The sequence below is a fragment of the Antechinus flavipes genome, chromosome 3 (assembly GCF_016432865.1).
Source record: "Antechinus flavipes isolate AdamAnt ecotype Samford, QLD, Australia chromosome 3, AdamAnt_v2, whole genome shotgun sequence".
Classification (NCBI taxonomy): domain Eukaryota; kingdom Metazoa; phylum Chordata; class Mammalia; order Dasyuromorphia; family Dasyuridae; genus Antechinus; species Antechinus flavipes.
The window spans coordinates 273,464,422-273,536,510 of NC_067400.1; the positions used below are offsets into that span (position 1 = coordinate 273,464,422).

Sequence of the window (72,089 nt, forward strand, 5' to 3'; positions counted from 1 at the left end):
AAAGATGTAAAAAGAGTTTCTTTCTATCCCCATTATTTGGATAGACAACCTGAACAGAAGGCATTTGATGAAAGAAAATCTATCCCGAGTGCTGTTAGTTAAGCTACCCTCTTGCCTGGAATTGTCAATTCTAGCACATTCTTGAAAATCCGTTTTCTCTGAAAGATTAATCATCTGGGCAACTGAGCCTGAGCTTAGAAACCTAGTGCCTCAAAGAGCAAATATGGATGGATAAGCAACAGTCTAAATACAAATGGTGCACCTCCTTGGCCAGCTTTTTGAAGCTATTTGAAATTCTGCTTCATTTTAATGACACTAGCAAATCGGATTAGACTGCTTAATATTTTGTTGACTTGATTACTATATTGATTATCCAAATCCTGCTTTTTTGGTGTTAAATTGCTCTCCTGGCCAGGGCAAAAATTTCCTGAAAGGCTGATCATAGACAGGTAGTATTAGTGAGATTGTTGTAAGCCATATTATTTAGCTCCCCTTTCAACCTTATTTGTGCAATGAAGAAAAGTCTCAGAGAATACTCAGCTAGTTAGTCATCCATCTGGGACTTGAGTTCTCCTGTCTCGAACTGGGGGGATATGGCTTCTCCTCTTCAGAGTTTTTCCTCCAAGTAGCTGTTGTTTCTTGCAAATACTATTAGAACGATTTTCATGTTTCACTCATGGAATTATTCTTATTCCTAGCTTCAATAAAAAAGCCAAAATAAAGAAAAAAGAACAAAAGATAAAAACAAGTACAAAAAGAGAAAAGACAAGAATAAAAAAATAAAAGGAGCACAATATTTTCATTCTAGCACTAAGTTCTTTGTATAATAACAAAATTCTTACTGAACAAAACCATTTTTTCCCTTCTTGGTTTTAATGGTTTGTGCACTTGTACTAACATAACCACTTTTTCCTCTTTGTCTTACAGTTCCTCTTAATTAGTCCCATCCCATCTTATAAAGCACAAACATTTTTAACCTATCAGCTTAACTATCTTAGCTTGTTTTTGTTTTTTTGCTGAGTCTAGGCAGGCTCTTAGATCCAAAGTCTATACATAGTTTGATTATATTTTACATAGACCTCAGAATGTGGACTAAAATAAACCTTATTAACACACTCTGAATTTCAGATTTTCCCAGAGGAATTCTAAAAAACAAAGAAACACATGATCACAGACATAAAAAGGTATTAGTTTCTTCATTTATGACACAGTATAATTTTTAGAATTTGTTGGAATTAATTAATTTTTAAGCTACTAAGCTTCCCATGGATTTGTTGGATAGGACAAGTCTTTCCTCCTTATGGAATCTAGAATTGCATCTTTCTCAGATCTCTGAGGAGATAATGTTCCCACAGGTGTTTTGTTTCTTCAGAGAAAAGTAGGAATAACATGATGCTATCAGTTCTACATAATGAATATATACAAGACACAGATACACCCATAATCCCTCACATACAGCCCAAAGCCCCCAGAACTCCTCCACATACTCACAAATTGCCCACATACATACAGAAGACATTAGAAAAGTTCTCCTGTTTCTATTAGTAGTCCTTCAAAAACATGACTTGAGAAAGATTATGTTTGCATAAAACTTCATCTATTCTATGTTTTTGTCCCTCACTGCAAATTTAATATTTTTGAACTTTTTTGTATGATGGTTTATATAAGTCTCATACAGCATCATAGCACAAAATCTTTTCTTCTCTGAATGAAGCCAGTGAAAATGGTGCAGCAAACAAAACACCAAGAGACTATTTTAGCATATAATGATGGAGAAAGTAAAATAAATGAAATAGAAGGAATGGTCAGAGTCATCATCATAAATGTGACATGAAAAAATGTGACATGTGACATGTGACATAAATGTAACATGAAAATTAAAGCATTCTAACCAGTCAGTAACCATTTCTTAAACCCCACCTATATGCTATGCACTATGCTCAGTGCCGAGAGTACCAAGAAGCCAGACCAGCCAGGAGAGGCAGAGATGGTAGGGAGAGCACTGGAGAAACAGCTACATAAAAAACGTCCCAAGCAGATGGCCGCATTGTCTTGTTCAGCCAGACTGCAATAGTTCAGGCAAGACTTGATAGCTTGCACCAGAGTGGTGGGCAGGGCCAGAGGAGAGAAGGGCACTCATTCCAGAAATGTTGCCAAGATGGAATCTCCAGGTGTAAACAGCAAATTGGTTGAGGAGGTGAGAGAGAAAGAGAATTTGAGGATGACTAGAGTATGAGCCAGGGAGACCAAGAAGGATGGTGGCCCCCTGGACTGGAGCAGGTGAGTTTAGAAAGGAGCCATCGTGATTTTTCTGTTATCTTAATAAACAATGATTAAATTAGGATTGTAGTCCTTTTCGTTTGTGTGCTTTCCTATTTCCTCAGTCAAGTACCAGTCCCTGTGGGACATTCAGCCCAACACAAGGGAGATAGATGTGATTGGCCAAATATCCAGGTACCTGTTCCTCCACTTTGGGCAGGACCCACCCAACTCGGGGATCTTACTTTATTGCATAGTATAAACAGAATCTCAGCTAAGTGAATTCCAGCCCTACAGCAGTAAGCCCAAATCCTTGTAGCTCTCTCTTGGATTCGAGGGAAAAACCAGCTCATGAAGGAGAAAAGCAACCAGAGTAGTATGATCAAAGATGGATTTTTACATTCACTTTACTGGAGGAAACTAACTCTCATAATCAAGCCACGTTTCTCAGTAATAACAGAATTGAAGCCTGTTAGCCTACTTCCTCATTAATATGTACACTCCCCTCATAGTTAACAATTGTTCACTCACCAGAACTTGATTTCTCCTGTCAGGGGCATTCCTTTTTCTATATATATTAGGCATTCAGTATCTTCATTAGATGTCTTTGGTTACTGAGAAAAACCACTACCCACCAATTTATGCTAGGACAAAAGAAAATCTGGGCTAGTGAGTGGTGAGAGTATCTCTCTAGCTACCACCCCTGCTTTCAAATCTTTGGGGCTACAATCAGATAGCAGAGATATTAAGTCAGAGCACACCAAGTGATGGGTAAGTTCTCTTCCCAGTTCCTCAGTATTCCTAAAATCTACGTGTTAACTACTTAGGGAAAAGATTGCCTAGCCAAATGTTAGAAATCCCTACTCTCTGATGGTATTCTCTTCCCTACATTTGTCCACCACAATTAAACCAATGTGTTCAAAACTGTAAAAATAAGTTTGTTTTGGTGTACACCGATTTTGTCCTGTGTTAACTTGAAAAGCAACTCATCTTTGTTGCCCATTAGTTTCAGATACCCTGTATTTGCAGGCCAACAAGCTGTTATCACACAGCCAGCAATATCTGTGATGTTAGCTTCCTAGTGAGTAGATAGAACTGGGCAGGATAACCTAGGGTAAGAAATACACTATGTCCTTCTACATCTCTCCCAAATGTAAAATGTAGGCGGTCTTAGGGTTATTGCTCCATCCTCCCTAGGAGCTGTTACCAGCTCTATTGATGATCAGCAGAACAATGTAATGTAAACACTTCTAAGTCTTGGTCTGTGCTGAACATTTCTGAGAAATGATGGTCCTTTGAACCTGAAGCTGTGCTGGAGTGATCATTTGGGTACAAGGACTTTGGCTTGGGTAGGCATTTAGCTAGAGGGAACTTACCCTGAGAAACTGGAAGTGTTGCAGAAAACACAAGTGGAGAAATAAATTAGCAAAGAACTTTACATGTAGGCTTGTGCTTTTCATCTATATGTACTCTGGTTGAACCTTTACTCAACAGACCAATCTTTCATGAGACTCCTCCTGTCCCAATCATTCAGCATCCTCACAAGCCCACCTTTGCAGGCAGATGTTCAGCTTGCAACAGGGGATGCTGGAACAGGACACAAGGACTGAATCTGGTGGCTTTTGTGAAGCGTCCCCCGTAGGAGCTCCTCACTCACTGTGAAGAGCTAAAGGGAGGCTCAATGAGCTGCTCTTCGGAATTAACAAATAGTGAAGGTGCTTTTCAAGCTTAGCTGCATCCACAAGCATTACTTAGAGAACAGTTCTCATCAGGTAGCTACCAGGAAAAGTGCATAATCCTCACAGATATGCTAAAGTTTTAAGTCTCATTGAGGGAGAGAGGAGTATATGTAACAACAAAGCAAATTAAAATTTTTAGATGGTTATATATTTATTTATTTATATGTATGTATGTATCTGTGTGTGTGTGTGTGTGTGTGTGTGTGTGTGTGTGTGTTCCCCTTGGTCTCCAAAAGAAGGGACCTTAAATTAAAATGGAAGGTTTTGGAGAACAACTGAATGAATATTATAACACCATTAGATTGGATAACTTTCCAGTCTCAGCGTTTCCCATGTATCAGGTCTTTAGTCTGAGGATCATTATAGAGAAAGTAGGCAGTCTGATCCGAGTGTACAAACAGAAAAATAAAGTGAAGGTGAAGGAGGGCAACTAACATGTCCTATGTATTCAGATATTTAGCTTTCATCTCCATTTCACATGAAACTTGACAATGTAATACAGGAGTGATCTGTTACCCTACAGTAACATGAACTCACCCTGTAGTGTCCCTTAAGGCTACTCTATCTGCCCAGCCATTGGTGGCCACGACTAAGCCAGCTTAGCTGCCTTCGGGCTCCAACCAGGATCACACACAGACCCACGAGGAGTTGCAAACACTGTCTTTATTCAGTCATCCTCTCATTGGGGGCAGCAGAAAGCGAGCTCTGCTCAGGGCTGTCTATTTATGCTGCCTCTCTTCCAGGGTTGCCCGTGCCCAGCCCACTCAGAACTGCATAGGCAAATCCCCAGTCAGGAGGCTCCTGGAGTCAGTGCTGCATCCCATTAGGAGATCTAGCAAGAGGACATGCCCCTCGCAGTCCCTTTAACTACTGCCAGACACAACCTCCTGCCTCAGAGGCCAAGCTCCTCTTTTTCACCTCCTAGGCCCACCCTAGCAGCTAAAGTGGTGTACATGCTCCAGGGCACATTCTCAAAGACAGAGCAGTGCTCATTGCCCCTTACATCTCCCCCTTTTCTTTATTAATATAAGACCAAATATTCTCATGTTTAGGAATGAGAAGCTCTTCCATAAGCCCCTCTAAAGAATCCTTTCCCATCCCCTTCTAGGATGTGTGCTGGATCCAAGCACTAAATTGATCTGGCAAGGGTAGTCATTTCCCTGTTATGGTGCTGTTTGGGGCATTTCCTGGGTGGTCTCCTTTTCTTAAGGGCAATTTTCCTTGTTCTTTCTTTCCTTGTTCTTTCTGGAATCCAGCAACCTTCTCCATCAGGATCTGCAAGACATAAATATCCCAGCCCTCTCCAAGTATTAAGGATGGACTTTGCCAGTGTCCTTCCATGTCCTTCCAAAGGACCTTTTGAATTTTCTCCAGTGCTTGAAGCGCTGTTCTCATAGGGCCTACTTTTCTCTTCTGTTTTTGAGTTTGTGCCAAATGTATCATTCCTGGAGAGAGGCCAGTATCCCTGTCCAGATACAAATATTTGTAAGTATATAAGACCTTATCCACGTTTGCCTGTGTGGGCCACTGGGGATTCTGTCTACTTCCTCCCCCTTTCTGTTTAACAAGGGTGGTCTTCAGAGTATGATGGGCCCATTCCACTAAGGCATGACCCTGTGAATTATAAGGAATCCCTGTAACATGTATAATGGTGAACATGATGAGGAAGGTGACCATTTGCTTAGCTGGATCATAGTTAATCTTTATGGTATTAGGAACTCTGTGAGAGGAGAAGTAACTATACAAATGTTTAATGACCAAAGGAGTGTTCTCATGGGAGGCCACTGTGGCCCAAAGAAATTTTGAAAAGGTATCAATACAGACATGGATGGTCACACGACACGGCCCACATGTGTCACATCCATTTGCCACAAATCATTAGGGAATAAATCCTGGGGATTAACTCCTTTACTAGGTGGAGGAGGAAGAAATGAAACATACTGAAAGCACTGCTTCACTATCTATCGGGCTTGTTCCCTAGTGAGCCATAAAGGCAATGTAGAGCATTAGCGAGTAAGTAGAGAAATTCATGGGCACGTTCAGGTATGGTGAAAAAGGAGCTTTGTAAAGCATGGTCCACCAGCTCATTATCCGCAAATATGCCTCCTGCACAGCACTGGTGAGAGAATAAATGCAGGACGTAAATGGGATGTTTCCTAGTCTGTAAAGTCAGCTGCAATTCAGCAAGAAGGTTAGCAATTGAAGAATTTTGAGGTTGTAGAAAATTGCCTCCTCAATGCCTCTGAGTATTTGGATAGCATATAAGCTGTCTGATATGATGTTAATGGGATTAGGGTATCTCTTACAGGCCTGGAGAATGGCAAAAAACTCATTTTTCTGGGTGGAATCATAAGGAATCTCCAACATCAGAATCTCTTTTGAGCGCTCATGATACATTTGATGTCTTGTGGTTCTTAGTGTGCCTTGCACAGGCTCATCAACAACTCTCTTACAAGGGGGATGTGCCAGAATATGGGACAGGAAAGGAAGGAGTAAGCATGTAGAATGGGGACTTAGTGTAGCTCACTGAGCACAATACGCCCATGGCCAATATGTTTGCATCATGACTTCTCTAGCTCCCAGTTCAAAGGGTAAATATGGTAAATACATTAAACAAGCTCTTTTTACTGCCTCAGGGGCAAGTTTTCCCAGCATTTTACTATGGTTTGGTAATACTTTCTGTGGCCATTTTATGTACACATATTTCAAAATTTTTCTACCTTGATATAATACTGTAAAAGTTCTTTTGTGGCCTACTAAAGAGACCTCTATGAGACACATGGGGTCCCACCTCACTGTTTCAGATTTAGAAGAGCAAAAATCTTATAAATTGTGTCCTTCGTGAAGGAATTCCATTTACAAGGGGAGTTTAGATCAGACTCTCTTTTCAAGATGTCATATAAAGGCTGCATTAGAGAAACAGAAATAGGGACTCGAGCCCTTAACCATTGAATCTGTCCATCTAGTTTCTGAAATAGGTTCAGAGTACTCACCTTGTGTAATTCTAAGTTAGGTGTTTGATTAGTAACTGAAGAAGTCCCCATGAGGAGCCCCAGGTAAATGATGGGATAGTTATGTTGGGTCTCTTCTGGAGCTACCTCTAGTCCATGTTGAGTGGGAATGCTTATGGTCTCCCTTACATAGGGCAGATCGATCGTTCCCACTCCTCCTTGATAACAGTCTCTCATCCATGTAACGCAGTATCCTGGCACGAAGCCACACCTTCCTAATTGCTTCTAGCACTTGCTCTACATATGTCTGACACAAGGTAGGGCTACAACACATCGCTTGAGAGAGAACTTTCCATTGGTAACGCAGATCAGGCCCTGCATTGTTTATGGGGGGAATGGTAAAAAGCAAATCTTTTCCATCCCTCTGAGGTCAGAGGGATGGAGAAGAAACAATCTTGTATGTATTCCTGTAAATAGCCAGCCAGTAGGTACTAAATTAGGAGATGGCAAACCAGGATGTAGGGCTCCCATAGATTTAATAGTAGCATTAATGGCCCTAAGGTCACTAGCATTCTGAATTTCCCAGGTTTTTCCTTTATAACAAAGACAAGGTTATTCCATGAGCTGGACAATGGTTTTATATGTCCCGCCTTCAACTGTTTTTGCACAATTTCACATAAGGCTTGGGCTTTTTCCACTGGGAGGGCCCAATGAGGTACCCAAACCGGGGTGTCAGATTTCCAAGTTAAGGGTGTGGGTATGATATGAAAGATGGTGCTGAACATCCAATGGCCCCAATTAAAAATCCTGTGGATGTATTATAGAAACTGAGGCCCCACAAGCCTTTAATAACAAAACCACAAGGTTTATTGAAATTATGGCATAGCAAGTTCCCCACAATGCCTCATAGATTGTACCTGAGAACAACTAGGGGTCAGAATATCCCGGTTTGTCTGCAAACTGCCAAGAGAGGTTTTCTGCTGCAACCCATTCCTGCTGTGCTTCTCTCACTCCATTAACCACCGTGGCATCTGCACAAACCTGCCATGAAGGGGGGCAGAAGGGTGTGAGATAACAAACATCAGCTCAGGTGTCAAGTAGCCCTTTAAATACTTTTCCTTCAATATGGGGGTCCTCAAACTATGGCCCACGGGCCAGTGCGGCAGCTGAGGACGATTATCCCCCTCACCCAGGGCTATGAAGTTTATTTAAAGGCCCACAAAAAAAAGTTTGTGTTTTTACTATAGTCCGGCCCTCCAACAGTTTGATGGACAGTGAACTGGCCCCTATTTTAAAAGTTTGAGGACCCTTGCATATATATAGTTGCCCAAGGCTTGCCTTGCTCTATATGCTACATCCAATTAATGTCAGAATCTGGCCCCTCTAAGAGAGGGAGTGCTTGTGCTATTAACTCACCCTTTTCTCAAAATGCTGGCATGTCATGTGGATTAGTCACCAATGCCTCAAGCTATTCTGCTGTAATCACTGTGCTGTGAATCTAACGGGGTATAGGATATGTCAAGCCCACCACAAGAGCAGCTCTTAGAGTGGGATCTAGCCCGCTTACTGGTACTAAGGTTGTAAGGTTGACCCTGTCCAGGGTCAGTTTGGAAGTTCCCCCCACTGCGAAGGTTAAACCCGAAATGATGCGGGAAAGCTTCCTTTCTAGATTCCCACCCTCTCCTACTTAATAATGTAAATTGCCCTTTAACTCAAAAATCCTGGTCCTTTTGAATTCCAATAGAAGATCTGACCTGTTCCCAGCCCCACCCGGATATGAGCCAACTTTGGGGCTACACCCGAAAGCCCCTCGAGCTAAGTCTCCTATTATAAAAAGGCCACACTGGGAACCCCTCTTTGCAGAGATTCCAAACATGGCTACCATGTGAGGACCCTCTGTCCACTGGACCCTCTGTCCAGTGCCCTCCTTATCTCTACCTTCGCCTATACTTTAACTTTGCTTATCTAATAATAAACCTCTTTTATCAATCTAGCTCTCTGGGCCAATAAATGCTTTTATTGGGAACTCGCGCCACTACTAGACCCCCTTGCGTCGAATCTGTACCCCAAACCTGCCACTAGACCTTAACCCTAATTTCATTTAGGTACCCCAAAGCTAGACCTCAACATTTGGTTCCCTGACGAAACGAACACCGGAAGCTAGATAATTTGGCGATCAAACTGGATCAACCTTTTCGGGGCACTCGGAACCAATCTGGGTTTTGAGCTGTTCAGGCAGTATTCTTCCGGGAAGAATCTGCATTCTTTCTTTGGTCTCACTCTATCTCTAAAGGTAGTGGGGAGAATATCTGTGTTCCGTCTCACTCTACTTCCATTTCAGGTGAAAAGGCTTCTTTGATCTAGACACTCCCCTGCCTCTAAAGTCTTTTCCTGGAGCAGATGCTTTTCTTGAAGAAACTCCCTTTGACTAAATCCTTTGGAGAGAGAAAGGCCCTTCCTTTGCATCTCAATGCATTTCTAATCTTTTTTTTCCTGTCACCAGGTAGTCCTGCTCTCCAGCAGGAACTGCTGAGACACGAGAGGAAGTGTCTCTTTAACACCACCCCAGACCAAAGAGTGGTCATGTGGCCGTTCTGGGGACCCCACCCCTCTCGGGGGTCCCAGGCCAGCGCTCTTTGCTCTGTTCTGGGGAGATAGCCGGAGAAACTTAAGAGGAGCTGTGTTTGAGCCCTTCTCCCACTCCACTGTTAAATGCAATGGAGTCTCTAATGGTCAGGCTGTAGCCATGAGGAGAAAGGGGGTAAATTGGGGTGAGTTTAGAGAATGTCTCTGCCCACGGCAGCTACTCCCTGGACAGGGTTAAGCGGTCTTCCCTTCAGGTTTTGCTCTCCCAGCAAGATTTGGGGGCTTAGATGAGCTGCCCCGCCTTCAAGTTCCAGCGTGGAATCGCCAGAGGAGCCCTCGCCATTCAAGACGCACTGCGCTGGGTAAGATGGCATCTCTTCCTCCCCCACCCTCGCTCTGGCCTTTCCTCCCCCTTCTTCCATGGAGTGGGGAGTGTAGAACTCGAGGCCTGATTCGGACCTCTCCCATGTGGCTTGGCAACCTGCCGTTTAAATGCTCCTATCCTGTCCCCTTCTTGGGGTTACTGTACAGTGGGGAGATTAGGGACTCAATCTAAATCTTCTCAAATCTCCGGAAAGGTTGTCACCAACTTTTAAAACAGAAGTTTGCTAGCAATTTGGACAAGTGAGCCGCGCCCCTTCCAGACCTTTACCTGGCTCTTAAAGCCGCAGCTTCTAGCCCTCAGGACGTGTGCTCTTCCCATACATTTTAAACGGGACTCAGTTTCCCTGATTTGGTCATCCTGCGTTAATTGTAGAAGCCTCAGAATTACGCTTTCGCATGCTCACTAGGCTGTCTACAAAGACGGGATTTTAAACTGCTCTCGGTTTTTTTTTCTTAGCCTCAGGGCAATACTTAAAACTTTCTTAGCTGCTTGTGGAGAGATAACCTAGGTAATGCAGGCTAGGTCTGTCTGTCTCACACTTTCCTACCTTACCCTACAGGTGGGAACTCTTGCTACTAATTTTCTTAGTCCTAAAACCTTTTGCTCTTAGTACACTCGGTTCTGGTTCTATTCTTTTCTGGATTGGCATTCTATGTCCCTGCCAACAAAGGGTTTTTTCCTGGGCTCCAACCCTGGCCAGGTTGCAGCTTCAAGAAAGACCTTAGGAATGATGGCTGGGGAATAAAATTTTAGGTCAAGGCAAATTAAATTCTTTAGAAGATGGCTTTTTATTTCTTTTCTCCCCTCATTCCTTGACTGCAGCAAGAAATGAGTTAATGGGAGAAACTGAAGCCATTTAAGAATTCGGTGAATACCTTTAGGAAAGAAGTCTGTCTTTCCCGTGTGCTTTTCTCATGTTCTTAGACTTGTTCCCTGTTTTCCCTCCCCATTCTTTGAGATGCTGAGGGACTAAGATGGGATAGTTAACCTTCCTACTTAGATGGTATGTTTTCTAGAGGTATTGGGTAATTTGTAACTGAGTTATGCCTTAAAATTTGTCATCTCTGTTGGGCAATTATAAGTTATATGAAATTTGGTTCAGTTACTTGTGAACTTCAAGATCTGTGTAATGTTAAATTTAAAACTGTCTACTTAGATAAGAAAGATAGCTGTATAAGCTGTAAACCCTTTACTGTGATTCTTGAGAACTAGATTCATCTGAAGTTCTTGATTAAATGATAACTGATGTAGAAAATGAAATCCTTTGGGACTGCAGCTAATATTTGCTGGGAATTTGAGTTCAGGTGTGATTGCATAGACCAGAAGTAAAACTGCCTTAAGTAGCTATTGTAATTTGTGGCCACACTATGGTTGCTGCTAAGCTTTTTTACTTCCTGGGGCTAGAGTTTCTTTATCTAAAGGTTTACTTCACCCAAGTACTTGGGGCCACTCCCACCTTACCTTTTGAGAAGATGGCCGGCCTTTTACACTGTATGTTGATGGAAGGCAGGGCTAGGCCCCTGACTTGCTGCTCAAGGAGCCCAAGGCTATAGAATATGCATACTGTCTAGTGTTAAGAGAGGAGCTATTGAAAGGAGAACACACCCACTCCTACCACATCTCTCCTTTGCTACCTTGCCCTCAATGTTGGTGGCCCTCTTAGGAGGTTTCCACTGAGGCAAACCCACCATGTCAAGCTTCTATAACGGGGCGGCTCAAATGCCCGGGCTAATTTGAGCTCGCGGGGAGACTCTTGGCAGTCTTGGGGGGATTTGTCGCTCATAGGACGCTGTGAGGTCGAAATCCTGTTTTTTTTTGGCAAACGGTCCTCTGGGAGGGCCCTTTGTGACACCTTCTAGAGACGTCTAGGAAGGTTACGTTATAGAATGCGAAAGTTTTCGGGTTTTGCCATGAATTAGCTTTCTTAATTCTGGACAAGGTAAAAGACCTTTTCTCCTTCCTTATCTTGCAGTGGACACCCAAAGCCCTCCGGTCGGGCTTGGGTCGTCGTTGGGAGCTCTAAGCTCTGGCACAATTCTTTTAAGAATTGCTGCGGATTGACAAAAGGCCTTCTTTTGTCGGCTCTATCTCTAAGAGATACGAGGGAGGCTGCAAGGATTTGGAAGAATAAAAGTTTTTTACCTGTCCACACCCCATCCCTATGGAGATTTTAAGCTTTCTCTTAATGCAGAGACAAACACTGGGCTTGAGAAAAATGCCTCATTCTCAACACCTGAACTCTGAATAGATTAGCTGAATTCCCAATCTCTCTGGACAAGTCCATCCTTTAGGGACTGATTAACACTTATGCCCTCAGGCAAAAGCGGAGGAGCCAAAACACACCCAGCACTCTTGTCTGACTTTTAAGGCTGATTCAGCCTAGTGAAACCTAGGACCCACCCACCATCTCAACTTTTTCGGGGTCCAAACCCCAATGTTTCTTCCACTCTGCTGCTAACAGCTGTTGGTTTCCCTTTAACTCTAACCTGAGACACTGAGCTCTTTTCTCAGGGCAACTTCTGCCTCCTGTAAAAACATTTGGAGCGGAAGCGCCGTTTAATACAAATCTCTCCCAGACTTAGGCCCGAAGGTGCCCTGGAAACTGTCCGAGGAGACCCTAGTCTCTGTCCTGAGTTCGAGCAGGAGGAACAATGGAGAAACTGCGTCACACCCCAGGGGCTGAATTGTCCCCCGGCGTCCTGTTCCCCGGTAGGGAATTGAGGTCTGGCCCTGTTTCCCTTTTTATCCCAGGACAATCCCAACACCTCAGGGGCCCGTAAACTGGGTTGGCAGTGCTGAGATACTTTGCATTCCCTCTGACCCCTTCCACCCCTCCCCCATAAGAGTGGGGAAAGTGGGGGAAAGGCTCAAGATCTTTGCTTATTGAGGAACCAACTCTTTTTAAAAAGAAAGGCAGCACAGTTAAAAGATTTCTAAGAGCTTAAATTGCATTCTTATCTTGATTAGATATATAGGCCTCCAGTTTTCCCCTGACTTCTCAGTCTACACCCTGGACCAACACCAGGAGAAATTAGATTTCCTGGAAATTAAGAGTGAAAGGGCTAAATTCGAGGCTACTTAACACTTTTTACTATAGACAAATAATCTTTTGCTTCCAGCATTTTCTCCTACTTCTCCTTGTTAGATGGGCCATTAGCATTTTACAGGCAGCCCACAGAAGGGACCTGATGCATCTCCTGCTGTCTCCATCTCCACCATGGATGACACCCCGGTTTTAACCTGCTCCCGAGATCTGGGCTTAAACCTTTGGACTCTCAACCGCCCTTCACCCTGGAGAACATGGGACAACTGACTGGGAATGACTGACCGGGACACACACCCCTTAGATGCCCTACTGCCATCCCCAAACCCCACACCTCATGCCTCATCTCCTGGCATGAACCCCCAAATCTCTACGACCCTTGCCAGCTCGAAGCAGTTAAGAGGAGATCGGCGCCCCTTTTCCCACATGCCTTTGGAGGTGACTGCTTGAGGGGGGATGAAGAGGGGACCCCAAACTTGGAAAATCCTGGAAGGAGAAAATCTTCAATTCTGTCTCAAGAGACTTTGCCCTATTTCTTTTTCCTTAAATGAATTTAAGTTCCAACTGCTTGAGGGGGGAATGATGCGGGAAAGCTTCCTTTCTAGATTCCCACCCTCTCCTACTTAATAATGTAAATTGCCCTTTAACTCAAAAATCCTGGTCCTTTTGAATTCCAATAGAAGATCTGACCTGTTCCCAGCCCCACCCGGATATGAGCCAACTTTGGGGCTACACCCGAAAGCCCCTCGAGCTAAGTCTCCTATTATAAAAAGGCCACACTGGGAACCCCTCTTTGCAGAGATTCCAAACATGGCTACCATGTGAGGACCCTCTGTCCACTGGACCCTCTGTCCAGTGCCCTCCTTATCTCTACCTTCGCCTATACTTTAACTTTGCTTATCTAATAATAAACCTCTTTTATCAATCTAGCTCTCTGGGCCAATAAATGCTTTTATTGGGAACTCGCGCCACTACTAGACCCCCTTGCGTCGAATCTGTACCCCAAACCTGCCACTAGACCTTAACCCTAATTTCATTTAGGTACCCCAAAGCTAGACCTCAACAGAACCACCGGGTAAAAACTAGTGTCTTTCCTCCACTTGATAAGCTTGTTATGGGGTCCTTGAAGAGCCCATCACCCCGTTTCCTGAATTATTTTTGCTGTACTCTTTTACACAATGTCCTGGTTTATTGCAATTATAGCATATCGAATACCCCTGCCTGCCTGGCAGCAATGGATTTATGTGATGAGCCTTTGCACATTGATAATAGATCTTGTTTTCTCTAGCCTTCATTACTTCTGAAACCCCTTTAGATATAGCAGCTGTGAGGCATTCATTTGGAATGCCCTAGAGCCCACATTCTCACATTCTTTATTATCTCCTCAAGGCTCGTATCCCCATCTAATGAGAGCATGACTTTCTAACAGGGAGCATTAGTGTTCTCCCTAGCGAATTTCTGAATAAAAGAGGCTGGAGGCTTCTCCCTTGCCCACGGACCTCTCAATAGCTTCCTGTTGTTGATGGGCCACAAAATCAGGGAAAGGTTCATCTGGGCCCTGTTTAATCTTTATCATTGAGGGCTTATGCTTTCCAGAGTACTGAATTTTACTAAATGCTCATTGGGTTCATTGGGAGACAGCCGCATACACTGCTGCATTACATTGCATTTGATCCTCATTTCTTTCATACCTTCCAGCTCCTCCTGTTTTGTGGAAGTCATCTTGAGGGGTGCAGCTCAGCATTGTCCCTCACAAAGATTTTTGCCAAGTCTGCAAAAAAAGTCATACATTGTAGAGAGTCTCCTGGTGTAAGACAGACTTTATCAATAGTCTACCAATCATTCAGGGTTAGTATATAGCTGGAGGCTAGGAGAGCCATCAGCTCCTTAACATATCGAGAGTCAACCCTGTAAGTATTCACTGCCTTAATCTGGAATTATGCCCCAAAAGTTATCAAACTGTGCATACCCTTTGATCCAGCAGTGTTTCTAGTGGGCTTATACCCCAAAGAGATCTTAAAGAAGGGAAAGGGACCTGTATGTGCCAAAATGTTTATGGCAGCCCTGTTTGCAGTGGCCAGAAACTGGAAATTGAATGGATGCCCATCAACTGGAGAATGGCTGGGTAAATTGTGGTATATGAATGTTATAGAATATTATTGTTCTGTAAGGAATGACCAGCAGGATGAATACAGAGAGACTTGGAGAGACTTACATGAACTGATGCTGAGTGAAATGAGCAGAACCAGGAGATCATTATATACCTCAACAATGATACTGTATGAGGATGTATTCTGATGGAAGTGGATTTCTTTGACAAAGAGAAGACTTAATTAATGGTGGACAAAAGTTAAAGTTATTTTAAAAAATAAAAAACAATAAAAGTAAAAGTAATTTTTAAAATTAACTAGCAAAGGGAGTGGGGGATGAACTTTTGTGAGTAGAGTTTGTTCCCTTACTTCTAAAAAGTAGTCACACCTAATAGGGGACAGGGTGAGTTAAATTTTCACCTTTCCAAGCCAATAAATCTTTCTCTTTTCCCTTCCCCCACTCCATGTGATATCTTTTCCCAACTCCACTATGCTTCCTGACTCCATTTCTCCTTACAGCTGACTCTTTTGGGATGCCAAGTGTTCTTTTGGATTTAGCCTGCCATTGTTTCTTTCCTTCTGGAAAATGGCAAATTCTTTCCATTAAAAACTTGCCCTTTCTGCCCATCCTATTCCTCTCCTTTTCTCTAACAAGCTGTCTCCCCCCTAACTAATATATTTCATCTCTCTCTCTTTCTCTCACATCTTGTCTTTCTCTGATTCCAACATACTCTTTTTCTCTCTAACAACTAAACAAATCAATAATCCCAAACAATTTTAGGTTTTGATATTACATCAATAACACTTACTCAATTATCAATTTCACAGCTTTCACAAATGATAGCTAAATAAATACAACATAGCCTGTCACAAAAAAATGGATAGGAATCTCATGCAATTTACAGTAATTTCCAACTTATCATACACACCAATTAAAAAGTTTTTTAATTTAATACTTTATCTTGTGATATTCTAACTAGATGTTCCATTCAAACTATCAATTGCTTTTGCAGATTAATCTCCTTTTTTTCTAAAATCATCTTTTTTGACTTTAAAATTCACAATATAATGAATGCATCCAACCATTCTGGAGAGCAATTTGGAACTATGCTCAAAAAAGTTATCAAACTGTGCATACCCTTTGATCCAGCAGCGTTTCTTCTGGGCTTATTTCCCAAAGAAGGGAAAGGGACCTGTATGTACACAAATGTTTGTGGCAGCCCTCTTTGTAGTAGCTAGAACCTGGAAACTGAGTAGATGCCCATCAATTGGAGAATGTCTGAATAAATTGTGATATATGATTATGGAATATTATTGTTTGGTAAGAAATGACCAGCAAGATGATTTCAGAAAGGCCTGGAGAGACTTACATGAACTGATGCTGAGTGAAATGAGCAGGGCCAGGAGATCATTATATACTTCAACAACAATACTATATGATGATCAATTCTGATGGACCTGGCCATCTTCAGCAATGAGATGAACCAAATCAGTTACAATGGAGCAGTAATGAACTGAACCAGCTATACCCAGCAAAAGATCTCTGGGAGATGACTAAGAACCATTACATAGAATTCCCAATCCCTCTATTTTTGTCCACCTGCATTTTTGATTTCCTTCACAGGCTAATTGTACACTATTTCAGAGTCCGATTCTTTTTGTACAGCAAAATAGCGATTTGGACAGGTATACTTATTTTGTATTTAATTTATACTTTAACATATTTAACATGTATTGGTCATCCTGCCATCTGGGGAGGGGAGGGTGAAGGTAAGGAGGAAAAAAATTGGAACAAAAGGTTTGGCAATTGTCAATGCTGTAAAATTACCCATCCATATAACTTGTAAATAAAAAAGCTATTAAAAAAAAAAGAAATAAGTGTGTGTCTGGCTTGCTTTCTTTGAGTACAGTTTGTTTAAAACTAACTCTAATGCTGATTTTTTCAAATGATCCTTAAAATTTTGCTCAAATCTCAATATTTCTGCCCTCAGAAGCTCCAGTGTTAAGATTTGAACAAAACCTGTAGGATCATTTTGCAAAAACAGTATTAGAGCTGGAACAAAGGGTTTGGTAATGTCAATGCTGTAAAATTACCCATGCACATAACTTGTAAATAAAAAGCTATTTAAAAAAGATTTTTTAAAAAAATTTTTAATTCACAATATAGCTATGACCTAAATAACTTTTGACCAAATTTCATAAAACTTATACATATGTCTATCAAAGCTGACAAAATTTTAAAGCATAGCTTATAATTTTTAGAAATTACTCAATATACAGTTTAGAAAGCAATAGTCTTCATTTAATTAGGGTATATAAACATATGACACTTCTTCAGGTAAGTTATCAGAACACTTAGTTTTAACAATATTTTTCTAAAATTAAGATCAAATCAAATACAGATTTAAATTTCCAGTAGTAATGTTTCAATATTCCAACAAATCCCTAAGATCTTATACCCAGAATAAACAAATTTAGCTTGTACCAGTTAATAGTAATTATTTCCTACAGTTTCGGAATCACAATTCCAATTGACTCTAGATAACTCAAAAGCAGGCTGTTTGTTGCCAGAGTTTTTAAAGTAGCAGTAAACTTTTTTTTTTCTTCCTCTGTTTTCCTCAAAGCAAAAATAACCTTACTTGCAAGGTAGTTTTAAGAAGCTTAACAAATTTATAATTTAAGAGGAATTTCAGAAAAAAAAAAAAAAAAAAAAAAACTTCCTTTCACTTCCCCTCTGGTTTATTCTCTTTTATCTCTCCCCATTCAAAGCTACATACTCTCAAACCTGATTTCAGATAAGGTTTTCACTTTCTCTCTTTTATGTATCCGACCAGGTTCGCAGACCAGGCTATTTATTAACTGCTGGATTTTAAAAGCAGCCAGGTGGTTTTCTGTTTGTTTGTTTTTTTCTAAGACAGCACAAACATCACAATTTATATATATACATATATATAATAACTGCTTTTTACTATCATATCTCAAATAACAAATTTCACTGAACTGAGTGAATATATTTTCTTTCCCCTCCTCTCATCCTATTTTCTTTCCCTCCCTCTCACCCCCTTCCTCCATGTGTCCCTCTGCTGAAGTCAGGGAATGGGGAAAGGGGCAGAAAAAGAAAGAAACTCTCTTTATTCTATGCACTATATGCTTCTCATGGAAATCTTAATTTAATTGAATTTGCTCCCAAATTACTTTCCACACACAAAATTCATTTATCTCAACGTTGGTGTTATACATTGTCACATAAAAACCCATATAAAATTGCCAAATATGAAGCAATTAAATTCAATTAAAAAGTTACTCTTATAGCATTTGTTTTATGCTAAACACTCTTGAAATCTTGAAATGACCAATTATCATCAAAGTCTCTAATTATTGCTCTCACAAATTTGCTAACTTTTTCTGTAGCCCTCACCATGGCAAGAGCTAAAATCTATAGGAAAAAGTCAGACCTTTTTGGAATAAATAGTGAATTAACATAAGGGGGGAGAGGAAGGGTTAGGTGAACTAGATGAACTCCCCTCCCCCTTACTAAGTCAATAAAAGAGCCAAACCCACAAATAATTAGTAGTATCAAAGATAGGGAAATGATTAAGAAAGTAATCAAGTGGAGTTTCCACTTTAGAAGCAGAATTTCTCATAGTGGGAGTTAGCAAATTAACTGGCACCTGACATTTTAGGAATGCCATTACCATTAGGGGAGATTTCAACTTGACATTCTCTCCTATATAGAAATAGACGTCATAAAAATAGAAGTAGGCTCCAGATTAAAAACTGGGGAGACCAGATGTGCTCCTTGCTTCCACCCAGAGGTGCTGATTGGCATAGCAACAACACATCCCAGTTGTAGTATGACTGCATCCAGTCCAGTGCTCCTGGGAGCCTGAATGCTAGCAACCAATCCAGACAGACAGAATTTACCCTCCAGAGCTTTTAAACTAGATTCTCCACTTAGGCCAAATAGGGGTCTCTCAGGGGTCACTGGACCTAGTCTCTCCCAGGGCCCTGGAACATCTCAGGGGCTGGCTCCCCTAGGGATGAATAGGAGGACAGCCCCATCCAAGGCTCCCCTCCAAGGCCCACAGGTCTCTAATCTCGATGGGCCTCCAAATATGTCATGTCACAATACAGATGTGAGCAGAGACTGATTTAATTTAAATTTAGATTTTATTGAAAGCCAAACTGGCCCCACATGAGATCTCTAACCAAAGTGTTTGGTTCCCAAGCAAATGAGGTGCAAGATATAGAGTTCTGACTAGTTTGGGAAAGCAAGACACAGAAGTCAAACATGCACTTAGCTTACCTTCCTTATCTAACATCTTGCAGCTGTTTTCCTTAAGGAAATACTTCAAAGACAGGAGGTGGAAACAAGGACAATCCTGGCAAGCTAGGAATGAGGAGGTAAAAATTTATGTCGGTATTTCTAGTAATATTACTTCCCTAGTAAAAAGTAATTGTATACTTATTTCTTAATTCTTATTCCCAGATAACAACCAGAGTTCCCAACTTTAGTATACATTAATTCTTTTGTGAACCAGTGAAAAAATGTTAAGTTGTGCCAGCTATTGTTAAAAAAAAAAAAAAAAAAAGTCTTCACTTTGAAACTTTCCTGACAATCACATCTGTTTTCTTGGATCACTAAAATTTTAAAGTAGCAGTAAACTACTTTACTACTTGACAACATTTTGGGGTTCTATTTTCTCTACCGCCATCTATCCATTTTTTCTACTTGTACTCAGGGATAGAGGGAAGGGGGAAAAAAAAGAACGTTCTTGAAGTGCTAGCTGTTCATATTCAGAAACTCAGGCAGCTTTTATGAGCTCAGATCTTCCCTAAGTTACGCTCTCTTGTATAGAAGGAACTTGCTGATAGGGATGCAAGGCTAAACAAGGGTCTTGGTTATCCAAAACGGGGATTTTGGATATTGGTGTCCAGAATCAGGGCGACAATAAGATCCAGAATTTGAAGAGGTGACACCGAGTTTGACATCAGGGCATCAGATTGACAGTAAGTCTGAGCTTACCTTGAATCAGAGAGGTGCCAGAAATGCTGGGGAGTTTCATCAAAGATTCTGGGGTACAAGAATGTGGACTCTGGAAGAATCCAAGCTTAAAAGTATCAAGCCAGGGACCTCAATTTAGATAGGAAAGGAGAGAAGATTATGTAGAAAAAGCATGCTATTCTTTTCTTTTCTTTTTTTTTTTTTTTTTTTTTTTTTTTTTTGCTGAGGCAATTGGGGTTAAGTGACTTGCCTAGGGTCATAGGGCTAGGAAGTTTTAAGTGTCTGAGATCACATTTGAACTCAGATCCATTTGACTTCTCTCAGAGATTGATTAGCTATCTTCAAGCAGGTCTGTGATTTAGTCTGCCAGATGTTCCACCTGGTTTCCTCTTTGATAGCTTCCTCTGAGCTCCCAAATTTTTCCCTGGGACTTGCCCCCCCCTTCTCCCCTGAGTAACCTCAAAGGTTGCACATTTCCCTTATAAAAGATGTGCCTACATTGAAGATCTTTGCTAAGTCCTTTCCAGGACTAGCCCCGATGTGTGGCTCTCTCTCTCTTTCTCTCTCTCTCCCTCACAGTGTCTTCCTTTTAATGGTGTCTTTTCTCCTTGCTATAGCTAAATAGGGTTAGTCTGCTAAACTTCCCTATGGATCTAACCTGCCAGTCAATGTCATATCCAGGCCTCATGGCATTTTCCTTTTAATAGATTCTTTCAAACTCCTTCCCTTGGTGACCTTATTGCTCTCTAAAATCCACTTTATATTTATCACTCCTGGTGCCTATTTTACCCTTCCATTTGTCTGTAACCTCTTCTAAATAAATCTACCTTGTGACCATTGAATGGCCATTGTGAATTTGTCACATGTCTCTTTCAAACTAGGAATTGCTATCCTTGACCTCATCTGAAGCAACAAACTCAGAGAAGGAGAAAACTTTGGTCAGCATGTTCCCAAATTTAGAGCTGATCAAAAAGCTACCCACTATGCTTAAATGATGCACGACTATCCCATCATGTTTTCTGCCTTTTTTCCTAGTATTGGGATACAGTTAATAATACATAATTCAAAGTGGAGAATTGTATTTCAAAATTTTAACCAAAATTACTTAAGACAAATAGTAAGAGGCATTTTAAACACACATTGCTGAAATTCCAAAGTGTTTTCATTGAAGACTACGATGGAAAAACCTTGATCAAAGTGAGCCTTTAAAGGAGAAAATTTTATTTTTACAGTTTTGAACACATTGATTTAATTGTGGTGAACAGTTTAGTAGGGAAGAGAATGCCATCAGAGAGTAGAGATTTTTAAAATCTGGCTAGGAAATCTTTTTTCCTAAATAGTTCACAGGTGGATTTTAGGGATACTGAGGAAGCAGGAAGTAAACTTACCCATCACTTGGTAGTGCTGTGACAATATCAAAATTTATTTCCACATTCAGCTTCAGTTAAGTCACTTAGCACTTGTTAAAATACTACTTGGATTATTACTTGAAAGATTAGTTGTTCCATTTAAATTCTAGGAGTGGCTTGGTCTGAGATCTTTTAGCAGCTTAGAGGTAAAGACAGGCCAGCCTTCTCCCAAACAAAACAAAAAAAAAAAAAATTGTGTGGTTCAGAATGGTGAGGGATCACCATTTAATAAAAAGCTGGAGAGATCTCTAGAAGCAAAGCAAAAGTTTACTGTATGTTCTGGCAAGAATCGGGGGTCCCACCATGGAGCAGGCAATGGAAGGGAGGAGGCACCTTTCTGGGACAGGTTTTACACTTTAAATAGTCCCTAACACAAACACCCCTCCCACCACTGACCTTCATCCTCATTGGCTAAGGGTCTTACATTCTAAACGCGGGAACTACCCAAGAAATTGAACTTGACCAATAAGTATATAGTTGCACATATTTGATTGAAGTAAAGAGAAAATGATGTCATGGGAGCTATGATAGCAGGAAGGGGACTTAAGTATGTCATGGGAGGATAGCAGGAAGGGGACTTAAGGAAGGGGACTTAAGTATGTCATGGGAGGATAGCAGTAAAGGGACTTAAGGAAGGGGACTTAAGTATGTCATGGGAGGATAGCAGGAAAGGGACTTAAGAGTATGCCCTTGAGTCAATGCTCAAAGACCTTCAGGCCTACTCCAACTCTGAAGTAGATGAAGCCTTACTCAATTTTCACAACTGTCCTGAGAGATCTCACCTCATCTTGTTCAAAATCAAAACCTCCCTCTATGTTTTGTTGTTGTTGTTGTTGAAGTGGGGGTCAGCTAGGGAAACTTTCTGGAAACACTCAAAAGGAAAACTACTTCTCTTAATCGTTTTTGAAATCTACAAATTGGTATAGATTGATGGAAAGGTCCTCCCTTCCCTGTCTGTCCCTTGATTTTGGTCACAATCAAGACAGATTTTTTTAAATAAATATTTTCCTTAAACTTTAAATTAAAATAACCAAAGGAATGACTTCAGGCAAAGTTTTACTAAGGTGAGAATTCCTAGAGAGGATAAAGCAATAACTCTAAGAACACCTCGCCTTGGGAGTGATGTAGATAGAAATAATGTATTTCTTACCTTAGGTTATCCTGCCCAGTTCACTGGATCCAACCAAGATGCTGAGACCACAAATATTGTTGGCTGTGTGATAACAGGGTTTCACAAACCAATGAGTAACAATGATGAGCTGCTTAAAGTTAACACAGACACAGGACAAAAATGGTGTACACCATCTGACCCAATGAAGTTTCAGGACTAAAAATACACCTCTTCCAGAAGGTTGCCCTCCAGCCCCCCACCTCACCCTCAGTTCTGCCCAGAAGGTTACGGGTACTGCACCTACACCCAAAGTCAAAACCAGAGTACTCTTCAACTCCATCTCTAAGCCATAAAATTAACATATTAGTAGCAAGAAGTACCTGATTTGGGTAACTTTTCCCTATAAATTTATCTTTTTCACTCTGGTTCTTTGCTAATTACTTTTGGAACTTAATCCAGTGTTAGTTGCACAATAAACCATTGCCCCTCCTCTTGGAGACAAACTGAATTTAAAATTCTTTCCCCAGACCTGCAACAGCAATCTGGGGATATAAATATAGAACACAAAGAGTCTTAGTTACCAGAAATGAAAGTTTAAACAAAATTATATTTTTCCTTACCTTGTTTTCCTGCTTACCACTATCACCTACCTGTCTTACTACTTAAGGCTTCTGACTTTGCTCAAAACAATTTCTTTTCCACTTAGAATAAAAAAAAACTCTGGTACTTACTTTACTTAAAAGAGATCCCTACACACATAGCTTAATCTGATGTTTGCATTGAATACTATGATAGAAAAACCTTGATCAAAGTGCCTTTAAAGTAGAAAAACTCATTTTTTTATAGTTTTAAACATGATGATTTAATTGCAATGTAATAAATTGTAGGAAACAGAATACCTTCAGAGAGTAGAGATTTCTAAAATCTGGCTAGTCAGTCTTTTCCCTAAATAGTTCACAGATAGGTACTGAGGAAGCTGGAAGTAAATTTACTCATCGTTTGGTGGTGTTCTCTCAACATCTTTGCTATCTTATGTATAGCTCTCCAAAGATTTGAAAGCGAGGACTGTAACTGGAGACCTACTCTCACCACTCAATGGCTCAGATTTCCTGTTAGAAATCCAGTGACATTGCTAGAATCATGTGGTTCCCTGCAAGCAAATTGGAGTTTGTGCAATTAAGTCCCCAATACCCTGAATTTCCCAGGTGCTCCTCTGGGTACACAAGTTTTCCATTTTTTGTCACCATTAAGTCCACTTCAGGAGACCATTTTCAAATAACATACATTCCACCGCCCTCCCCTCTTCAGCCCCACTGCTTATTTTTGGAGAGAAAAGAAGACACTCTCTCTATATATCTATATCTATATCTATATATGTGTGTGTGTCTATACATATGTGTGTATGTATTATATGTGTGTGTATGTATATATATATGCATATATATAGTTTGCTAAGTAGGCTGATTGGTAATTTTGATTTATTAATTTGATATTGATTTATTAATCAATAAATTGATAGTTATTGTTTTTTTCTCAGTAACCAAACACACCTAATATCAAGATATTGAATGCCTAATATTTTTAGAAAAGGGAATGCCCCTGACAGGAGAAATCAGTCCTGGTTATTTTGCTTTCTCCAACACCTTGGAAAACACACCATACCAAAGCAGCCTCTTGGTGTTTTATTTGCAGACCCATTTTCTCTGGCTTCATTGCTAGTTCAAAGAAGAAAATAAGAGAAAAAGAGAACAAAAGATTTTGTATTATTGGTACTAAATGATACTTATATAAAACATCCTGCAAAAAAGTTCAAAAATTTAAAATTTTCAATGAAGGACAAAAACACAGCCTAGGATAAAGTTGTGTGAAAACACAAAGTCTTTCTCAATACATGTTTTTGAGGGAGGTTAGTAGAAACGGGATAGCTTTTCAAGTATTGCATGTATGTGAATGACTAGTGATTATTGTGGGACAGTTGGGGGAATTGGGGTATATGTGAGGGTTTATAGGTGTATCTGTGTCCTATATAGGTTCATTATGTGGAACTGGTAGCATCCTGTTACTCCTATTTTTCTCTGAAGATTGATATCAACTCCAAGAAACAAAGCACCTCTGGGAACATTTATCTCCTCAGAAATCTGGGAAAGAAGCAAATCTGAATTCCATAAGGAGGAATGGCTTATTGTCCAATCCAACAAATCCATGTGAAGGTTAGTGGACTAAAAGAGCTAAGGAATTCTAGCAATTTCTAAAATTTATGTTAACGTATCATAAATAAAAAAGAAAATGATACCTTTTTACATCTGTGATTATGTACTCCTTTTGTTTTTTAGAATTCCTCTGGAAAAATCTAAAATTCAGAGTGAGTTAATAGGATTTAGTTTAGTGAACATTCTCAGGTCTATGTAAAATATAATCAAACTATGTATAGACTTTAGATCTAAAAGTCTGACTAGACTCAGGGGAAAAAAAACAAGCTTAAGATAGTAAAGCTGATAGAATAAAAATGTTTGTGCTTCGTAAGGGTAGAGGATGAGGATTATGAGTTGAGGAAAGGAGACAGAGAGACAGAAAGCATGAACATCTAAGAATCTCTTTAGGACTAAGAGTAACTGTGTCAAACAAAAAAGTGGTTAAAGTTGTACAAGGGCCAAAAACATCAAAACCAAGGAGGGAGAGAATGGTTTTATTCAATAAGAATTTTTGTTATAAATATATAGAGAACTTACTGCAACAATGAAAACATTATGTTCCTTTTATCTTTTTGTTCTTGTATAACATTCTTTCTTTTAGTTCCTTTTATTGAGGCTAGGAGTAAGAATAATTTCATGAATAATTTTACTAAAATCATCCTAATAGTATTTGCAAGAAACAACAGCCACTTGGAGGAAAATCTCTGAAGAGAAGAAGCCATATCCCTCTAGGGGAGATAGGAGAACTAAAGTCTCAGATGAGTAACTAACTAGCTGAGTATTCTTCTCTGAGACTTTTCTTTATTACACAAATATGGTTGGAAGGTGATTTAAACACAATATGACAATCTCACTAATACTACCTGTTTGTGATCAGTCTTTTCAAGCAATTTTTGCCCTGGCTAGGAGCAGTTTAACACCAAAAAAGCAGGATTTGGGTAATCAAAACGGTAATCAAGTTAGCAAAATTTGAAACACTCTAATCTCAGTTTGCCAGTATCATTAAAATGAAGCAGAACTCTTAAGTACCCTTCAAAAAGCTAGCCAAGGAGGTGGCTTCTTGTATTTGGACTGTTGCTTATCGATCCATATTTACTCTTTTAGGCACTAGGCTTCTAAGCCCAGGCTCAGTTGCCCAGCTGATTAATCTCTCAGAGAAAACTGAGTGAGGGCAGGTTAAGAAATAGCACTTGAAATAGAATCTCTTTCATAAAATGCCTTCTATCCAGGTTATCTATCCAAACAAGGAGGATAGAAACTCTATAATTTTTTACATACCAATACATGCGTGTCCCAAGTGACAATCATCTAAAAAAGGGATTCTTTTCAGTGACCAAACTTTAAATGCGGCCAGATGAAAAAAAGCAGAGAGCAAAAGAATGCAAAGAGGAGCTCTTCTATTATTATATATGCTTTCTTTAAATGGAAATTGTTACATATTTTGAATCATCTCTGATGTTTTGATGGGCATATGACAATATTTTGTTTTGTTTTTCTTTTCTGTCTTTCTCCAATTTTTTATTGTTTTAAATAAATAAAAAAAGAACAGTATCAATTATAGTAGAATTATTTTGAGAATCTAGGGAAAACAATTCATAAAAAACTCTTTCCAAACCTTATAGTTCTCACATAAAACATTGGTGTTATTACTGTCTGAGATCTTTATACCACTCTACCTCTCCAAAAGTATTGATTATCAGCTCTGGTGAGTAATAAGTGAAATATAGTCAATTCCTGAGAAGGAGTCTAAAGCTAAAACTTTTTTATGTCATTGGTTTTTAACTCAAGTTGTATTTCTTCCCATTGAATTAAAATCAATTCAAGACATATAAAACAACTATTCTGCTAAGGAAGAAATAAGGATAATAGGTCAATATCCTCATGCAGTTTACTTTGACTTGTACAATGCTTGAATAACAATTTTCCTGAGTATTTATACAAAAATCTACTTGTAAATCTTATCCTATAGCTGAACCTATAGTAACTCAAGAGTTCACTTGGCTACTCTTGCTGTCAATAGAAAAAGGAAAGATAAACGTGACAACCTCTATATAAATAAGTTTTTTAGGGAAGAAGTAGAAGGTTAAGTTAGACAAGTATAGGAAAAAATAGTATAGCAGTAACTACAGCATGAGCTTCCGTGAAGGACTCTCCTATTTTGGGCCTAGAGTGGCCTTTCAAAGTTCCAGTGTATGGATTGTACTTGCTGAATGTCCCTGAGTCAAAGACTATGATTGGTTATTTGTAGAAAGGGCTCCTTCAAAATACATCATTTAAAAAAAAAAAAAAAAAAAAACATTCTCTAGATTTGGCTGTAGTTGAAAAAAATATGTTTCAAATTGGGTTGAATTTCAATTTCCTCCAATATGAAACAGCAAGAATAAAAAAAAAAAGTGAAGAAACTTACCATTCTCATTAGATAAGCTGTCTTCAATAACTTTTGGTTTGTAGTGTAAAGAAACATGCCTAGAATTGCAAATAAAAACAATAACAATGAAATCCAGGTTTTAAAAGATGATGCCAGTATGACATTTTAGAAAATTATTCTTTCATATTCATTCTTCATATCTGGAAAATCCTTGGAAGAGAATCTAGTTGATTATGGAAGAACCTGATCAAATAATTTTAAGAATAATTTTTCACTAAGCATATCTCATACATCTAATCTGCCAAAGATGATATCCTTTTTCCATTTGAAATGTTAAAAGAATTTTGAGAGTATTCATAACCAACTGGGCAGTTTAAAAATTCCAAGGAATTGACAATGTGTAGCTAAAGCTATGAAGTTCTACTAACCTAAAAAGCAGGATAGGAACAATCTTCTCAAAGTACAAAAGAGCTTTGTTTTTTCTGCGGTGTCAGTCAGGACCCATCAAATCTACTAAACTTCATGAAAATAAAAAGAAAACGGAAACCCACACAAATCAATGAACTATTCCAATGTCACCCAGGCAGAAGGGTCCAATCTCTGCTTCATATCTTCATGTCTCTTAACTCACAGACTTGTGGCTTGAACATTGAGATCACTTACACTCTCTGTGCTCTAGGCAACTGACACTTTTGGAAAGAAGGTGCATAAACTACTTTGGTAGAGAATATTTTATCTTATCTAGGATTTCTCATATATCTATGCAATCACAGATTGGTCCCTTTCTATTATTCTCAGAATCTACAAGCAAAATTCTAAAAAAAGGAGTTTGCAGGGAGGATAAAGGACCAAAATGAAAAATTTAAAATAGCCTTTTGTGTGAAAGGAATGAATAACACTACCTATTCTCCCTATGGCTATGGTCAGACATGCCTGAGGAAATAGGGAAATGAGTTAAAAGTAGGGTTGCCCTCTCCTCCTCCTTCAAAACCCCTCATCCTTCTCCTATATTTTTCAAAGAGTTTCCCTGAACTGCTTTGATGAATGTAGTGAGCAGAGGAGTGAAAGGGAGATTTGATGGAACACAGACCAATACCTTAACGTCTGCCTTTTCCAGGATCCTAATTCAATTCAGTCCCTTTCTGTTTCCTGTGCTTGAAAAGAGAATATCCACTTTATTGTACTGCAGATTCTTTTCTTGGATTTTGGTTCTGTGTACTTCAGTTTGTTTACCATTTCATTTCTTGTAGCTACTTTGGAGAAATCTGCCTTGTCAGATCTGCCCATTAAGTTTTTTATACTATTGGGAAGCAACTTGATGTCTCACAGGTGTAGATACAAGTATAATTTTGCACTGAAGGGTTGAGTGGAGGGAGAGAAAGAGGTGGAGGGAGAGAGAGAGAGACAAAGAGAGACAGAGAAAGACAGAACAAGAGAGACAGAGACAGAGAAACAGAGAGACAGAGACAGAAACAGGGATGGAGAGACAGAGAAATGGAGGAAGAGATGGGAGAGAGAGACAGAAGAATAGAAACAATCATATGCTGAATGAGTTTTTCAGGGAAATGTTTCTGAAGTTTCTCCAATGAGTGAAAAAAATCTGAGTTCAAATCCAGCATCAGACATTTAACACTTATTTTCTTTGTGATCCTGGACAAGTCAATTAACTCCAATGACCTTGCAATAGGATAAATAGATAAATAAATAAATATTTTTTAAAAAAAGAACATGATGCAGGCAATATGTAGCAGCAATACTATTTGTGTAGCAGTAGTGCCATCTAAAATTTTAAACAGGAGTCACTTGGAGTTATGTTTTTGATGGTTCTTATATTCTTTCCAAGAGATATTTTTCCTTTGTAAAATGGATGTATTCAGACACTTTTGAAGTCCTCACTATAGAGATAATTCTAATAAAGTTTTGGGCAGGAATGGAAGCTCACCTTTTCTCATCATCAGTTGCTCTTCTACCAGGATTTCTTCTGAGAACCAGCTTATTTAAATAATCATCCTCTCTGGTATGACTAGCTATAAACCATAGTCCTCCTTCATCTATAAGTACAAAAAGTTCTGTTGTCTACCCAAAAAGCAGTTAAACAGATAATCAAAAAGAATGATGTATAATTTTCTAAAGCAATAGGCTTTCAATGTAGTTCCTGACACTGTTACACAGATTTTCAGAACCCCTTTATTCTCCCAAAAACATTTATAATCAACGCAGAGAAGAAATAAGTTAACTGCTTCAATATTATTGTGTAGAAATGGCACTGGAGCTGAAAACTTACTATGTCAGCTCCTGAACTAAAATCATTTTGGGAAACAAAGATAAAATATTTACTCTCTTAGGAGTGGCTAAATAAGGAAAGATGAAGAATGATACAACCTTTGTCATTAAGAGCTAACATTCTGCTTGTTCAATGATATAAAGAACAATTTATCTAAATAGTCTACAAAAGTCAACTCAATCCATAATGTAATTTAATAGGAGTTAGCATAACCTTGAGCTGTGAAAAACAAAAGAATTGAAGGAAATGGAAACTCAGGTGTTGATAACGTTGATCAATGAGGGTGTTTATAGGTATGAGTAGCATGTAAGAAAGGAATGAGTTGTAAACTTCTCTTGTGTCAGTTGGAAAGGCTCTCGTGTTCAGAGTGAGATAGACTTTGAAGATTGCATTGAACAGATAGTTTCTGCTGATAATTCCAAATTGGAGACAACTAGGATTAGTTAGTGATCTTGTGTGAAGGGAGTTCTTGGACTGCATGCCATTCTAAATAATTCCACTCAGTAAGGCTGCTTTTGGTTCATAATGTATTTCATTAAAATAAGGTTGACTCTCAGCAATCCTCTAATGATTTATATGATGAAATCAGCAAATATAAGGAAGATATGAAGAAACCTACCACCACTGTCCGATGATTCTTCCACTTCCGGCAGTTTCTGACCCAGTGGGGATTTCCTTGAAAGGAACCAAAAACATGAAACATAAATCTTCATTTTAAAATGGTTAGATAATCCCAAAAGAACTTTTCAAAAAGTCATTGTTTACATTTCCAAGAACCCTGAAAAAGGAATCCTTTTTATTGTGGAAGAGTCAATTCATGTCTTCAAGAATATTCACATTCATAAGCACATCTCATATGTCTAGCCTGATCCTAGAGAGGTTCTTTATATTAGTGAATTCAAAGCAGGAGTTTGTGGATCTGGACCAGCTAACTGGAGTTTTAAAATGCAAAGAAGTTGACAAAGTTATGATCAGTCCAGGAATTACCAGAAAACAAAACATAGGAACTAACGAAGAGAATTGTTTTCCTGCTATCAAGTCCCAATTCAGAGTATAGAGAGGTCTGAATTTTGAGAGATACAGAAGGGGAAGAATGGATGTGGTTCTGGAAACATTACAGAAACAAAGAGACCATTGTCTAGTACTATACCCCATATTGTCCTCCTGGGAAAACTGAATCCATAGAAGTTAAAAGTGATTCAGAGAAGAGTTAACATCTTAGTGAGGAAGAGCAGAGTGCATTTCTGAGCCTAACTTGTACACAAGTTAGCAAATACATTTGCTGCTTGAATATGAACTAAATCACTGCAGCTCTGGGTGGACTCGATAGGTATGAAAACATTTTGGTGAGGAGGTTCTCAATTGCATTGGGCGAATGGGACTAGCTTCCTTCTATAGGAGAGTTCCTTCAATCAATGCATTCAAACTTGACCCATCACTATCCCTATTCCTCTTTAAAAAAATTTCTGAGACCTGGATGCCTCTGGTGTATCTTTAGGCCTTTTTCCTATCTGCCAAGCATTTCTCTTTGTCAGAGGACAGATGGGTCAGTGTGAGAATCTTCCTGCTTCCCACTTCGCCAGGAACCTAAGGTCTACCTCAGTGATCCTGATTTCTTCTTGCATACAATGGTACTTATAATGAGGAATAGCATGGGGCTGCCAATAGATTATAAATGTGTGTGGGATAAAACCCTCTAATTTAAAGTGTGTCTTAGGCCCAAGAAGTCTTCAATATCTTCTGAACACCGAGTTTATGAAAGGAACATAAAGCCAAGAGCCTGAGTTGAAGCAGGGGAAAAACTAAGATGAGAAAAGAGACAATCCAGGAACACTTCTGCAATGACAACCAAGGGAATTTGGCTAAAGTCAGTTCAGTCCCAGATACGAAAAGAGAAAAAAAAAAGAATCTCTCCTTTAAAATATAAAGTTTAGTAATGGCAATTTGTTCCTTTTTATTTCAGCTTTGTAAACTAAAGAGCTAACTGGCAGCATATTTGATTGTCTTTGAATAAACTCAGAAATATTTCTTGAAATAGAAATACACTTAGTTGAAAGAGATGGATTTCTTTTGTGTTTTGCAGCTTCTCAGAGTCCTCATATAGTCTAAAGTATATAAATGTTGATCAATATGTTGGACTTATATGAGAAATGCTTTCATATAACAGATGTTTCCTGAGGTTTAATATTACAACTATAGAAAAAGAGATTGTTTTCTCTATGGTCAACAGATACTTGAATTAAATAGTGGTTCAGGAAAAAGATTTTAAACCAGTCATTTCCTAAGTTTCAAAATCTCAACACTCATTGGGCTGAAACACTTCAATGAGCTACATAGTTATGTAATACATCCTTTTTTTGTTTTTTGCTGAAGCAATTGAGGTTAAGTGAATTGCCCAGGGTCACACAGCTAGGAAGTGTTAAGTGTCTGAGGCCAGATTTGAACTCAGGTCCTCCTGATTTCAAGGGCTGATGTTCTATCCACTGTGCCACCTAGCTGCCTCTATGTAATATATTCTTTAATACGTTGAAATATTTTGGAAATATGAAAATTTCCATATTTCATGGAAATATTTCATTTCAGTGGAGAACCTGACAAGGGAAATTGAAAAATGATCAACATATAAAGTTCATTTAAAAGAATTTTAAAAAAACGAATAGGATAGGTGCTAAAGTGTAATTATTATTATTATTATTATAACAATGACCTCTACAGTATTACCAATATATTTATAGAGATATTCTACCATTGGGATTTTATGTCTTTGTGATTGTTTTATTTTGATTTTTTTTTCAAAATGAGTCTATAAACTTTGAAATGGTCTGAGGTTTATATCCCTTAGAGACAGTACAAAGTACATTCTAATAAATTTAGAGGATTAAAAAAGAAAGCTCACCAATCATATTCTTCCTTTGTGCTTTCCTGAGTAATGACTTTATCTATACCTTTGTCTTTTTTGTGTTCATATTTTTCATTGATATTTAGATCTATTTCAATCTCATCTGCAATGATAAAGAGATTAATAGTAGAGAAAAATGAAATAATAGAGTTGATATCTCTATAGTTTTATGAAGTAGATGAATTAAGTAAAGAGTTTCCTAGATTGGGAAATCTAACAGACATGACCCTCAACTAAAAGACCAACCCAATAAGAAGAATCACACATTAATTATCCTAAGTGTAAATGAATTATGAGCAATTTCCAATGTAACAAGGAGTTGAAATAGAAAATTTTCTATGTTAGTACTTTATAAACAATAGAAATAATTGTGTTCATCAATACTAAACAATCAAAAATAAGTAAGGGCACAGTCTAGCCTTTGTCCTCAAATACCTACTATTCTACTGTTAGAATGCCAGTTGAGTCTGGGTAATTAACATCCACTTCCCTAATTTATGTTATATCAACAGATAATTATTGAGGATTCCCTAGGACACCATTGCCTGTGGAAAGGGAAGTTGCCAAAGGGGTCTCAGAACAGGTAGACTGGAACACTAGTGGAAGACTAGATACAACATACCAAACATGTCTCCATGAGCAATGGAAAGGAATTTTCATTATCTGGCAAAGTGTGCCCAAGTCGCATGTTCCAGTACAGGGATTGTTTTGTTAAATAGTCACCAGTATCATTCTAAATAGGATTAAATATTGACTAAATAACAAAGAGATAGCCTAAAGATAACATTTAAAAATTTGAACCAATGCTGGCAACTATCTGTTTTCTTCAAATATGGTCAAATCTTCATTGCTTGAGTGACTATAATGTTAGAAAAGGTATGATGTATAGAAAGAAGTTTAAGAAACATACCCAAAGTAAGAGAAAGTAGGGTGGGTGTGTTTTCTGCCATACTTTTCTCCACAGACAACTCAAAGGCTGATTTCCTAGAACAGAAAGTAAATATATCTCAATGTAAATTCTGGCATTAAAAGACAAATCAATAGTAATCTTATTCAGAATAAGGACCTTTATTCTTACTAAAGCCTGTCAATACTGGAGGACCTCTTGAAAAGGAATTGAGCTCATCTCAGTAATGTTTGTTCTTGCTCATCACAGTAATGTTTGTTCTTATGTGTATATATGTATATATATATATGTTTTATGTACATATTCATACATAATACACATTTAGATATTTTATACAGTGGCATTTATATTCAGATTCCATTTCCAATAAAGTGATGTTCATACTTTTGTATAAATACTGTCCAAATAGTCTTTTACCCTTTGCACTAATTTTTATGCATCTATTCTCACCCTTCAGCGTGATGCCCCATGAGTGTTTTCCATGACTGGCCCATGTTGTTTTCTATCATTCTTGGAGGGATATTGACATCATTTCCAATAAAGTCTACAAGAAAGAGTTCAAACGAAAGTTACATTCTCAGTTAGAAAAAAAAATCAGAAATGTTTTCTCTGATGTATGATTGATTAAATAAATGTTCTATGATGGTAGTTCCATACACTGATATCCTGGTACTTTGTCTTATTAAAAATTATCCCCACTATCTAACAATAATTTTCTTAATGGTTTTTGATCATAGGGGGAAAGTCAATTCTAGGCAATTCCTTATGTACAGGGAGGTGGAATCTTAAAACTTTCTGTGACATCAATTGTAAATAGTTTGCATAAGGCACCTTTTGGTCAGAAAGACTAAGGAATTTAACATGATTATGGACATAGCCAAGGTTCTCTAGTAAGTAGAAGATTTATTTGTATTGTGGCAGAAATGATGACATTTACTTTTATCAACAATCTATTCAATCCATATATATGGCACTCAATTATAAGGATTTCCAATTGCCTTGGATAATGTGACATAAGGAAGGTAGAATTGACAAAGGAAGCTCTGGTGCTGGAATTATGGGGCACTGGGATGGGTTCTGGATGATACAGCAAATCTCCTTTTAGGATTTCACATGTGTTCTCCTGGTATAAACTTAGATAGCCACTGGAAATTCCTGTGTATGGACTGTCTTCCTATTTTCACATTCAAGTATAAAATGTGTTTACAAAATTGAGTTTATTTGTGATTGCTTTTTATTGAAAACAAGGGGTGGTCTTCAAACTATTATTTTAAAAGCTTTTTGAATATTAACCTTAAAATGAGGCAAGAATTTCATTATGTAAAATGTTTTCATTATCACCATTGCTCTAAAGAAAATATGTCATAAAGGCATACATAAGTAAAGATTTTTTTTTAAAACCACCATTATATAAAATAATTTCATAAATGGCCTTACCTAATTTGTCATCTTCCATTCTGTTGTCTCTTTCTTTCCTGGAATGGAAAATCATTTATATATTAAGTACTTGTTTTCAATAATGACAAATACACAGAATGTTATTTGTTATAAGAACTTTTCTTATGATTATCTTTTCTCTACTATACTAAACACCTAGAGCAAGAAACAATACAGCCATTTTGGGAAAAGAGAGAACATATGATATTATCCAGTAATTTTTTCTTCTTGATGGGCTGTTTCAAGGTCACTCATTTTGGCCCTTTTCTGTTCCAGTCAAGTCCTTTCCCTTTCTAGGATAGATGCTTCATCAGAACCTACAACTTCTTCTCAGAAGTCATTTCCAATTGAGAACTTCCTGGCAATGATAGGATAGGAAATCCTCCAGACAAGCTTGGGGAAATGTTTGCCCCTGCCCCTCCTCCTTTGGAACACCTCCTACTTTCTCCTGTGCTTTTCAAACAGTTTTCCTGAGCTAGCTTGATGAATGGAGTGACCAGAGAAGTGAAATGGATTTGGCAGTACACTGATCAGTGTCCTGGGGCCTATCTTTCCCCAGGACTTTCATTCACTCCCTTCTCCTTCCTTGGTTTGAAAAAAAACATTCTTTGTATTGTGCTTATCTTTTTCTTGAATTTTTGGTTCTGTGTATTTCAGCTTATCCACTACTATTTGTATCTTGTAGCTAACTTTATAGAGAAAATCTACCTTGGCATATCTATATCTGTCCAGTAAGTTTTCTGTACTATTGAGAAGCAATTGACACCTCACAGGTGCAGATACAGGTGAAATTTGGTGTGGCTGGGGGGGAGGGGAAGAATTGGGTGAGAGATAGTACAGAAATAAGGCAGGGAGAGAGATAAAGAGACAGTTTCATGCTGAGTAAGTTTTCATGGAATACTACTGGAATGTCTCCAAAGGATAATGAGAATTTGGATTATGGTATCTGGAGTTGAGAAGATATTACTAGATTCCAATGCTTTATTTGATACTGGACCATCAGAGAAATTGAATGAAGCAGTAAGTGATCAATCCTATATTAATGATCAGAATTGTCTTTTCCTTATCTCCTTTAAGATGGACTCTAATGAGAAGTGCAATCTTTCTGGGACCAAAGAATATAATCTGAACAATGACCTAAATAAGTAATGGAAGTCAATTATAAAAATATAATTAGACAAATAAAGAGAAATCTGCAATTCCATAATGTTTACATGGGTCAGTGACCAGTCTAAAGTTGTAAACAGTTTATAAACCTCATTTAAATTGTAGTATTCCTTTTTGAAAATTCTCTACTATGTAAGAGTGTCTGAAGTGTATTGTATCTGCAGAACCTTAAAACCTGGATTGATCAGCCTAAATGAGGAAGAGAAAGAACTAAAAGGATAGGAACAGTAACAGAGAAATGGTGTGTGTCATCCAAGAGAAATGAGCTAAAATAAAGTGTTATTCTCAATTGCAGAGATAAAAAAATGTAGATCTCCTTCTGGCAGACACTTTTGCTAACATACAATTTTATTTTCTTGGTCATCCCATTGAAAAAGCAAGCTCAGTGAAAAACAAACTTACTGGGGATGGAGCCAAAATGGCAGAGAAGATACACATACTCTCACTACTAATTACCAAATTCAGTCTCAAAAATAGTGCTTTGACCGGTAAAATTCATGGAGATTGGAAGTATAAAAAGGTTTTTCCTGAGGGGGGGAAGCAGGCCAGCGCAAGCAGAGAGATAGAACCAGAGGCTAGCATACTGAGCAGGCCAAGGCAGGAGTGGTCTCCATGGATGGAAAATTTACAGGAAGGACTCTACCACGGTTGGCTGCTCTGCTTTGGTTGCAAAACAGTAGATCAGCCTAGAAGTTAAAGCCAAAGGTAGAGTGTACTCCAAAAAAAACCAGAATCTAACAGGATCTAGCTACACCCACCCAAAACTGGAAGTGAGTGACTAAGGACAGACCACAGCATAGCTGTGTAGCCACATTCTGCAGCATGGGGCTTTTGCCAAGGCAGTCACACATTTGCACATCAGAGGGTTTCTGCCCAGAGCAGCCTCTAATCTGCACAGCAGAGGACTGTAGCTGGGGCAATAGAACTTCTGCAGTGCTACTGTGCTCTCCAGGGCAGAGACACTTCCATTTCCAGTGGAGGGCTCTTCCCAGGGCAACTTCTAATCCCCACAGCGGGGCTTCTGCCTGGGACAGTGACACTTTCTTTACTTAGTCTACAGCCCCCAGGGCAGTCGCTAACCTACACAGTGGGGCTCTTCACAGGGCACTTCCGCAGCTCTGCTTCTGCTAGTAGGGGCAGAGACACTTCTAGTGCAGGACTTTTCCCAGATCACTTCTGCAAATTGGCCACTCTTAGCAGCCAGTTTGTAGGACAGCTACTGTCCACATATCTATCCCTGCTCTGCAGAGGAAGCTGGTAACCTCTTTGCCCTGAAGGTAGGGTAGACAATAAGGGCTTTTAAAAAATGAGTAAAAAAGCCAAATGGACCATCGATAGCTTCTATACAGAAAGAAAAAAAACAGGTTTTCAAACCCGAGGAGACTAATAGCAGACAATCTCCAGACAAAACACCAAAGGGGGATTTAACCTGATCCCCATCATACAAGGCTCTCCTAGAAGAAATTATAAAAAAATCTTAAAAGAGAGCTATAAGAAAAATGGGAAAAGAAAAGAGAAGCTAGGCAAGAAAGTACAGAAAACACTTATAACTCACTTAAAGAAAAATTTGATGAAGAGAAAAAGAAAACAACTTCCTGAAATGTGAATTGGAAAAAGGTAAAGAACTCCCAGGGAAACAGAATTTTTGAACTGGAAAAGATAAAAAAAAAATCCCAGGAAAGTAGGATTTGTGAATTGGAAAAAAGAAAATAACTCCGTTAAAAAAAATTAGTGAAATGGGAAAAAAATTCCATAGAGGTAAAACAACTCATTTAAAAATTCAATTGGACATATACAAAAAGAAGTAAAAAAAAAAAAAAAAAAAAAAAGCTAATGAAAATAACTCATTAAAAATCAGAATTGAACAAATAGAAATAAATGATTCATTGAGACATCAAGAATCAGTAAAGCAAAACCAAAAAAAAAATGAAAAATTTGAAAAAATGTTAAGTATCTACTTGGAAAAACAACAGACCTGGAAAATAGATCTAGGAGAGATAAAATGAGGATTATTGGACTTCCTGAAAATTATGATAAAAAAGAGCCTAGATACTATTTTACAAAAAATCATCAAAAAGAACTGCACAGATGTAATAGAATCAGAAGGTAAAATAGGCATTGAAAGAGTTCGCCAAACACCTTCTGAAAAAGATACTAAAATAAAAACTCCAAGGAATATTGTGGGTAAATTTCATAACTATCAGACTAAGGAAAAAATATTACAAGCAGCCAGAAAAAAAAATTCAGATACCAATGAGCCACAATAAGGATCATTCAAGATCTAGCTGCTTCTGCATTAAAAGATCAAAGGGCCTGGAATTTGATATTCCGAAAGGCAAAAGAACTTGGAATGCAGCCAAGAATAGACTACCCAGCTAAACTGAGCATTTTCTTCCAGGGAAGAAGATGGACAATTAATGAAATAAGTGAATTCCATTTATTTCTAATGAAAAAGCCAGAGCTAAACAAAAAAATTGACCTCCAAATATAGGACTCAAGAGAAGCAGAAAAAGGTAAAAAGAACTCTTGTATTTCTGTTGTGGATATACATAAAGAGTGCATGTATAATTTGATTTTACTGATATAACAAAAAGGGAAGTAGAAATGGAAAGGGGATAATATCAGAAAAAGGGAAGAGTGGAGGTAAAAAGAGAGAAACTACATCCCATGAAGAGGCAAAAGAAATCTATTATATCTGAGGGAATTTAGAGAGGGGGAGGAACATTGTGTGAATCTCACTCTCATCAGAGTTAGCTTAAAAAGAAAATAATTGACATATCTGTTTTATAGAGAACATTTCTCTCACCTCATTAAAAAGTTGGAGAGGAAAAGAGAAAAGGAAAAGAATAATAAGGGAAAGGCACAAGAAAGGGGAAGAGATTCAAAGAGGGGGGAGGGATTCTAAAGAAGGAGAGCTTCATGAGGCAAGTGGTGACCATAAGTTTAATACTGGGTAAGGGGATAAAGGGAATAAGAAAAAGAAAAGCATAATCTGGAGATAATTAAGATGACAGGAAATACAGAATTGGTCATTTTAAGCGTAAATGTGAATGGGATGAACTCTCCCATAAAACAGAGGCAGATAGCATACTGGATTTCAAAAGCCAGACCCTACAATATGTTGTTTACAGGAAACACATTTACAGCAGGGAGATATATACAGAGTAAAGATAAAGGCTGGAGCAGAACCTATTATGCTTCAGGTGAAGTTAAAAGAAATCAGGGGGTAGCCATCCTAATCTCAGATCAAGCAAAAGCAAAAATTGATCTAATTAAAAAAGATAAAAAAGTAAACTATATTTTCCTAAAGTGTAGCATAGTCAATGAAGCAATATCAATATTAAACATATATGTACTAAGTGCTATAGCATCTAACTTCCTAAAGAAGAAGTTGAGAGTTGCAAGAAGAAATAGACAGCAAAAGTATAATAGTGGGAGATCTCGATCTTGCATTCTCAGAATTAGATAAATCAAACCACAAAACAAATAAGAAATAAATTAAAGAGGTAAATAGAATATTAGAAAAATTAGGTATGATAGATCTTTGGAGAAAACTGAATGGAGACTGAAAGGAGTATACTTTCTTCTCAGCAGTTCATGGAATCTATACAAAAATTGATCATATATCAGGACATAAAGACCTCAAAATTAAATGCAGGAAGGCAGAAATAATAAATGCATTGTTTTCAAGACCACAATGCAATAAAAACTATATTCAACAAAAAGCTAGGGGTAAATAGATGAAAAAGTCATTGAAAACTAAATAATCTCTTCCTTAAGAATGATTGGGTAAAGCAGTAAATCATAGACACAATTAATAATTTCACCCAAGAAAATTATAAGGATGAGACATCATACCAAAATTTGTGGGATGCAGCCAAAGCAGTAATAAGGGAAAATATTATATCTTTAGAGGCTTACTTGAATAAAATAGAGAAAGAGAAGTTCAATTGGGTTTGCAACTTAAAAAGCTAGAAAAAGACAAAATTTAAAACCCCCAATCAAATACTAAACTTGAAATTCTAAAATTAAAAAGAGAAATTGATAATATTGAAAGTAAAAAAAAATTGAATTAATAAATAAAACTAAGTTGGTTTTATAATAAACCAATAAAATAGATAAACCTTTGGTAAATATAATTAGAAAAAGAAAAAAGGAAAATCAAATTCTTAGTCTTAAAAATGAAAAGTGAGAACTTTCTACCAATGAAGAGGAAATTAGAGAAATAAGGAGTTACTTTGCCCAACTTTATGCCAATAAATTTGATAAACCTAAGTGAAATGGATGACTACCGCCAAAAATATAGGCTTCCCAGAAGGAGATAGGAGGAAGTAAATTGTTTAAATAGTCCCATTTCAGAAAAAGACATAGAAGAAGCTATTAATCAGCTCCCTAAGAAAAAAATCCCCAGGACCAGATGGATTTACATGTGAATTCTACCAAACATTTAAAGAACAATCAACCCCAATGCTATATAAACTATTTGAAAAAATAGGGAATGAAGGAATCCTACCAAATTCCTTTTATGACACAGACATGGTACTGATCCTAAACCAGGTAAGATGAAAACAGAGAAAGAAAATTATAGACCAATCTTCCTAATGAACATTGATGCTAAAATCTTAAATAAAATATATCAGCAAAAAAACTACAGAAAATAGTCCCCAGGATAATACACCATGACCAAGTAGGATTTATACCAGGAATGTAGGGCTGGTTTAATATTAGGAAAACTATTAGTATAATTGGCCATATTAATAACTAAATTAACAAAAACCATATGATCATCTCAATAGATGAAGAAAAAGCACTGCATAAAATCCAACATCCATTCCTATTAAAAACACTTGAGAGTATAGGAATAAATGGATTTTTCCTTAATATAATCAGTAGCATCTATTTAAAACAATCAGTAAGTATCATATGTAATGGGATAAACTGGAACCATTCCCAATAAGATATCAGGAGTGAAACAAGGTTGCCCACTATCACCATTACTATTCAATATTATATTAGAAATGCTACCCTTTGGTAATAAGAGTTGAGAAAGAGATTGAAGGAATTAGAGTAGGTAATGAAGAAACCAAATTATCACTCTTTGCTGATGATCGTGTACTTAGAGAACCCCAGAGATTCTACTAAAAAGCTATTATAAATAATCCACACCTTTAGCAAAGTTGTAGGATATAAAATAAACCCACATAAGTCATTAGCTTCTTATATACCACTAACAAAATCCAATAGTTAAGAGTTACAAAGATAAATTCCATTTAAAGTAACTGACAATAGTATAAAATATTTGGGAACCTATCTGCCAAGGGAAAATCCAGAACTATATGAGCAAAACTACAAAACCCTTTCCACACAAATTAAGTCAGATCTAAGCAATTGGAAAAAAATATTAAGTGCTCTTGGATAGGGCAAGTAAATAAAATAAAGATGACAATACAACCTTGTTAGAATCCTTACAAAGTGTTAACTCACTGGAATTGATAGAAACAATGCTTACGTTTACATCTTTGAGAGTTCACACATTAGCTCACATATTAGCATTCACAAGTCCAGGAGATTCACAAGTTACACCTCCCACAATAATCCCACAATCTTTGGGTTAACACCTTTAAAGAAGCTCTTGGAGCCTCAGCGAGGAGTCAGTGGAGGAATCAGTTAGAGAGATTGACAGAACCAGAATTCAGTCAGGAGATTGATAACTGGAGATTCAGAGAGAGAGCTGAAGCTGAAGCTGGAAGAGACAAAAGACTAGCAAGCAAGAGGTATCGGAACCAAGGAGAGAGCTAGGTCTCAAAGAAAGCTAACTGGGCTATTTTGGAAGAAACAATAAAGGACTATACTTTGACTCCTGGCTGCATTTGAGGTGATTATTACTTGGAACTGAAACTAAGGCTGCTCCCAGAAGCCCCCTGAGAAACCTCCTCCTAGAGAACAATAATATTTTGAGAAAAGAAAACACCACACTATCTAAACTAATTTATTTATTTAGGGCTATGCCAATAAGACTCCCAAAAAACTATTTTAATGACTTAGAAAAAAACAACAGCAAAGTTCATATGAAAAAACAAAAGGTCAATAATTTCAAGGGAACTAATGAAAAAATAATCAAATGAAGGTGGCTTAGCTGTATACCAAATCTAAAATTATATTATAAAGCAGCAGTTACCAAAACCATTTAGTATTGGCTAAGAAATAGACTAGTTACTCAGTAGAATAGGGTAGGTTCAAAGGACAAAATAGTCAATGCCTTTATAATAATCTAGTGTTTGACAAATCCAAAGACCCCAGCTTTTGGGATAAGAATTCACTATTTGACCAAAACTACTGGGAAAATGGGAAATTTGTATGGTAGAAACTAGGCATGGACCCACACTTAACAATGTACACCAAGATAAGATCAAAATGGGTCCATGATTTAGGCATAAAGAATGATATCATAAATAAATTAGGGGAACATAAGATAGTTTGCCTCTCAGACTTGTAGAGGAGGAAGGATTTGTGATCAAAGAACTAGAGATTATTGATCACAAAATAGAAAATTTTGATTATATCAAATTGAAAATCTTTTGTACAAACAAAACTAATGCAGACAAGATTAGAAGGGAAACAAACTGGAAAAATATTTTTAGAGTCAGAGTTTCTAATAGAGACCGCATTTCCAAAATATATAGAGAATTGACTCTAATTTATAAGAAATCAAGCCATTCTCCAGTTGATAAATGGTTAAAGGATATGAACAACAATTTTCAGATGAAGAAATTTAAACTATTTCTAGCCATATGAAAAGATGCTCCAAGTCATTATTAATTAGAAAAATACAAATTAAAACAACTCTGAGATACTACTATATACCTGTCAGATTGACTAGAAAGACAGGGAATGATAATGCAGAATGTTGGAGGGAATGTGGGAAAACTGGGACATTGATACATTGTTGGTGGAATTGTGAATACATCCAGCCATTCTGGAGAGCGATTTGGAACTATGCTCAAAAAGTTATGAAATTGTACATTTCCTTTGATCCAGCTGTGTTACTACTGGGCTTATATCCCAAAGAGATCTTAAAAGAAGGGAAAGGGACCTGTATGTGCAAGAATGTTTGTGGCAGTCCTCTTTGTAGTGGCCAGAAACTGGAAATTGAGTGGATGCCCATCAATTAGAGAACTGCTGAATAAATTGTGGTATATGGATGTTATGGAATATTTTGAAATGACCAGCAGGATGATTTCAGAGGGGCCTGGAGAGACTTACATGAAATAATGCTGAGTGAAATGAGCAGGACCAGGAGATCATTATATACTTCAACAACAATACTAGATGATCAATTCTGATGGACGTGGCTCTCTTCAACAATGAGATGAACCAAATCAGTCCCAATAGTGCAGTAATGAATAGAACCAGCTGCACCCAAAGAAAGAACTGGGAAATTTGTGTGAACCACTACATAGAATTCCCAATCCCTCCATTTTTGTCTGCCTGAATTTTTTATTTCCTTCACAGGATATTGTACATTATTTCAAAGTCAGATTCTTATTGTGTAACAAAATAACATGTATGGATATGTATACATATATTATATTTAACATATATACTTTACATGTATTGGTCTACCTCTGCTATCTGGGGGAGGGAGTGGGAGGAAGAAGTGGAAAAATTGGAACAAAAGGTTTCGCAATTGTCAATACTAAAAATTACCCATGCATATATCTTGTAAATAAAAAGGTATAATTTAAAAAAAAAAGAAAAGGAAACTTACTTTTCCTTAGTGTTTCTGTGGCAATTTGTAAATCATTATAGATTTGAATACTTGAATTATGTAGGATTTCCTTAAGCTAAAATATTTGAGTACTGTGTTGTAAGATAATGCCGTGGAAGGTAGAACTTGGTCTCCTCTGGTCAATCTACTTGTCAATTGTGTGCTGTGTGTCAGGAGAATAATTAAGCCTCAACTTCTAAGTCCCAGTTGACTCAATCACTGGAGTCAGTGACATATATAAAGTCCTGTTCAACTCTTAGGACCATAGATGCAATTTTACTCAGAAAAATCAGATCCCAAGGAGCAACTGAAAGTATCATAAAACTTTTACTCAGTCAATATACAAAATACAGAATGTAGGAAAAACTTTAAGAATAAAAACAATGAGGCAGCTATAGATGGTATAGTGAATACAGCATCAAATCTTAGAATCAGGAGGACCTGAGTATAAATCTAGTCTCTTATACTTAACACTAACTAACTATGTGACCCTTGGTAAGTCACTTAACCCCAGAGATCATGCAAAAATAAATACGTACTTTAAAAAAAAAAAAAAAAGAAAATGACGCAGGTAATATATGTCAATGTTGTTTGTGTAGCAGTGCCCTCTAAATTTTATACAGGAGTCACTTAGAGACAAGTTTTTGAAGGTTCATAGATTTTTGCAAGAGATAATTTTCCTAAAATAAGGATGAATGTTGGAGGGGATGCGGGAAAACAGGGACACTGATGCATTGTTGGTGAAGTTGTGAACGAATCCAACCATTCTGGAGAGCAATCTGGAATTATGCCCAAAAAGTTATCAAACTGTGCATATCCTTTGATCCAGCAGTGTTTCTATTGGGATTATATCCCAAAGAAATACTAAAAAAGGGAAAGGGACCTGTATGTGCCAAAATGTTTGTAGCAGCCCTTTTGTAGTGGCTAGAAACTGGAAAATGAATGGATGCCCATCAATTGGAGAATGGCTGGGTAAATTGTGGTATATGAATGGAATGTTATTGTTCTGTAAGAAATGACCAGCAGGATGAATACAGAGAGGCTTGGAGAGACCTACATGGACTGATGCTAAATGAGATGAGCAGAACCAGGAGATCATTATACACTTCGACAACGATATTGTATGAGGATGTATTCTGATGGAAGTGGATTTCTATGACAAAGAGACCTAACTGAGTTTCAATGGATAAATGATGGACAGAAACAGCTACACCCAAAGAAGAAACACTGGGAAACGAATGTGAACTATTTGCGCATTTTTGATTTTCTTCCCGAGTTATTTTTACCTTCTGAATCCAATTCTCCCTGTGCAATAGGAGAACTGTTCGGTTCTGCAAATATGTATTGTATCTAGGATATACTGCAACATATTTAACATATATAAGACTGCTTGCCATCTTGGGGGCGGGGTGGAGGGAGGGAGGGGAAAAAAACGAAACATAAGCGAGTGCAAGGGATAATGTTGTAAAAAATTACCCTGGCATGGATTCTGTCAATACAAAGTCATTATTAAATAAAATAAAATTTTAAAAAAAGAGAGATAATTTTCCTTTGTAAAAAATGGATGTATTCAAAACATTTTTAGGCCCTCACCACAGAGCTAATACTCATAAAGTTTGGGGCAAGAATGGAAACTCACGTTTTTTCATCGTCTGTTATTCCTCCATCAGGATTTCTTCTGAAATTTGGTTTATGCAAATTGCAGTATTCACTGGTAACAGAAGCTGTAAACCACAGGCCCCCTTCATCTGTTAAGTACAAATAATTTCAAGGTCTACCCACAAAGCAATTAAATGCTAATCAAAAAGAATATCAGACAATTTTTAAGGCAATAGGCTTTTAATGTAATGTAACGTAATTGTGATATAGACACAAGTTTTTAAACCCCTTAATTCCCCTAAAACATGGATGATCAACTCAAAGGACTAATAAAAGTTAACTGCTTCAATATTCCAAAAAATTAAAATGGCACTGGAATCTAAGACTTTCTATGGTAGCTATTTAGACCTGAAGTGCTATTTTTTAAACTAAAATTCATTTTGGGAAATATAAATAAAACATCTACTCTTCATGGGTATAAGTAAGAAAAGATGAAGGACACAGTCTTTCCCATTAAGCAGAAAACATTCTTTTAAAAAATTATTAAATAATAATCATCATCTAAATAAATTACTTAAATAATCCAAAAACATCCACTCAATCCATAATGTAACTGGACAGGAGTTAGTATAATTTTAAGCACTAAGTTCCTGCGAAAAAGGGGAAGGGAGGGAAGAAATGGAAACTCAGGTGTTGATGATTTTGTTCAATGGGGAGAGGTTTATGAGGTGTGAGTAGTATGTGGGAAAAAACTAAGTAGTAAAACTCTTGTGTAAGCTAAAGAGTGGCTTTAAGGTTTTGAGAGTGACAAAAGGTTTGGGATATTATATTGAATAGATTGTTGCTATTGATTATTCCTATATTGCAAATTAATTGATTTTTCTTTTTTTTTCTGCTGAGGCAATTGGAGTTAAATGACTTGTGCAGGACCACACAGCTAAGAAGTGTTAAGTGTCTAAGGCCAGATTTGAACTGAGGTCCTTCTGACTTCAGGGCTGTTGCTCTATCCACAATGCCATCTAGATGCTCCTTGTAAATTAGTTGGGATAAAAGAGTGTTCTTTTCTGAATGGAGCTCCTAATTGCATTTAGGAATGCATTTCACTGAAAAAGGGTTGAATCCCAACAATTCTCTAATGATTGCTATATAATGAAATCAGCAAATCTAAGAGAAAGTGAAAAAACTCACCACCACTGTCAGATGACTCTTGTTCCACTTTGGAAGATATCTGGCCCACTGGAGAATCCCTTGAAAGAAAACAAAAACATGAAATGTAAGTCCTCATTTTTTTAAAAGGCAGATAAGGCCCAATTTGAGCAAAAGACCTTTTAAAAAACCATTGTTTAGGGGCAGGTAGGTGGTAGAATAACTTGAATGAGGTTATTCAGGACCTCAATTCTCTGAAAATGGAACATCTCTTTCAAGCATCAATTTTAATGCTTAATTTTTTTTTGTTGTTGTTTCATTGGATTTCATTCTTGCAGCCTAAATAGTAAAAATAATGATTTTATTTCTTGGAACTTAGAATTTCTTAAACACAGACATAGAGGCAACATGCATTAGATACATGAGAGTACCTCAATCTGTGATCTTTTGGCTATAACATTTGTCAGTGTATTGAATTTTGTAAAAAGCTTTTTTTAGAAATGCCATGATGATATTTTTATGACTATAAACACACTCTAGGTAGAGATGGCACCTTTCTGCTCATCTCTCTTCTTCAAGATAATGTTTTTCTTTGTATTTTGTGATTATTGTTTTATATTGAGTTTTTTTGAATAAGTATATAATCTGTTTTAAATGGTCACATGCAATCTGTATATTGGGCCTCAAGACAAAGTTAATTCTAATCAATTTAGAGGATTCCAAAAGAAGCTTACCATGTGTATGTTTCTTTTGTGCTGTCATGAACAAGGAGTGTTATTTCTTCAGCTTTTTTCTTTTTGTTTTTTCCAAATATGGTTGAACCAGCTTTTCTATCTTCTGCAATAATAAAAGGTTTAAATATAACTTTGTTCATTTTTTTTCTAAATAATGATCTATCAGTCAATTTCCTAATATCCATTTTTGAATTGTTACACAAAGGATTAATTAAAGATTTTTCCACAGTGGAAATTCCCAGTGCTTATATCCCCTACCTAACAGATGATAACAATTAACAGGAAAAGAAAATTCATTAATTATAATAACTGTAAGTCAATTGTAGACAATTCACAATGTGAAAAGGATGTTGAATTCTATTTTTAAAAATGATGAACAATCTGATTTTAGAAAGACTGGAGAATTTTCCATGAAATACATTGTACAGGTTCTTTTTTTCTCAGTGATTCAGTAATTCAAAGCAATCCCAATAGACTTTGGACAGAAAATGTCGCCTGTGTCCAGAAAAAGACTGAATGCAAATCAACACATGTTATGTTCATTTCTTTTTTCTGTTTTTTTCTCTCTTCCATGTTTTGTGGTTTTACTCTATTTTTTCTCCCAACATGAGTCATGAAGTAATGTGTGTTAAATAAATAAAAATTTTTAAAAAGGTGTTGAAACCTAACATATGTCAGTCCTTTGGGGTTGATATTTATTATTAAGTCAAAATTGTCTTCAAGGAGTCATGTTCTATTCCTAGAATGCTATAAATAACAGTAATTCTGTAAAATCTGCACATGTTTTCTTTTTTTGCTGAGGTAGTTGGGGTTAAGACTTGCCCAGGATCACACAGCTAGGAAGTGTTAAGTATCTGGGGCCAAATTTGAACTCAGGGCCTCCTGACATTAGGAGTGAGGCTCTATCCACTGCACCACTTAGCTGCCCCTGTAAATGTTTTCTTCATCTGTTATTGCTGTTTAGTTTTTTTCAGTCATTATCCAATTTGTAATTTTCTTTGCAAAGATACCAGAATGCTTTTTAATTACCTTTTCCAGGTCTTTTAACAGAGGAGGAACTTTAGCCAACCTGATTTAAAGTGCCTTTGCACAGGATCAACACAACTAGAAAGTGTCCGAGGCTGGATTTGACCTCCTGAAGATCTGTCTCTAACCTAGTGGTCTATATTCACTGGGCCATCTAGCTGCCTTTCAATTCCAATAAAATGTATGACAGAAAGCTTACCATGAATTCCAAATCATTTATAGCACTAATATTTGTCAGGCAATAATTCCCTATGGTAACTGGCTTCTAAAAGGTTGACTGTAAGCATTAGTGGAGGAATATTTCACTGCAATTTTCTTGCACTGATGCCTTGCAGTGGTGTTACTAACCAAAGAATATCACCCATGAACACAAAAGGATTACTCGTCAGTTAGCCTAAATATACAGTCAATAATTCTCAGTTCTCAATTTAAAAGGTAACAGACATCTAACATGTTCAAGATAATTGCTTTGTAACTCATTACCAGTATGGAAAAATCATATTACAGATGCTTTTTGAGGCTAAGGAATTAGAGAAAAAACCAAGGTCCTGGGCCTCAAGCAGCCTGTAAATCTAGGTGCTTATAAATGACATTTTATGTGGTTAATCTGCAATTAACTTACTTAATATAGATGGTCATTTAATATAATTATTCTCAGTCCTCTGGGATTCCATTGCCTATCAGAAGTGAAGGTCATTCAGAAAAGGAACCTCTGAGGCTGGGTTTTTTAGACACTGGTATGGATCAGGGATTGAATGGCAGCAACTTTTTTTTCAGCAATTAAGATAGATTATCCCAGTATGGCCAAGAATGGTCTTTGGACATTTCAGTTTACTAATTGTTTTTGTCAAACAAAGGTTCATCTCTGGGGAACTAACTCTTATTATATATTATTAATTTAGGGGAATGACTATTAAAATATTTCTAGATTAGGCTGCTATTGATCAGAATCAATTATGATTGAGTTTCAGTTTTGTATCAATGACCAAATATATAAAATTTGTAAATGTCAATGTCATTTTAATAAACTCACCATTCTCTTTATTCAGGAAAGCAGTTAATTCCATTTCCATCATTTGTATAGATACTTTTCACAGACCTTCCTTGAAATGAAAGTAGAAATATATATGTGTGTATATATACATAAATACACATAAGAAAAAAAATATATGAAAAGACAGAGACAAAGGCAGAGACAGACAGAGAAATTCTTATGAAATTACATGAGAAAAGAACTCATTTTATAATGACCTTGCATTATCTATTGAAAGGCCCTTGAAAAGTAATCAAATTCACTTTTTTTTCTCTCCAAAATAACTGTCACTTTCTCTTCCTATATCATGATTCTCCTTTTCTTTTTCTTTTCCCTGAGGCAACTGGGGTTAAGTGACTTGTCCACTGTCACAAAGCTAGGAAATGTTAAGTGTCTAAGGCCAGATTTGAACTCAGGTTCTCTTGACTTCAGGGCTGATATTCTATCCATTGCACCACCTGGCAGCCCCTTATCATATGATTCTCTATGTTCTCTTGTTCCTGGTGTCCTTTGTGAGAAATTGAATTTCTGTTTTCATACATAGACAAATGTGTGTGTGTGAGCATACCACACATACTCACAATGCATAGATAGCTTAAAAAGTTCTCTATCATTATAAAGGGGGTAAAAAAAGAAAAAGCACAGCATAGCATCTAATGAATTTTTTTCTATAATCAGTCATTGCTCCATCATAGAGTGGGGACAACTTCAGATTTTTAGAAGAATGCAAAATTGATAGGATCTCCTAGGGGTACATGGAATTTCGAGATTGGATCCATCAAACATGACACACTCTTATTGGAATCCTGAGATAACTGAATCAGAGCAGTTAAGTTAGTTGCCTAGAATCACACAGCAAGTGAAGAAGAGTCCATTTGAGTCCTGAAGGACAGTGAACATCATTTCTAACTCCAACAAGAATATTTGCTGTTTAAAATAAATTTGTCGTTGAATTCCTGAAACTCTGTATGCTAGGTATCTATCAAAATAATTTGGTGGAGAAGAAGCCCCACACCATATTTGTAGAGGGAGTTTCCTGATCTGGCTGTGCTTTATAACTATGACGTTATACTATCCACCCAAATTAATTATCTGTTCCCTCTTAAGCTGTTCTTCGACCGATCCGTATGTCCTCTTTTTCTGTCTAACAGCCCCTTCCCTTTTCTCAAGAGTACTTAGGGAGAAACTAGGTCCTTCTCCTTCCTACCTAGTGAAACCTAACAGACCAACACGAAAAATGTTGCTGTAAGTCTTTTTACAGCTCCTCCTCTGCTATGAATCTGAAACAATTTTTCTGAAGCAGCACTGATGGATGAAATGAACATAAGAATTCAGAGAGCTTGTTGGAACCCTGATCAAAGTGCTCCCAGGACCACCATTCATTCACTTATTTCTACTGCCTTATCTTAAAAAAGAGGGAACTCATTCAATGAACTGCTGATTCCTTTCATTGGTTTTGGTCCTACCCTTTTGAATTTGTTTATCACACTCATATCAGGGCTATTTTAGAGAATAAGTGGTAGGATATATATTCCCGATTTATTCACTACAAAATTCTGAAAAATCCTTGAGATTCTGTTTCTGGATTCCTATCTGCAGTTAATTGAGGAAGGCAGGTAATTGTTGCAATCCACATAAAAGGTGAGCAGAAAAGAAAATATCCAAAGTAGAGACAGAAGAACCCTGAACAAAAAAAGAAATGTGCAATCTTGGAAAGCTTGTATTGCTCAGTGACATTATTTTATCTTCAGCATAATGGTCGAAATTGTGAAAAACATCTTGAAGCAACATCTGTAATGTAAATGTTCTTTGAGGAAGATGACCCTGTAGGATAATTCTTTAACCTATGAAAGGATGACAGATACTTAAGAATTTCTCAATATATTTTGAGATGAAACTTTGTGACTTCAATGACACAATGTTAGATTCAGTAAGATCATATGTCAAATAAGGAGGTCTAGATGAGGACATAAGTATCTTTGGTTGTTTCTAGCCCTAATAATTTCATCAACAATGTCTTTATCTCTATATTTTTTTCACTTTTTCTTTCCAATATTTAATTATTAAAGCATTATAGGAACAGGACATACAGACAAGGATGAATCTGCTAACTTCTCTATACTTCCTCAAATCTCATATATCTCATACTTGCATATATATATTCCATACCACTTAACCATTACCTTGTGTTTTAGCATGAATTAAAGGCTTTGTTTTTGGTGGACTACCTTCTGTAATTTCTGACATAACTTCCATTAAAATACCATAGCAAAACAAAAGTAATAATTCAGAGAGCCTATTAAAACATTAAAACAGAGACTAATCATTAGATACTGAAGCAGAAGAGACTTAAACAATATATCAGATAAACAAATAATAAAAATGTAAAAAATAAAGGTGATGAAATCCCATACCAAAACTTCAGAAAGAAAACAACTGGAATTCTCAGTGAAAAATATTTGCTAAAATTATGGACTGGGACTGATAAAACAGCAGATGATGATTAAAGTGGACACTACAATCAAAAAAATGGAATACCAGTAGAGGTTAGCAAAGCACAGCACACTCAAGTTTGTGATTAAAAGTGACACAGAAAATTTTGAAAATAAAATGATTCCAAAGTTGAGAAACAAAAGGGAAAGCTGATTTTTCAATATGTCAAAATTGTCAAATATTAATTTTCAAATCCAATAAATATGGAAAAGCAAATTAACATTATCTAAAATACAATGTAAAATTGACTAAGTGACAGGAAAGGGAATGCTAGAATCCATAAAAAAAATTCTTACAGAGGTTTATGCCAGGAAAGGTGAAAACAAAAAAAAAAAGGCCAGATTACCTACAAAATACCAAAATAACATCTAATAACAAATAAAGTTTTGAATTAACTTAAATTCAGAAAAGAGAACTGATCATCTATAGAGGATGTAGCAAAGATGAATACTCCTGTTCCAAAAAGAACAGTCTCATCTTCTGCAGATGAATTTTTTAAATGACAAATAAAGTTCTTCCAGCTAACTTTAGAAATGATAAACCAAAGTAAGTGAGCTATACACTAATATTATTTATATTGCCTTCATATAAATTAGATTAAATTCTGAGGAGGAAAAAAAATCTATAGCCTTGAATATGATTAACTTGGATATGTAATTGGTATGGATTGCAAAACAGTTTACAAAATAAAATATTAAAAACACAAACATGCAAGTGACACAGTGAACTCAGTAACAAAAATCTTTGATAAAACAACAACACTCATACATGATAACTTTGAAAAGTAAATTTGCAGATTAAAAGGCACTTTTTTCTTTCATGTGATGAAATAGTATTTAAATAATAGTTGGCAAATGTAACACAATAAGGCAAGAAGCTTAGAGAATAAATGCAAGAGAATTCAATCGTGAAGTCTATCTAGCTTGTCTAGTCTATCTATTTATAGAGTTATCTATATAATTCTATAAAAGATAATATTATCAGGGGTAAAAGAAAATATTTTAAAATATTAGGCAAAGTGGAGAGGAAAAATCTGAAGCCCTTTGTGGACAACATGATTGTATACTGAGAAAATTGTATACAAAATCAGCAAAGAACCTAACTGAAGAAATTAGTTTCATTAAGGTTATGGGATACAAAAGAAAACTAGTAGTCTATCAATCAATCAACACATATTCAATAAGTGCCTACCAATTTGTCCAGCACTGTACTAAGTTGTTGATGCCAGGAAGGAAGGTCAAGGACAATGCTGCAATAAAAGTGCTCCAAGATTAATACAGTATGCAAAATTTTCTGTACAAACTAGCTATATGTAAAATAAATTTGAAGTTAATCAACAGGAGTATAGTGTGGGAGGTTCCTTTAGCTAAATTTTGAAATCAGCAAGATAGATATGTAAGTAGAGAAGAGTGTCATCTTTGAGGAATAGGCCCATAGGTCAATATTACTGCATAACAAAACATGTGAATGACAAAGGCTCATGGATGGACAGGAGAGTTAGTGTAAGAAACCTGAAAAAGGTAGATGGGTGGTGATGGTTAGGATAAAGAAAGTTTTTTTTCAATGCACAACAGTACTCTAATTACTATTGGGAGTGATGATTAATGAACTGAGAAAATTCAGTTCTGTCAACTGATTTTACCCAGAGCATTGAGAATTCATAGAGCAAGTTCAAACAATATGGAAATAGTAGTCCAGTCAGTCTATAAATATGTAAGAAGGGTGATTGCTGGTTGAATATTTAAGAATTTCAGTTTTGAAAATACTTAATATAATGTAATACTTATGTAACAATAATTGGCAAATTAAAAGTGAACCACCTCACAAAAATTCCAGAATGGAGTCTTAAAGAAATGTTTCCCACAATATCACTTTTTAAAAAGTGAAAATTCAAATTCTAGGAATACCACGAATACTATACCTCCTAATCCTCTGTCCTCTTATCTGGACTGACACCATTTAACTGCTTTGTCTATTTCCAAGAATGCTTTATGACATCAGCAAGACCTCTTATTAACTGTTGGGTGTGGCGCTCAATGAAGCCCTGATTGTGGTATGGTACCCATCAGAGATGTCCAGATTCAAAATTTTCTTTTAAGTTTTTTGCTATATATGCTGATCACATAAATAAAAGGTTTTTACTTTTGTTACAATTTTAAATTTGTATAAGTCCTATAGTTTAAAAGCACTGATTCCCTTTCCAATGAAATTGAAAGTGTAACTTTCTCTTTGATGATCTTATTCTATGATTTAAGTCATATTTGGGGGCCTGAACATTAAATCCTCTCAGAATGATTCTGAGGAACTGAGGTTTTCCTTGAGAAAAATGGTCTAAAGAAAAATATCTGGTAACTTATTGCTAGGAAGAAAAACTGACCTATAAGAAAACAATGATGCCTAATATAAACGCTAATAATGCTAGAAAAGAATCTGGATATTTCTATAAGATAACTTTCTGTAATTATATAGAACAGAAGGAAAGTTCCAAATGCATTAGAAAGTAGATAATATTTCTCATAAATACATTCTATCTGAAATCTAAGCTTAATAATGCATTAGGAAAATGAGAAAAAGGAAAAAAAAAAAAACCTTGTAGGATTTTTTTAAACTAATATCAAAAGAGAATAGGGACAAAATAAAAGGACAAATTCCTTCCCCAAATGAAATATCTTAGATGTCAATCTTGTACATGGAATCCCATCTCAATTCTGTCAATGTAATCTAACCCCAACAGGTGTAAGTAAATTCATAATGAATTTGAGAAACTATAAAAATGATAGATTAATCAGTGAGTTAATAAACACTGATGAAGTATCTTCCCTAGACAAAGCACAGTGCTAAGTGCTGAGAAAAGAAGGAAGATCATCCAAGACAATTTTGTCTCTCAAGGAACTTTCAGTCTATTAGGGATGACTATATCCTAAAAATGTTATATAAACAATTTACATAAAAGCAAGAAATTGATGAAAGACATTGGTAATAATAAGAATTCTACAAGTGGTTCTTCTAGGAAAAAAGTGCTTTCAAACGTGTACTTGAAGAAGGAACCTTGAAGATAGAAATGAGGAGAGAATACCAGGAATGAGGAGAAAAAAACCAGGGGACAGATTGCCTCTTATTGGAAGGTGAATTTTTTTTTTTTTGGTGAAAAGAAAAAAGCCCGAAGAGATTGGCTCCCAAAAGATACAGACAGTAAGATCTTAGGCTTAATGGGGGACCAAAAATTCTGGAGGAAGCCTAGAAAGTGTATGTGGGGGGGGAAGGGGGGAAAGGAATGGAAATATGTTTAAAAGCTTTCAATGCAAAGTGAGAATTAATCTTGGAGTTGGATAGGGAATCAGGCTTCAGTGAATACAAGGAAAAACTTGAGAATACCCTTCTGGAGGATCTGTTTTCCAACTTGAGTGGAGAAAATATTGAAGTGGGAAAAACTGGTGGCAGATAGAAAAACCAGCAGGCACTGTAGAATAAAATCCATGCCTTTCAAAAGAGGCAGATCTCTTAGGTCTGGCCAGTGCGGGAAGAGAGAGATTTTTGCCAAAGTTGTTGCTTTGTTATTTGTCCTTCTGTTCTCGAAGAGAACCATGACAGTGGGAGGTGATGCTGTGCCATGCAAGTGAAGTGTATTTGGGTGAAGGAGGGCTGAACAAGGTCACCTGGCCTCACTTTCCCTTCCAGAGCCTTCTGGGTCCAGCAATTAGATATAGATCAAGATGCCCGAAAATTGCCCTGGATGCAAAGGGAGACCTCGACTTTTATAAGCTAAGGTCTTCAAATTGGTCTCTGACAGGTAAACCATTCAGTGAATAAAGCCTAGGTAGCATTTCAGGCAAAGAATCTGCTCCATTACTTAGCACACCCCCCAAAAAAAAAAAACCATGCTAAATAAACAACTGAATAAATGAATCTGGGAGGGGAAAGTCTTCAAGGTTTCTGGCCAAAGCAAAAATGAAGCTATTTGCTTTCAATCTGAGTCAATGGGGACCCAAACAATGACCAAATGGGGCTTGAACCAAGACCTTTTGGTGGCCAAGTAGAATCAGATTGTTTTTGGTTTAATCCTGGTCTTAAAGGAAGGATAGATATTGATACTTATTGGATGGAGGGGAAAATAAGTACTGAGTATATAAGGAAGAAGAGTATTTTGATAACTGCAGTAGCTAAATAGTAAAAGAAAACAAAGTAGAAGTAAAGAATTGGAGGGTGCTTTAAGGGGCTTCAGTGTTAGAATATTGAAAGATAATATTTGTGAGGCAATGAATGGTAAGTTAGAAAAGCAGCACCTACCAAAAATTCCAGAATGGTGTCTTCGAGGAAAATTCACCACAATATCAATTTCCCAATGTGAAAAATAAAAATCTTTGGAACACCAACAATACACCACCTCCTTTTTTCACTGTCCTATGGTCAGGACTGACTCCAACTAGCTGCTCTGTTGACTTTTAAAATAGATGCTTTATGATGTAGCAACACCTCATATTAGCTATTGGGAGTAAGCATCACTGGGACCTGATTGTGTTACTTGACAAGAGCTGTCCAGATTCAAAACTTTCTTTCAAGGTGTTTGCTATATGCTTATCACATATACATAAAGTTTTTTTTTTTTTAAAGTTTCAAATTCTTATAGGTCTTGTAATGCCAGAGAAACTGAGGCAAGATAGAGATTAGAGAGTTTTTAATATTTTACTTGAAAGGGAAATATTTACTGGGACCAAATGGATCTATGGTTTGGTCCCAGGGCTGAATGATTCTCCAAGAATCCAGCACTGATGAGAGTTCTCAATGACTATATATATATGGTTCAGCTACAGGAGTAGACTGAGGAGTTAGAGTGCTGAGAGCAGGAACAGACTATCAATCCAGTTCTGACAGGATGGGGGGGAAAGGCAGAACAATTCAGGGAAACCAAGACAGGACAATTTAGGGGAAATGAGTCGGAACAATTAGGGAAACTGAGTCAGTTCAACAAAAAAGAATTGTGCTACAATATTCCCTTTCTTTGAAGGTACTTATTCACTTTTGAAAGCAAATTGCGCTAGCTTTCTTTTTGGTTGATCATGTCACGATTTAAGTCATTCAACTATATCTGAAAATAAAATTTCTAACTGGTTCTGAGAAACTGAGACTTTCCATAAGAAAAATATTCCACATAACACATCCTATAAGTGGAATAATGTAGAATTTGACTAACCATGTAAAGAAAAGGTTAGTCACTGAGACAATAAACATTGATGAAGTATCCCCACTGGGCATGGTAGTAGGCTTTGTGCTCAGACCAAGAAGGTTTTTTTCCAAGATAATCTATTCTCAGGAAATTTAGTTTGCTAACAATTATATATAAATAATAACACACATATATAAAAATTATAATAATATGAGGGAGTATAGGCAAAGTAATCAACAATGATATAGGCAAATGAAAAATCAATTTAAGAAAATTTTCTCTAAAATGTCTTTTTTTTTGGTTGGAATTGGAGCAAGCCAGGAAAACTTTGATCAGATTTGAGGAATCAGAGCATTTCAGACATTGGGTACATGTAAAATATCCTTTCATTATTTAACCCTGAGAAATGAGAAACTTCATTTGCAAAAGCTGTAGCATTATATGACATTTCACATTGCCAGTCTCTCCTAATTCCCAGGGTGTGAGATATCTCTGGCCACCGACCTTTGCAGTGTCAACTAATTCTACCTAGCTCACCTCCTCTGAGGCCTTCAGAGATCTCTGGCTATGATTTCTTGAATCATAGTTTAATAACCGATAGGACACCCAAGAACAGCCATATGCAAATTTAAATTCTTTATTATACTTGCTCATACAATTCCTTGACTTATTAACTCCCTAGTGAACACCTGGTCTGAAGACCCATGTGTTCACTATCAAGCTCTTTGCCACTCTTGGCTATTCATCCCCTCGGCTCAGCTACCATTTTGTCTCAGCTCAGGATCAGTGAATTAAAAGAAAATTTAGATTAAAAGTTTTGGTGTTCAAGGGGGTCTGAAATTGTGTTCCCTTTAAAATCATCACTCTGAAACTGTGTTCCCTTTTGATCTGTAAAATTAACACTCTGAAACTCCGTCCCCATTGATTCCTCACCCCCAGACTCCAGAGTGTCTATGAGAACATATCCTCCTGGCTGGCCCTTTCATAGTCTGATAGCCAGATCCCTATTTGTATAGTACAGACTAGCTCCCTAGAGGGCCTCATGGTCAACCAGAGTCAGAATAAGTTAAAGTCCTTGGTCTTTAGGGAGAGAAATGAAGGAGGCAGACAAGCAAAATCCTGGATTCTGGAGTCCAGAGTCACCAATTTCCCTCCTCATCCTGCCACCAAGTGACTCTGGCCTCTCTTTCTCTGCCCTCCAATCTTTGCCTATGATTATCTTAACACCAAACATTCAGCAAGCACTCAACAGTGAGAAGAACCATTTGTCCAAATATATCTTAATAGAGTCATTATCTCACATCAAATAGGTAATTAGCCTTAAGTGCTCAGTTGTCTGATTCAAGCATACCTTTTTGGAGTTTCAGCCCTCTACATCTTCCATTTTCTTTTGTTTTAGAACAAAGATAGTCACACCCTCCCTGACTTCTCAGGAAAGGAAATGAAAAGGAGGTGATCACATCACTCCCTGACTTCTTAGGAAGAGAGATGAAAAAAACGAAAGGAAAATGGGGAGTCAACCCAGATATTGTTAGCAGGTTTCTGGGCTGGTGTCTTACTCGAAATAGGTATACACAAACCCATCAGCATGGGGAGTATTACACAAGCACATAGCAATAAAGCATAGGCTAGCAGTGATGACTCTCCCCACAGCTGGCGCAGGCTCAATGTGGTTTAACAAACATGAATTGTACATGTAAGTAGTGATATAACAAAGAATATGAATCAACATGGTGTTGTAAAAGATTTCCAAAAGTTCTAGAAGGAGGTTATGTAAATAACAATCACACATATGCCTCTTTCAGCCATCAAGAGATAGTCCATAACCAATCTATTGTCCATTACTTCCCGTGTCAGGGAATCCAGTGATCCCAGAAAGTTTTTGAAGTCATGCAACAATCTTATCATGTCTCAGGCATTCTAATGATTCCTGAGGATTTTGAAGTCCTGCATCAGTCTCATTAAAAATTGTTGCTATCCATGAATCAGTTGCCATAACTGCCATGCTCTTTCAAAGGTGGGCACAGTGATGGAATCACCTGATATTTCTTGGGTTTTCTCCTTTGTTTCAAGGCTTTGTTCTGCCTCTCTCTAATGGACAAGGCAAATACAGCTCATTGGCATCCATTGATTCCTTCTCCATCTGTAGAGATACAAGCAAATCCTCTCCCCCAAGCAATTAGCTTATCTGGTCCCTTCTGTTCACCACTTTATGGATCTCCACACATCACCTGGCAATTATCTAAAGATAATGGAGCTGCTTGCAATGGACACTGCCTTTCCAGTGGATTATAAAACCTGTCTGCCAGAGCCAGTGCATCTTTGTCAAAAATCAAGAAGTCAATTGTATAAAGAGCTAAATTTAGAAGTTCTCTAGGGTTACCTGTGGCTCTCCCTTTCTTTTGTTTTTGGAGGAGCATTTTAATGTCTCTGTTTCTCCTATCTACTATTGCCTGTCCTTGAGGATTAAAGGGTATGCCAGTAGTGTGTAAAACCTTATACTGTGCACAAAAGTGTGCAAAATGTTTGGAAGTATATGCAGGTCCATTGTCTGTTTTTATTGCTTGTGGCACACCCATAATTGCAAATTCTTGTATAAGGAATTCAGTGACCACTCAATCTGTCTCTTTGGCTGGAATTGCAAAAGTAAATCCTGAAAAGGTGTCTATCACAACATGGATAAAAGACAACGACCAAAAGATTTATAATGGGTCACATCCATTTGCCAGATTCAATTGGGTCCCAAACCACAAGGGTTCTTCCTAGAAGGAGTGTAAGAGCATAAAAAGGAAGGCAAGCTGTACAGGTTTTTACTATGCTCCTAGCTTCCTCTTTTGTTTTCCCAAATTGCAAATGGAAAGCTTGAGCAGACTAATGATATTTTAGGATGAGATTCTTGGGCTTCCTGAAATAAAGGATGTATTGGCCAACATAGTTAGAAGGCTATTTTCCTTTGAATTACCGTAAAAAATAGGACCTGGAAGTCCACTATGAGAGTAGACATGCAAGATAAAAATCTTATCTGGATGTTTTCTCACTTGCTCTTGAAGTTCCTTAAAGAGTTGATATATATTAGAAGCTATACATTTTATTTGGGCTGTGGCAATTATTTGTATCACACCTGCTGAATAGGCCGAATCAAATATTATATTTATATCTCCTGAATAATAAGTAAGAGCTAGAATGATTGCATACAATTCATTCTGCTGAGTGAACTGAAAAGGAGTTCTGACTACTCTCTTTATACTTATGTCATGAGAGTATACTGTAATATTCTTCTCTAAAATGTAATGTTTTCTGGGAGCAGATTTCTTGGGGGGCTTCTGGGAGCAGCCTTCATTTCAGTTCAGTAATCACCCCAAATACAGCCAGGAGTTAAAGTCCAAATCCTTTATTGTCTCCTTCAAAGTCTTGTCTCCTTCACTCGGGGCTCGACTAGTTTTTCTCCTATCTCTCTCTTTGGTTCGAAGAGTTTCCGCTCCTGCTGCCAGTCCTTTGTCTTCTCTGATTCTGCTGGTTTCTTGAGGTCCTCTTGAATGTGTCTTGGTTTCTGTGGGGGAAGCAGGGAACTTCCACTACTTCTCTAGTCTTCACTAGTTCTCCCCAACAGCCTTCTCTGGTTTCTGAATCTCCCCAACTGAATCCTGATTGAAGCCTCTAGCTCATATATGCTCTATTAAAGGTGTGAATCTTATAGAACTGTAGTAAGTACAAAGTACATGTACTGAACTAGAGAACTGTTCCATGATAAATTAGAAAACTATTATCTCTAAGTCAGTGGAATTAGCACCTTGTTTCAAGTTCTGGCTCATAACAGTATACAGCATAAATGTTGTGTTTTGGATGAATCTGTAAAGATAGTTGGTCCTTTAAGAGGAACTTTAGAAATCTTTTCTTCAAGAATCCATTGCCAATTATGTAATAGCCGGGTTATCTTTAATGAAAACCCATCTGTAAAATTTGGAGTTGTGGCAAATAAAATTTGCCTCTCTGGGATGATTTCAAAGCATACATTAATTTATGCATTGGTATAAAAGGTATCTTATCGGGGATAAGACCTGACAAGATACACACCTTTTATCTTGTCAGGTCTTATCCCCGATAATTGCACTGCTCACTTAATGGCCTTTAATAAAATTCTAGCCACAAGCACTGGGTAATGAATAAGGCTTTGTTCTGGTTGTGCTGGGAAGTTCACCACTCTATCACACTGCCTCCTTGATAAAGGACTGGAACTGCTGTGGGTGCCTCTTTTGTAGCAAAAAGTGTTATTTCCAGGAATTTTTGAGTGACTCTTTCAACCACATTGCCTAAAGCCAGTTCAACTTCCAGGAATGTTTAAATTCTTTTTCTGTATTTTATTATTCATTATTTCTATGTCTCTGTGACCTGCATAAGTATGTTGTGTGTTAGCCAATATTTACTTAAACTTTAAATATATTTACTTAACCTGAAATGATATCATTTATCATTATTCAATGTTACCAATATTTAGACTATTAGTTAAATCCTGTTAGTTTAGTAATCTAAATTTTGAAGGTCTGTTTGGCACCCATGTCTAACATTCAATTAAGGGGAGAGGGCACCTATTTTCTTAATGCTCCCCAACCTATGATATAATTCTTTGTAACCAAACCTATAAAAACTGTATATCTTTCCTAATTCTTTAGCCCTTCTACCATGAGCTTTCTCTCTTTCCCTCCTCACGGTGGAACTGCTCATTCTCATGAGAATCTATTAATAAACAACAACTTTTCTGCTTTTTACTTTGAGAAGTCTCTGAGTAGTCATTTTTCGATAGGAGTTCTATCCCTTACATGGAAGAGATGGTGGGGGAAAGGAGGGGAAAAATCAGAACAAAAGGTTTTGCAATTGTCAATGCTGAAAAATTACCCATCCATATATCTTGTAAATAAAAAGCTGTATTAATAATAATAATAATAAAATAAATATCGCCAGCTTAAGCTGATGAAGATCTGCATTATAGTTGGGGAGATGTCAAAGGAGAAAGAGAGTTCATAGAGGAAGGATGTCAGGACACCTTTGCAAGTTACTGGATGGGGCTGGAGGGTAAGTGGCCATGAGAAAGTCTGCCTGCCAAGCAAGTGGGGAGCCTCAATGACTAGATAGTGCAAAGGATATAAGGAACCCTGTGGAGTGTACTTGGGGGCAGAGGTCGAAATTTCAGTTTGGGTGATATTGAACATTTTAAAAGTATGTATATTTTACATACTACTATTATGTATTGTAGTGTTACAAACACTAACAAGTATCATATATCAAAAATTAAAGAATAGTTTCTGGAATAAAGGCTTCTGATAATTCCACCTTCCAAAGGTAACCCTCAAAATACTTTGAAAAACCAAACACAATATAATTGTTTTCGCTCCGCTTCCATCAGGAATGATACTTCTTAATAACTCTATCCACTCCTGCTCCCATAGAGATAAAGAAAAGTAGATGTTTTAATGATGAGGTGGGTGAATGAGTGTGATTCCTTCTGCTCAGAGACAGGTTGGGGAAAGGAAAGAGGCTGCTGCAAGTATGGGAGGTTTTATTTTTTGCTAAGAGGCTTTCCCTTAGGAGGACTATTTTCTCAATGGAGAAAATCTACAAAGAATAGTTTCCAGAAGACCTATTTTATGGGGGAGGTTTGATAATCAGATCAAGATTTCTCAATTGAATGTGAAGTCTTCCTGAAACTGTGACTTCCCAAAAGATCAACAGGAGTTTGATTTGCCCTTGAATGATGTTGCTTTTCTCATCCTGGGAGGATGGCTCCCCTCTCTAGACTCCTTGGAGCCTGGGAAGGCATGATCTCTTTTTTTTTTCAGATCAAAAAGGACAGAATTTTAGAGATTTAATTTTACAGACAATTTTACGATTAAAGGGAACACAGTTTTGCACCCCTATCATTAGGATGCAAATAATGTAGAGCATTAGATTTTAGGAGTGCTCCTCAATAAAGACTTGATTTTGGTGCAGGACAATTCTGAGTTGTCAAACTTTAGAATTTTTAAATTTTCTACTCTATACTTTTAACATAAATGAATTTTTTTTATTTGAAAATATGAATGACTAGTTTTCTGGAAAAAATCAGTTACCAGGAATCATAAGACGACATGTTCTATTTACTAACAATTAAGAGGAAATCAAATGAAAAGAACTAAGAAATACTAAGATGCTAAAATGATAGACAAAATAAATGACATTTCATAGATGATGTAAGAAAATTGAAATACTAATGCATTCTTGGTGCTTTACATTCTGGACAAGAAATTGCATTTATAGTCAATGGGCTTTAAAACTGTGTCTTCCTCATAAAGACTTCTCCTTGGTTTATAGGATGTGAAGAACAGAGATAAAAAAAAAACAAAATAAAACATAGATTTAAAAAAATGTAGCAGCTGTCTCCCTCTCTTACTCTTCCTCTCCCTCCTTCCATTTCTGCTTCCTCCACTCTGTGTCTCTTCTATCTCCTCTCCTCTTCCCTCTTCTTCTCTCCTCTCTCTTCTTCCCTCTTCTCCTGTCCCCTCTCCTCTTCTCCCTTCCTCTCCTTTCTCCTTCTCTCTCTCTCCTTTTCCCCTTTTCTTCCCTCTCCCTCTCCCTCTCCCCTGTGTCCTTCTCCCTCTTTCCCTCTCCCTCTCCCACTCCCTCCTTTCCTTTCTCCCTCCCTTCTTCCCTTTCTCTCTCTCTCTCTCTCTCTCTCTCTCTCTCTCTCTCTCTCTCTCTCTCTCTCTCTCTCTCTCTCTCTCTCTCTCTCTCTCTCTTTTTCTTTCCCTCTCTCTCAAAAAATTGGAATATGAGAAGAAACCCAACAACTGGGAAATATCAAACAAATTAGGGCATACATATTGTTAAATACTATAATATAAAACTATCATAGTATAAGAAATGATGCAGTAAATATTTTAAGAATTACTTGAGATTTATTTTAAATTATACCAAGTGAAGTGAGAAGAACCAAAGAACAATTTGTATGGTAACAGCAATATTAGTAAAGACTATGAAAAAACATAGTAATCCTGACTAATATAATGATCCATCACAGCTTCGAAGAATTCATGATGAAAATGGTATCCACAGAGGGAACTGATGCATTCTGAGTGCAAATTGAAGTATATGTGAAAATATTTTTCATGACTTTAGATCTGAGAGGTAGACTATTCCTTGTTCTCCTAATTAGCTCCTGTTTAGGCCTTTATGTCTAGACCATGAACCCATTTTGACCTTATCTTAGTTTAGGTTATTAGGCCTTAGTCAATGCCTAATTTCAACCATTCTATTTTCCCCTTTTCCTCACAACTTTGGTCAAAGAGTGAGTTTTTATCCCAGAGCTGGATTCTTTGGATTTCTGAGAACACTAGATTACTATAGTCATTAACTCTTCTGTTTTGTGAATCTAATCTAATCCACTTATGCTCCACTCCATTTTTTAGTCAGTACCAAATGGTATTGATGACTGTTGCTTTATAACAGAGTTTTAGTTCTGGTATAGCTAGGCCACCTTCCATTGCACAAAATTGAATTTTTTAAAAATAGAGCAAGAAAAGAGGACTCTACTCAAAATGCTTGTATGAGTAAAATGCAGAGAGATTCACTAAATGTTCTCTTAGGACTCTTCTAGTTCAATGTATCAGCTAGTTGTAGTAATGATTCTCCAGTCCCCATTCCTATTGGCCAAAAAGGGAACTTTTTTCTTTATTTTATTATTTTTTTTGTTTACAGAGCATATGCATGGGTAATTTTTCCAACACTGACTCTTGCAAAATCTCTGGTCCCAAATTTTCTCCTCCTTCCCCTTACCTCCTCCCCTAGATGCCAGATAGTCCAATACATGTTAAATATGTTGAAATACATGTTAAATCCAATATATGTATGCATATTTATACAGTTATCTTGCTGCACAGGAAAAATCAGATAATGAAAGAAGGAAAATAAAAAGTGAGAAAGAAAATAAAATGAAAGCAAATAACAGAGAGTGAGAATGCTATGTTGTGTTCCATACACAGTTCCCATGGTTCTCTCTGGTTGTAGATGGCTCTCTTCATCACTGCACAAGTGGAACTGGTTTGAATCCTTTCATTGTGGAAGAGAACCACAGCCATCAGAATTGATTGTCATATAGTCTTGTGGTTGCCATGTACAATGATCTCCTGGTTCTGCTCATTTCACTTATCATTGGTTCAGGTCTCTCCAGGCCTCTCTGAAATAATTTTGCTGGTTGTTTCTTACATAACAATAATATTCTATAACATTCATATGCTACAATTTATTCAGCCATTCTCCAATTTCCAATTTCCCGTTTCTTGACACTACAAAAAGGGCTGCCACAAACATTTTGGCACATGTGGGTCCCTTTCCCTCAAATAGAGAACATTTTAATCCTATTTTCTCAGGTCAGTCTCCTGGATCCTTATGATGGAAGGATTGTCTCACATCTGTCTTTTGCTTAAGCTTCTGCCAGTTTGGTTCCCTCAAGCTAGAAAATCAAACCAAACCAAACCCTAAATCTCCTATCACCCAGATACTCATGAGGAAGCAAACTCAAAGAACTAATGGCAACTTTATACAGCATTTTCTCCAAGATGGAGGAAGAGAACAACACTGTACCTGAATTCTTCTAAGTGCAGTACAGTCCTAGTACTTAAATCTAAGAAAGATAGAGTGTCAAAGCTTGTTAACTGTGTGATCTTGGAAACAAGTTCCCTTGTCAGAGTGTTTGCTAATTTGTAAACTTAAGCTATTGAATTAAATGTCCTCAGAGGACCTTTCTAGCTTTCACTGAAGATGCAATCTAATTATAACAATGATTTTCTGACTCCTTCTACCTTTAGTCAATGGATCACATTTTTCCCTGTGGTTTTGTTGAACCTCTTAAAATGGTTGAATATGGGGATGTCACGCATCTGCCTTTGACTCAAGCCCATCAATATTTCCTCCATCAACTTCAGGTTCCCCCTAAACCCCTGTTTTCTTCAGTTACTTAGATGTGTTTATGCAGAGTAATATTTATTGCCAATGCCAAAGATGCCCAAAATCCCCCCAACTCCTTTTGGACATTATCTCAGCACCTCAGTCTCTGGGGATGGGAGAGAGATGAGATCATCTTCACTGCTTAGTTCAGTTCCTGTATAGCCCAGTTCCACAAAGCTCTGACTCCAAAACCTCATTAGTTTTCATTTTTGTGGATTCCTCCCCTCCCATCCCCTGGATTCTGAGGGCTTTTTGTTGAGCTGGCTACTAGATCAGCCAACAATCCTGGCTGACCTTGAAGGTCACCATCTCCTCTGGGATATATTCTTTTCTCTAGCTTTTTTTTGACCTTGTACTTTTCAGGTTCTTTTATCTATCTGAATGCTACATCTCAATGTCCTTTGCTGAATTTTAAAACATATCGCCCTACTATCCATGGCTCCAACTCATTGTTGTTCTGATCCCTTTTTCTCCTACACTAGGGGTTTTTAAACATTTTTTTGTATCATGAATCTCTTATACTATAAACCCCTTGTCAGAATTTTTTTTAATTCATAATGCTGTCTTTCAACTAGAAGTCCATTGCTTTTTTCATTCATGGACTCAGATCCCTTCGTATATCTCCATTGATATTTGCAGGTTTATGTTCTCTTAGTTAAAAAGCTGATATCAACCTATGCCTAGCTGTCCCAGAACTTTTTAAGTTTAAGTTTAAAATAATCTTTACTTTTACAGCAAATGTTTTTGAGTTTACTAAAAACTACCAAAAACTAAAAAACCAAAAACCAAAAATAGTACACTATTCACAGTTTTTTACATGTTCCTAACCCTTCCAAACTCTGCCAGGCAAAAGTCCTAACTGTCACAGAATCTCATTAATATCCATTTATCTCTCTCTGCTTATTATATGAGAGGTAAAAAGCAGTCAGACAGGTCTGACTCATTTCCTTCACTTGGCTATTCTCCTATTTATATAAAAAACCTTGACTTTTTCAGCTTTCCTCAATTGCTTTTGTACATGGGGAGGATCATGGGAGCCAGAAGAGCTTGCTGTAGCAATGCCTATGTCCTTAGGACAGCCTCTCAGAGGAAAATCAGGGACTCTTCTGAAGGGAAAGACATAGGCAATATTATAAATTTCTTTTTTTATTTCTCATTTTATTTCATATTGTTTATTGCCTATGTAATCTTGCACTTCTTTGAAGATGCTTCTTACAACTTTGCAGATGATGTCTATGATTTCTCTTTTGATGGATATTCAGTCTATTCCCAGTGGAATTATAAACAATCTTTCAATTTATGTTCCTTACTCTCTATTTCATTATAGAAGAAGTAGAAGCTGGGGTTAACCACTTTGTCAGGTAGACTCATTTATAATAGATCTATCTAAATAGAGAAAAAGTAGTATGCAAAAACGATGCACAGATTCATATCACATCAGAATAATGATAGCATAATTTGATCATAAAATTTAGGGCTTAGAGAAATCTGAGAGGTGCATAAGTCTGGAGATTGTTCACTTTTTGATGCCATCAACCTCTCTGGGAATTTGGTGGAGTTATACACCCTCCCAAGAATAATATTCTTACATGTACAAAGTAAAATACAAAGAATTACAAGGGAAATGCATTATACCGGAATACAACTATAAAAATGAAAAAACAAACAAAACAAATAAGATAATTGTCTTCAGATTAACCATTCTCTTTTAGTCCAATAATTTCATTTTATCGATAAGTAAGTTGAAATACAGAAAAGTTAAATGATGGATTGAGTAATAAAAGTTTTTATTGAAAATAATGGTTCTTGCCTAGCGACTTTAAGTGAATTGCCCTGGGAGCAGAATAAAATACACAAAACACACAAACACACTATAACTAACACACACACACACACACATATACATACATTGCTAAACATGCATTTGTGTAATATGGTATATGTATTAATGTTCCCTAGAAATGATTCAGAGAGAATTTGAAAAAAATTCAAGGAAATTCTCTTAAGATCACAAGATTTTATGAGCATAAAAATAAAGAGGCCTAAGCTTAGAAGATGGTCCAAGTGAATTGTGGCAAATAGCTGCAAGATGGAAAAACTTATAATGGGTATTTTTGGAGGGCAGCCAAACTAGCTGACAGATGGTCTATATAGGAAATCAGGGTGTGGTTCAATGTTTGGTTCAAGAATGAAGTATGTAGTAAGTTAAAAGGAATAATCAGCAGACATGGAGCCAGGGTGCACAAAAAGAGATTGCTGCATATTTCCTTCTACCCCGGTGTGTTGCAAGAGTATGTCATAAGGCCCAAGTTAGTTCTCAAAGGAGCTTTGAGTTAGGGCCCCTTAGGTGGTCTCTGGGACCCTTAAGTATGTATATAAATCTGTGTTTGTATGTTTGTTTACATGGGTAAGGCTTATATTTATGACAGTGTTTCTCCACCCGGTATTTTTCTAATTATATAGTAAAACTTTTTAATACATATATTTTAAATTTTTGAGTTTGAAATTTTCTCTTGCCCTCCCCTTAATTGAGAAGACAAACAATTTGATGTTATACATCCACAGTCATGTAAAAAACATTTTCATATTAGCCATGTTGTGAAAGAAAACAGCCAAAAAGAAAAGAAAAGAAAAGAAAAATCAGGAAAATTTAAAAAGTTCTTTGATCCATATTCAGACTCCATCAGTTCTTTCTCTGAAGATAGAGAGCATTTTTCATCATTAAGTCCTTCAAAATTGTTTTGATCACTGTATTGTTTAGAATACCTAAATCGTGCAACACAGTTATAGACTATTCCATTTCTTCACACTTTAGACTGCATTAATCAATAATAAGTCTTTCCAGATATTTTGGAAAATAACTGCTCATCATTTCTTATGGTACAATAGTATTCCATTAGGATTATATACCAGGGGGCGGAGCCAAGAGGGCAGAGAAAGGACATGTGATTTTCTAAGCTCCTCTCATACCCTCATGACCAATTATTAAATTCAGCCTCAAAAATAGTGCTTGACTGGTAAAACTCACGGAAGATTGGAAATACAACAATTTACCAGCTGAAGATCATCTGGAAGTTCTCCAGAAAATGTTTCTCCTGAGGGGCCAGGAACAGACCAGACTAGGCAAGAATAGAACTAGAGGCTACCAAGGAGATACTAGAGAGGGGAAGGAGACCTGTATGTGCCAGGATGTTTGTGGCAGCCCTGTTTGTAGTGGCTAGAAACTGGAATATAACAGATATATTCACATGCATTTTCATCTTGGTATTATTTTTGCTATTGTTGTTATATATTTAGAAAATGAATCAAATAATTTTTGAAGTTGAATATACATGTATGCATGTACACATATTGAATTGGTATTCATAAACATTTATTGATGTTATTGAAGCTTAGTGCAGTACTCTCTATAATCAGAATAGAATCTAACTTTAACATAAAGGAAAAAGTCAGAAATGTGAGCAAACAACAAAAAAGAACATTGAAAGTTACTATGATGACAGGGAAGATCAAAACAAAGTCAGAAGACTTTTGTCAAAACATTTATATCCAATGTCTCAAAGAAAAATCCTGATTTAGTCTCAGATTTAGTCTCAAATCCTAAAAAATATTCCTGGATGATCTGAGAAAGGATATTAAAAATTAAATATAAAAGATAAATGAAAAATTGGAAGAAAAAATGTGCGTGATTCCAAAAAAAAAAAAAAAAAGGAAAAAAAAGCCAATATGTTTGGTAAAGAACATAAACAGAATCCCAAAGAAATAACACCTTAAAAAAACCAGAATGGGCCAACTGCTTAAAGAGGCACAAAATTCCACTGAAAAAAATACGTTAAAAATCAGAATTAGCCAAAAGGAAAAAAAAAATACATTCACTGAAGAAAGCAGAATTGCTCAAATTGAAAAATAGATACAAAAGCTCACTGAAGAAAAGATTTCCTTTTGAGAGGAAAATATTTCATTTATTTTATTTTGAACTCGAAGATTTTTCGTTCTCCCTCTTCCAATGCTATATGTAAAAAAACCAACATCTAACACACACACACACACACACACACACATACACACACAAACACACACACACACACACACACATATATATATATATATATATATATATATATATATATATATATATGAAACCATGCATCACAAATTTCCATATATCAGATCTTATGCCTTACAAATGGATTGCATTAAATGGAGGAGAAAATGAGGCTGAGAGAAAGAGGCAGCTCTTTCTCACTTCAGTCCAATTTATGACTAAGTCAAGATGTCACCCTTGTGATGCCACTGATCCTCTTCAGTAATGAAAGACTAACAAGAAGGCTGAATGACTGTTTTACCCTGACTTTTAATTTTTCATACTGTTCTAAAATTCACTGTGAGGTATAGTCTTAAGTAATTTGGAAGAAAGGAGGAGTTTAGGGGATCCACCTAATTTTCTGCTATATTCTGCTGTCTTTGCACAATTCCTTGGAGAAAATAAATTCTTATCAATTAGAATTTGGCAAATGGAAGCTAATGACAAAATGAGACTTGAAGAACTTTTTTTTAATGGAAAAAAGAAAATGTGAAATATCTCATGAGAAATATCAGTGATCTGGAAAAGAGATCAAGCAGGGATAATGTAAGAATTATTGCATTTCCTGAACCCCATCATCAAAAATAGAGCTTTTGTTTCATATATTAAGAAATTATCAAAGAAAATTATCTTAATATCTTAGAAGCAGAGGATCCAATAGAAATCAATATATGGATAACTTCCTGAAAAAATTGCAAAATAAAATTAATAAAAAATTTCCTACCGATATTATAGCCAAATTACAGAGCTTCCAGGTAAAGGAGAAAATGTGGAACTCAGCCAAGAAGAAATCCATAGTTGTGGAGTCACAATATAGTATCTTCTAACATTAAAGAATTGAGTGCTTAGAATGTGATATTTCAGAGGAGACAGGAACTAGGATTCCAACCAAGAATAACAATCCCAGAAAAACAAGCATTCCATTGAAAAGACCAAAGTTGGATAGAAAATTTAACTTTTAAATAAAAGACTTAAGAATAAAAAAGTATATAGGAAAGAGAAATAATTCATCACAGATGGAGTAACATTAAACTCTTCATTCCTCCATTGGAAGATGATATTTGTACTCTAAGAACTTGATCATGATTAGGGAAGTTAAAAAGATTATACATAAAGGTCATGGATATGAGTTGACTATGAAGGGAGGAGATCTAAAAAAATTGAGTGAGGAAGAGGGATGTTTATGATAGAACGATATCTAGTGAAATAAAATTAAGTAATGAGAAAGGAAAATGCATGGGGAAGAAAAAAAAGTAGAATGGGATAAATTATTTCACATATGAGGTGCGAAAGAATTTTTACAAAGAAGGAGAAGATGGAAGGCAGTGAGCAATACTTGAATCTTACTTTCATCAGAATTAGATCAAAGAGGGAATAGCATACCTACTCAGAGGGGTATAAAAATTTATTATACCCTACAGAGAAGGATGAGAGTAAGCAGAAAAGATAAGAGGGAGGAGCTGATAGGGTTGACAGAGTGAGGGAGATAGCGATCAGAAGAAAAACACTTTTGAGGAGGGATAGGGTGAATGGAGAGAGAGAGGAAGACAAGTAGAAATAAAATGAATATTTTTAAAAATGCATCTTTTCTCTGATAAAGGCTTTATCTCTCACATATATAGAAGAGTGCAACAAATTTATAAAACTACAAGTTATTTTCCAATTAATAAATGATAAAAAGATATGAACCAGTACTTATCAGAAAAAAAAAAAAGTTAAAGCTGTCTCTAGTGATATAAAAAAGCTCTAAATCACCTTGGATAGAAGAAATGCAAATTAAAATAACTTTGAGATATCTACTCATACCTATCAGAATGATTAATCTCAGGGAAAAGGAAAATGAGAAATGATAGAAAGGATGTGGAAAAATTTCTCACTTCAGTTCAATTCATGACTAAGTCAAGATATCATCCTTATGAAACCACCAATCCTCTTCATTAATGAAGGACTAACAAGAAGGCTGAATGACTGTTTTACCCTGACTGGTAATTTCTCATACTGCTCTAAAATTCATTTTGATGTACAGTCTTATGTAATTTGGAAGAGAAAAGGAATCTATAGATATAGATCCCCATTCAAAAGGAAAAAGAATCTATAGATATAAAAATATTTGTAACAATTCTTTTTATGAGGGCAAGTAATTGAAAATTGAGGGGATACCAATCAATTGAGAAATGACTGAACAAATTGTGGTATGTGATTGTTATGGAATACTATTTTGTTTGTTTGTTTGT

General features: G+C 36.8%; 1 protein-coding gene across 1 annotated transcript; it reads right to left on the minus strand.

Annotated features, from left to right (window-relative positions):
- Positions 1-24,078: 24,078 nt before the first annotated feature.
- LOC127553940 (uncharacterized) lies at positions 24,079-56,020 on the minus strand. The gene is made up of 15 exons (XM_051985067.1): positions 55,919-56,020; positions 49,139-49,208; positions 47,080-47,182; positions 46,388-46,446; positions 45,240-45,348; positions 34,666-34,703; positions 33,679-33,772; positions 33,232-33,305; positions 32,319-32,424; positions 30,042-30,097; positions 29,081-29,189; positions 27,178-27,236; positions 25,308-25,386; positions 24,872-24,928; positions 24,079-24,293 (listed from the first exon to the last, which is right to left on the minus strand). The coding sequence occupies exons 2-15, from the start codon at positions 49,179-49,181 to the stop codon at positions 24,191-24,193; spliced, it is 1,089 nt and encodes a 362-aa protein (XP_051841027.1). The 5' UTR covers positions 49,182-49,208; positions 55,919-56,020; the 3' UTR covers positions 24,079-24,190.
- Between the last annotated feature and the right edge of the window lie 16,069 nt (positions 56,021-72,089).

What these genes read in the sequence shown, in the direction of transcription:
- LOC127553940 (XM_051985067.1), bottom strand. Translation starts at nt 49,181, where the DNA reads ATGATGGAAATGGAATTAACTGCTTTCCTGAATAAAGAGAATG. An exon ending in ATAACAGACGATGAAAAAAC is followed by an intron (nt 34,704 to 45,239) that starts GTGAGTTTCCAT and finishes TTTCCATTCCAG; the next exon opens with GAAAGAAAGAGACAACAGAA. An exon ending in GCAACTGATGATGAGAAAAG is followed by an intron (nt 27,237 to 29,080) that starts GTGAGCTTCCAT and finishes TTGCAATTCTAG; the next exon opens with GCATGTTTCTTTACACTACA.